The sequence below is a fragment of the Poecile atricapillus genome, chromosome 4 (genome assembly GCF_030490865.1).
Source record: "Poecile atricapillus isolate bPoeAtr1 chromosome 4, bPoeAtr1.hap1, whole genome shotgun sequence".
NCBI classification, from domain to species: domain Eukaryota; kingdom Metazoa; phylum Chordata; class Aves; order Passeriformes; family Paridae; genus Poecile; species Poecile atricapillus.
In genome coordinates this window covers 5,098,813-5,170,901 of record NC_081252.1, presented here as the reverse complement: position 1 = coordinate 5,170,901, position 72,089 = coordinate 5,098,813, and the positions used below count along the sequence as shown (strand labels likewise).

The 72,089-nt window shown below is 41.2% G+C and overlaps 1 protein-coding gene across 1 annotated transcript; it reads left to right on the top strand.

Moving 5' to 3' along the window:
* Positions 1-26,409: 26,409 nt before the first annotated feature.
* On the top strand, positions 26,410-67,503 carry LOC131578648 (uncharacterized). Its single transcript, XM_058837638.1, has 4 exons — positions 26,410-26,607; positions 31,590-33,373; positions 38,248-38,332; positions 67,166-67,503. The coding sequence occupies exons 2-4, from the start codon at positions 32,102-32,104 to the stop codon at positions 67,501-67,503; spliced, it is 1,695 nt and encodes a 564-aa protein (XP_058693621.1). The 5' UTR covers positions 26,410-26,607; positions 31,590-32,101.
* The last annotated feature ends 4,586 nt before the right edge of the window (positions 67,504-72,089 follow it).

Below are 72,089 nucleotides of genomic sequence, written 5' to 3'. Positions count from 1 at the left end.
GATTGATTCAATGACCCAGATATTACTACTTCCACAACTTGGTCATTTTTATCTCCTGATCAAAATAGTTGCACTACAAGAAGGATCTTTATGTCTTTTTCTATCAAGTTGCCATGCCAGTTATTTGCAACATAGATGCTAGAATGGCCACATCACAGGAAAGTCATTATTACTTTTACTGCAAACACAACAGAATTAGGCATGGCAGCAGACTAAAATTGTATTCCTCAGCCCATTTAATAAACTAGCTCACTTTGTCATCTGGTGCCCAGTTACCCCTCAGACAGACAAACTGCATCTTCCACACAGAAGATAAAAGCTGACTGAACATCTCCTTCACTGGAACAGTGTTTCCCTTTTTGTCCCTCTTGGTAAGATGAAGGCAGAAACAGCCATGCACGCTCCTGTGTCCTACACAGGAAGTTTCCCATCTGTCCACAAACAAGGGCTCATTTTTATTGCTTTGGACATTTCCTAGGGAACAGAAAGTACCACTGCCAATTTCTGCCCTAGGAAGTATAATGTTTGATTTTAATTATATTTCCAGAGCTTTTTAGGACTACAGCATTTCTAATTACTAGTGCAAACTGAAGGTATCAGGAAGGGATGCCCTCCTGACATCCTAAGGGCAGCAAAACAGCCGAGCTGATCACATCACTCCTCACCTCAGGGTATGGATCAATATCAAAGGAAGGATAATAAACCTAAGAAACCTCTCATGGGCACTGGGAAAAGGCACCTGAGGAGATGCTTTACTGGGGTCCCATTCTGATGGCATTCTGCTACAGGAAAGAAACAAATTCTGAATGCTAGCATCACCAAAGTCCTGCAGAAACCTGGTGAAAGCCTTCTGGAATACCTAAATCCCACATTTCTTCATGGGAAAAAAAAAAAATCCCTGAAACACTGGACAGAGAATAGACTGCTGAGACTACATCCTCCTCTTGTATGTTAACTCAGGGTGCACAGTGGGTGAGAATGGGAAGAAAGTATTCCTGTAGTTACCTATTTATCCACTGCTCGCCCTCCTCCTGCTCCACTCTCCTGGCTTAGTGCCTGCAGAGGATCCCACTTTGGTATCTGTGGTCTGAAAGCACTAACAGAACTTACCAAAAAACAAACTGGAGAGACTGTTGAAATAATACAGCAAAGATTAATTCTTTCTAAGAATTACTGCCAACTAAGAAAAAAATAGCCTTTTACCTCTTTTTTTAGTTCCAAAGACAAGAAGGGCTTTAACTGAAAATAATTACGGTTCCCTAAACCTTGGAAAGAAATGGATTTAGTTAATATGCAAAACTCTCTTTGGTGTTATGCAAATAACTGGGTTATGGAGATGCATGAGAGAAGGGTTTGTATTATGAATCAAGGTAAGAGAATTTCATCACAAAAGCACAGATGTTCCAGGGACTGGCTTCTGAAAACAAAGTTATGTAAAAAAAATATCTCAAAAAAGCTCCCTGGCAATATTCAATATTAAGGATAACCACAGCTTCCTACTCTTGCACTGCTTCTCTGCATAAGTGACGATAGCACTCAGCTGTACCCAGACACAGATGGCTCTGTTCAGGTGACTCTGCTGACTACATTTGTGAGCCATGTCTTGGAATTCCAGCAAAACACATCTAAGAGTTTTACAAACACCACGCATGAGCAGTGCACCAGCCTTCATCTGAAGTCTGCTGTGTGGATACCAGCCACAGAAACAGTACAAATTACTCTCTTTGTGTTTGCTGAAACACAACACTCTCCGACAGTGACAGTGCCTGGTTACTGTGTTCATGAGAGGCCAGTGAATAGACTCAGCCAGCAGAGGCAGGTTAAAAACCCAGTTATTTTTCTATCCACTGCTACCAGAGCTATTATTACAGCTTCTCTCCTCTTTGGAAACCAATTTAAATAAAACATCACAACCCTGTAACGTGACTTTCTCAGCTTGCTGTCTGGTTTAAGTCACAGGGATGCCTCACAGAGAAGGCTCGCCTTTTTGCTTGGCAGTGTCTTTCTCAGCACACTGGTCTTCTCTCGTGTGTCTAAAATTCACTCTGCCAAGACCTTATGCATGCTCTGGCCATAATCTGAGTTCATCTCAGGATACATGAGCAGGGTCCTTTCCCTTTCCCAAGCCTTTAGAAGATAATTATGGAAGTGAGACAGTACTCACCGACCCCACCTGTACATGCAGTCCGACCTTTTCTCACGAGTTACCATCTCCAGGACATTTAATTCACAGTATTTGCATTAACTGGTTTATTAAATCACTGAACAAGTGCAAGTGTGGTACTTCTGTTGGCACAGAGACGTTGTCAAGCACATTCCAGAGCCCTGCTGGAACAAGAGAGCAAGTTTTCCTATGGAACCCAAATTACATTGTTCTGTGATCAAACATGGGATTGCTGGAAATCACAAAGGACTTCCTCCATAAATAACAGGTTTTTCTGCTAATTTCAGTTGTTTGTTCACCCAACCAATTACACACAGGGCAATCATTGCATTACCATCCTGCTGCTTGAGAACTGTAAATTGTCTAGATACAGCAGTAAATATCACCTCAGAGTTTAAACTTGGCTTACTTGGCTATTTGCTCTGAAACACTGTTTTAGACCACAATGCTGAAATCTCTCTCAGTGACTGGGTAACGTTAAAGTGCTTTAGCTCTGCAACAGATAAAGGAGATGTCTGTTATTCCAGATGTTCAGGATATGCCAGAGATCCAGGCAGACAGATTCCCAGGCTCCTACACCCAGTCTGTTACTGTTTCCAGTTTCATAAATGCATGTATGAACTACAGAGATTCACTTCAAATAATGCACTGCAGGCACAGATGAAATTCCCAATGAGCTCTTCATTAGAGAGGGCACTCACAGGCAGAACTGGCTCTGTTCTCCCCTGGAATTGGCAGCTATACTTTTTTCAGCTATTTTCTCAATTCTCCATTTTTGAACAGAATTTTCTCTCTCACTTACTTTATTTTTGGTTTCTTTCTGCTTCCTGGCCAAGGCTTTGAGCCCCAGGTATCAGCCTGCTTGTAGAGCTGTGGCTCCAGCTGTGTTCCCCACTGTGCTGTGTTGGAGCCCTGCTCTGGAAGGGAGAGGACCTGAACCCCTGGATTACAATTGCTGACCTGGGACTGCAAAATGTCTTAAACCTCTAAGCAAATGTGTACATGTCACTAATTCTACTCGGTAAATAATTAATTGGCCCACAACCCAGATGGCAACGTGAGGTAGTTCACTTCTGAAGGAGCTAAGTTAATGCTTGAGAAACTGAATTAAAATTATAAAAATTCTATGGTAGTTCACTGTTCAGATATGTGTAGCTAAAACTATAAAAAAAAAAAAGAGGAGGAATCAGAATCTGCAGTTCTTACTGCTTTGAATTCATCTACTTGACAGATGTGTACTCCACTTTTATATCAACAAAGATAATTTCATTTTATAGGAAGGAAACTAGAAATGCAAGTTACATTGTATCTGTAACTGAACTGATTTATAATTAAGATTGAAAACTTTGCTGCTGCATTCCTCATGTTTTGTTGTCGTAATGATACAACCATAAGAAGCATTTCTCCTCTGAAAGCTCTTACATAAATATGCCATCCACTCAGAAAACCTGTTTTACTTGAGCATTCTGACATGCCTTTGCAATTTTAATGATTAAAATAGGTCCTCTGTGCTTTTTATTGCTGATGCCATCAGAAAGTCAGAGCACGAGTAGAACAGGTCAACCCTCCTTATTATGATCCACAGAGTAATTTACTAAATTAAATAAGCCCTTCCATCTCAAGTAATTCAATGCAACTAAACACAGACCTCACATTTATTTTTGAAATTAAAAAAAAAAGGTATCTAGAAATTAGATAGGCATTTCTTTGTTAACCAACAGGAATTTCCAAGAATTTGGGGGAAATAGATGTTTTATGTCAGTAATTGAAATTAATTTCAAAATGAGGTCAATATATCAGCAGGAAGGCAGCTGCTGGATACCAGTGAGTGAATCCTCCCGGGAAGGAAAGCTCTGAGAAAAGAGGAACGAGCAAACACTTCTGGCTTTGCCTGAGCTGCAGCAGGAAAGAGCAGGCAAGCAAAAAACATCAGGAACCCAGACAGGCCAGAGACAGCATGGCCATTCAGGCTTGGGACTGCTAATTGACAGGGCAATCAGCTGGGTAATTAGAGATCTAGCTGTGCACATCCTTATTCAGGTTTTATCAGATAAATCTCTGCCTTAACACAGGCGTAACCTGGTCTCCCTTGAAGCCTGAAATCAATTCTAAATCAGAAGTTAGCCTCTTCCACTTAAAAACTAGTAGAAATAGTAAGAAAATAACTCTTTTTGTCTTTGTTTACCAGTCTAGGGAGATAAACTCACAATGGTCTGCTATTAGTCAACACAAATATTCAGAGGCTACCGCCATGCCAATTATTTACAGAGCTGGTAAGAAAACAATTAGCATGTGCCACGGAAAAATACATTGGATCTCAAACTCAGTTCTCGTTATCTGGGAAAGTTTTTGATTTGTGCAAAGAAAACACTAACGAATGCTTGCTGAGAACCAGCAATTTTTACTACAGCCTTGATTTTGCTGGTGCCATCAATTTTTCACACCCCATCAACTCAAGCTGAACATCAGGGGATTCTGTTTCTGACTTGGGAGAAGATAGCAATCAACAGATCACAGGCACAACCCAGTGCAGCCAGGGACAGTGTCCTTCTGCTGGACACTGTGACAAAGTGAATTGGACATGAACTTGTAATTATGCTCCAAAAGCCGTGGTCTCCACTCCCTGCTCCCTCTGAGCTGTCTGAAGCAGCCTAAGTTATCTGAAGCAAGGGACTGGCTGCGTGGCTCAGCAACACGAGATAACGAGGGCTTGGTGAAGCAAGTGGCACAAAAAAAGAGAAGCTGCAAGAGCAGAGTGAACAAGCACATCCATCACACACTTTCCTCCCCTACAACGCACCATAAATTCTAGGGCTGGAGGAGGCCCACAGGTTTGACTCTGAAAGGAAAGTAGGTGCAGTCAAGCCACCGACAAAAATTAATTGTGCCACTGTGACAGCCCACCTTTAAAGAGAAGGGAGCACCACAGACTTCTCAAACATCAGCCCTGTGAGTGGAGCAACACTTGGAAGGGCTGTGTTGGACCCTGGAGCTCCACAGCTGACAGAGCTTCTGCCCTGTCCTAGAAATGTCCACGGCCCCAGGAACTGGGGCTCCTTTCCATGCCCTTGCATGGAGCCCTATGAGCAGCAGTAAACATTCCAAATGAACCTTGGTACAGGCATAATTTACAAATACTCCTCACTCAGCACTGACATCCTGATGAGAATCTTAGGCCAGGTCCACCACAACAATATGAACAAAAAAAATGTCTTTCTAGTAATTCAGTGGATCAAGGTTTTCATCACCCTCTGGTTTTTTTTTTTTTCCCTTCCTGTTTTAATACATCAGGATGGCTGTAGGCTTTGCCTTAAGCTTTGACTGACATTTTGGCAGCCTTTCTCCACAGAATAAATCTACAGAGAACAACAAAACAGTCTGATAAACTTTTTCCTTAGCAAACACAAAACAAAAGTGCACAACTTATTGTGCCCACAGATATACTTTGTACAAGCTTCCTATGTCTCTTCTAGGGAAAGAAAGAGGGGAACAAAAATAGAAAAAAAAACAATAGTAGAGAGAAAAAATTCAAAGCTTAATGGCCTAGATACCACTTGCATTTCCAAAGTGAAGTAAAATAAACTATTCTTGCCCAAATGAACCTTTCTTGCTGGAGTTGTACATAACCTAGACAGCAGAGTTCACCAAAATGAGTTCACAGAAATAGAAAGTGGAAAGCTCACATCAGTGGTGAAGGACAGCTTTCCATTGCTCACTTTAACAAATGAACTAAGGATGAGAGAAGCATCAATAACACTTGGGTTTATCCCAAAATGAAAGTCAACAGCACCATTTCCATTCAAGTGCTCAGCAATTTAGTGCCACACACTGACATGGGACACGTGGTGTGGGAAGCCAGAGGAAGCACAGAAGGCCTGGGGGCTGATGAAAAAACACAAGGTTATTTTGAGGAGTTTGTCATACTAAAATCTATGCTAGCAAGACCTCACCTGGGTTTTAAAACATTTTATTTCACCAAATTAAATAACCATTTTCAGTCAGTAATCAACTAGCTATTTATCCAGCCCTCCCATGTTTCAAAGTGCTTAGCCTATTCAATGATCACCTCATTGAAGCAGTTTGATATTTGGGTGGTTGAATAAAGGATATCAGCGAGGACACTTTGACTGCACATTGCTTGTTAGTGCCTCATCCCTTTGCTCCAGAGGATGCATGGCTGAGAGCCAGCTGCAGGAAAAGGTAAGCTCCATGGAAAAGCTCACATAAAACCCCAGACTGTCAACACTGAGAAATCTCTGCTTCACAGAAAAGAAAATAACAAGATAAAGTATTTTCAGATGCAAGACTGGCAAAAGAAATCCAGCTTCTCAATCCTTATCGAATCTATTCCTCCAGCCCTTATTTTAGACACTGAGTGAACTTGTAACAGGCTTCCAAAAGAGTGCAAGGAAATCATCACACACAAGACTCTGCGTAGACAAAAGGAAATCCCCTCAAACTTTGACCCAGAACTTAGAAATTTCTCTCTTCCCAGTGCAAGCCTGAAGCCATTTCAAATCATATCTGCTCATTAGAGACCAGTTTCTTAAGAAAAGAACACAAGGAAACCAACTCAAAAAGGAATGACGGCCAGCTGAAGTATTTCCTTCACCTCTGGAAGAGTTTTTCCCAGAGAGGATGATTTTTAAGAAGAAAGAATTCAGAGATTTAGTCTGTGCCTTTCTAAAAGCAGCGTATCTATCAAAATCACAGAGTTAATGAAAGGAAAAATGGATAATTATTGTTATTCATACAACAGTAATAGCAAGATAAATTCAATCTGCTGGTTTCACTGTATTAGAAATCCCACACATAATGTGTGTCACCACCACACCTTCCCAGATTTATAGCACGAAAAACCTCTAGTTTAATTGTTTATCTTCCTTCCAAGTGATCAGCCAACTACAGTCCACAGCATGAAACAGCACCAGCACCTTTCATTACAGAGAGCCTGATGAACTTATCCCTTTGAGTTCACATATACACTGTGTGATTTGTGCTCTACAAATGGAGAGTAGTTTTGGAAAAACGCAGATAATAACATGATGAACAGCATGGTGCAGGAAAGATGATTTTTAAAATTGCACATTAAAGTCATTATTAATAATGTTACAGGGGGGTTGTGCCAACAAGGGTAGCAAAACCTGACCTCATGTAAAGCAAAAAACAGCTACAAAAGAGAAAAGTAAAGTACTAGAACTGCAGTGTGCAAAACACCATTCACTTACAGATACATTTATTTATGCACATTACAGACTCATTCTCAGTGCATCGCTGTCGGACACTTTATTGTGGAAGTGTGGTTAAGAGGACACAGAAATTAAGGGTACACAGCAGCTGGTACACAGAACAGATGTTCCACACCTGAGAACATCAGAGAAAGTGCTGAGAGACGTGGGGAGGCAAAGCACAGAAACTAAAGATCAAAATTAGCACCAAGTCCAAGGAGTTTAAGCTCAAAAACCAAAGGAGAAGGTCTGGAATTCAGAAGTGACTTGGCATACAAGGGCAGACTGGTTTTCTCTCTTTTATGCCCCTGCATAAATGGGAACCTATCAGTCAGAGTCAGTTCATAAGTGCACAACCCATCTTTGCCAGTGCTCCCCACTAATTAACATCAACTTCCTTTGATATCGATAGTTTGAGATTCTTCTGGTATCAGAGGATCTTTTAATAGAGGATTTCCATTGTGCCATAAGCATTTGTGATCTCTAAATCCTTTCTCCTTTTGATCCCCTCTGGGGAAGCCTGTATGCCCCATGCACTTTTATTTATCAAAGCAAGGGTGATTTGTCTATCACATAATTACAGAATAACATGGCCACAGGGTGTTCAGGTGTTTCTTTTAACTCAGGTAAAGGCTTCCTACCTCGATGTTATGGGGACAGCCTGTCCTTTCATGTGACACTTGGTTCATGTCACAAGTATGTATGAAATGTCTACTCCAGGAGTGGTTTTGAGAACTCAGTCAAAGATAAAAGGTCAGATAGCTAAAGCATCTAAGTTTTTATTTTCATTTTCTTTGAAGTTTTAATTCAACAGCAAAAATCTGTCAAATAGGAATACAAGTTTTTTTTCCCCTATTTTTTCTGGCTTGACTTTTCAGTGCATCAACATTTCAGAAAAACAAAGTAAACAGGGAAGACAAAAAGAGGCTGCCTGCAGTTTCTTCAAAGCGTAGTCAGGATCCACAGCTCTTTGTGCCGTGATTTTCCTTGGAGAATTTTGGGCAGGAGGCATTGAAAGGATTTTTTATGAACATCAGTCCATTTAAATGCAGCCCCAGGGAGATGGGGAAGCACTGTCCCTCCTCAGCAGATGGAGATCACTGAAAAAGAGGCCAAATGGTTTGCCCAAAGACATCCAAGTTAGCAGGCTGAAAGTCTGGGGATGTATAGAAAGCAGGACATGAAATAAACATACCAGAGAGGAAAAAAAAGAAGTGATGAGAGGCTAATTTCCAGAAAAAAAATAAAAAATTGGCAGATTCATGTATCTCCAAGATAAACAGAGAAAACACATTAATGGAAAACTTCACTGAAATTGGATAAAATGCAAATAATCTAATATTTCTGCTAAATTATGCCGTGACTGATTTTCTACATGGAATTTCAAATGAAGGTGGAATGTTCTTCCATGTTCTAAAGTGCTTTTCCATCATCTATTATAGAATTAATTTAATATTTACGCAATGCTAAAATATGAAGGAAGGCATTAAAGAAAATAAAAAAGAGAGAGAAAGCCTGGGAGTTCTTCAGAAAAAGGTTTATCTTTGTTATCAGAAATAAATTTATCTTTTATACTGACAATTTTAAATTTAACTTCAGATTAATTGTAATTTAATTTTAAATTATTCCTACATATGGGAGGCTGGACTCCCACTCATAATGAACAAGTTTTGGGGTACTTTTTTATGTCCTTTTCATACTGGGACAAAATTTCCCTGCTATCCTTCCTAATTTTGGATTACAGTTGGTCCCTTTTGTTTTAGCCAGATGGGGATGCAGGGACTTTGCTTTAAGAAGAAAGGCTGAGCCCAGCCTGCAGTGAGGGAATTCTGTTACCTCTCCCTTTACCTGTACAGGAACTTGCAAGACACTGAGGAAACTTGCACATCAAAATAAACACAATGTGACAGATTTTAAAATCAGCAGTTATGGAATAAAAAAGGCAAAGTGATAGGAAATATTCCTTGTCTTACTCTGCATTTCCTAAGGGACCTTTCTTCATTTTGTTTTTAAAAACAGCATCAGCAGAGATTTGTAGAAAAGGATAGGGCTGCCTACCACCTACCAGCTTCCATTTCAAAATGAGTGAAATAAATCCTCCTGCCTAAAAGCAGAGCTTGGTGTGTTTGTGGCACAGCTCTGTAAGAGGTATTATCTTCATCAAAACAGAGAATGATTACATCTTACTATGAGGGCTTCTTCCAGTTACTTCAGCTAGGAAGGACTCAGCTTAAACTGGAATTTGTGAGTGAAAAGGAATAATTTACTCCAGCTCAGTATTTGTAAAAGCACATATGGAGGAAGGAAGGGTCATTCCCATTGTGGGAGGAAGTTAAATCCAGTTTCATGGTCGCTGTTCCATTTCAAATACTGGAGGGCTGCTATTTCTGCCAAAGCACACAGGATTCCAAGCCAGCAACTGGTAGGAAAACACATGTTGGTAGATCAAGGCCACTGACTGTGCAGCTTGGGAATATACTTGCATGAGTGGAAGAGAGGCAGCTATGGGCTAGAAATAGTTCTTAAAACCCTAAACTCATCCATGTGATATAACAAAATATAAGCAAACCCTTTTTTTTTTTTTGCATCTGCTGTTTATTAATTCTAGATTTTCATCTTTGTTTTGAATTTTGAAAAGAGAGAAGGAAATGCTAAAGTTATTATTTCTATTGTCTCATGGCTTCTAGGAAAGCCTCAGCTCTCACTGCATCCCCTGGAACATCTGTCCTGAAGATGTAAGCACTGGAGCAGTAAAAACTGCATAATAAATTCCTAGCAATGTAGTCAAGTTGACAAGGACAATCTTCATCAAGAAGGTTCAAACTGCAAAGAGGAACAAAACATTTCTGGAAGTTTCTGTCCCTTTCATATCAATCTACATTGTGAACCCTTAGCAGGCTCCAGCTTAAGAAAGGCATTGGTAGTTTTTGGGGAAAAGATGGTAGAACTAATGATTAGGCTTGATTGGCAGGAAAGGTTGATGTGCTCCTAAGTAATTGCTGAAGGTTTAGGATATTCCAGGCAGACAAAATTACTGATTTGATACCGCACTTCTTGCTAAATGACTGGCCAAGATTTAAGTGAATAGCAGTTTAACGCCTCTCCTTTCCATCAGACTGTGAAGGGGAAGAAAGAATATTTCAGCTTGCAATGTGAAAGCTGACACAGAGCTGTCAGGCATTTCCTTTCAGCTAATCCTCCCTAGGAAAAGCAGCGTGTGAGCTCTGAATTCCCGGTGAGTTTATCGATCTCGCTTTTGCTGTATATAAACAAGTGACATCAGCCCTGTGGATCTGTCAGCGCCAAGCGAAACGGCAGCTCCTCGTATCCACATGCAGGAGGGCTGGTTTGTTTGTTTGAACTGAATGAGCACAAGATGCTGAAGGTGCCTCAGCAGATCCAGAATGGAACAGCTGCTGGGATGAGACTCTTCCCTCAGTCACTCACAAGCTGAAGCTGTTTATAAATGCCAGTTTTTGTATAATGAGCGCAGGTCACTCAGAGATGAAGCAGCCCATGACATTTGTTTTAACTACGGTTGACAACACAGTGCTAAATTGACTAGAGCTAATGCAGCACAAAGTACTTGGACATGCAGATGTGAAAGAAGCAGCTCCCCAAATATTTAAATGGACAATGTCAAGGCAATCACAAATACTGGATCACATTAGCATGACTAACACAGTTTGCTATCCGGAATTATGGAAAAAAACCCTCATTGCTGAGCATAACACTTTGTGTAGCCCATTAGTACTTACTGAGCATCTCCTGTCTGCCCTCATTCTTTAGCCAGGCTGCTCATTTATCAGGAGCTGTGCGCAGCCAAGGTACTCTGTGAGCCCAGCACAGGCTGCCCATACATCATGGAACCCATTAGCCATGCACATTTCTTTCCCTGGCTCCAAATGAGCCGCACCAATTTGTTACACAGCTCACCCGTGGGAGTGAAAGGTATATAGAGCAGCCTAGTGCCAAATATATGGAGCTCAATTACAAGTAGGATAATACAATTACACAAATATGGGGGATAATTAATTGCTTGGAGAATATGCCTTCAGACATGAGCTGTTCTCCCAGTACCAGAGCAGAGCACGAGCAGATGGACAAGAAAATGCAGATAAAAAGCGGCTTAGGTGCAACAGCACATTTCCATTTAGGACGGATGCATTTCTTTGGGGAGACTTGAGTCTAAAACCCTGTGACTTCACAGTGAAAACAGAGCAACAAAATCACTTGTCAGCACTGTCTTACTAACTCCAAGTTGCTCTGAAGAACAGTCCGTGACATAACTGCTGAACGACCTCTCTCTTGGACACAAAAAACCAGTTTTATCTCCTCAGCTCCCAAGTCTGCTGCAGAACACTCTCATAGGAACCAAGAAAACTGTTCTTTAGGAACTGTTGTATTTACATCCTCACAAAAAAAATAGGTCCTTCCTAATCAACTTTTTGAACTATATTCTGCAAAGTGTTTTTCCCAATATTTGATTTCATCAGCTACTTTTCCTAAGCAAAAGATTTATCCATTGACTTCTTGAACCACTCCTGGGTGTTTGTATTCATTACGTTGCAATTTCTGTTTGTGAAGTTTGTTTCAAGGCAGTGCAGCTCAACCTGGGAAGAACACTGTACTCACAGGGGGGACATTCCTTCCAAGAGCTTCATATCCAGCCACTGCTCTCTCCTGCAAATGCCTTGTGCCCTGTGCTGTTTATGCTGTTTGCTGCTTCCATTTCTGCTGGCTTTTCCAAAAATGCTCTTTCATTACGCAGGAGGGACAGGCAGCCCAGAACTTGCACACACCAAGGCTGTGCTCAGGGAGGGTCCCAGGAGATGGCACTGAGTTGCCCCCTCACAGAAGACCCTCTCACTGCCCCACCAATGGATAAAATGCACTGGCCCATCCCTAGCTCCTTTCCCAGCCCACCTGCCTGCCAAGGAGCCTCTCCTGGCTCATGTTAAACTGATAATATTGTTATCATGTTAAACAAATACTGAGGGTAATGAGTAATGAAGCATCAGCCACCATGCACGCAGATCTCAGACAGCACTCCTAGAGAGACCAGATGGAAACCTGCAAATAAATTCTGCAGTATTCCAGCTTACAACAGGACAGAATTTTTAACAGTTAAAAATTGCAAGTTACGATAAGACAGAATTAAAATTATTTTTTCCCTGCTAAAAGCTACATCTTAACAGATGGATTACAAAACACAGACACCAGAATTTATTCTATTTCTAATTCAAACTGCTAAGAGGCATAGGAGATATTTCTTGTATTCCTTACAAGGAAGAAGAGGAAGGAATTCTGGTAATTTATAAAAGATCCCTGCATTTTCATAAGATTGAGCCTACATAACATTAAAAATGTGCCGTACTACGAAGGACCAGGCACGTCCTGTCATGAATGAAAAGTGCTGCTCTGCTTTCACACTGGGAATGCAGAGAAGGGTTCAGCATCTCTGCCAATCCCTTGTGTGATTTGAGTCTTTGCACTTCACCTGCTCTGCAAGGGGGAAACTTTTGACAGGAAATATATATTATTGAAGGAAGTTTTTTCTCTAGGGCACAAACTTCTCTACTAGACAGATAATGGCACAGGGAGGTATAGCCAAAGAATGTAATTCTGTTTGAGTGAAAATGAAAATGTTATTTGATATAGACTAGAAAGACATGAAAGCAAAGGGATTTTACTGCCTTAGGCTCGGTGTCGTGCTTGGCAACGTTTTTCCTCTTGGCAGCAGCGAAGGCCAAGGTGAGGGGTGTGAGTATTACCCAATGCAAGAAGGGCTACCTGCGTTACCTAATGGTGCGTGCTGGGCACTCAATGAGCCATTCCTCAGCTCTGCCTGCTTTAAGAGGAAAAAGCAGTTCCCCTGAAAAGTGCATTTGTCATCAGGGGATGAGTGGGTTTGATGCTTACTACCGTAAACAAATCACACTGGATGTAAATACATCCATCCATGTGCACTCCAGAATGGATTTTTTCCCTTTTACTGAGCACAGTATTAACAAGACAGAGCATTATGTTCATGTATTAAACATTTTTTATAATGCATGCTGTCTTCAAAGCTACACAAAGGTGATTTGTGACATAATTAATGAACTTTGCCTTAGGTGTGTTAAAAAAATATATAAGTTGTGTGAAGTACTACCCATTTCTTCATTATGGCAACTAAGTTGCATTTACTGTGGAAAAAAGACCAGAATATCCCTGTATTACAGAACCACAATTCTCAGGTCAGTGACCCTTAGAGCGTAGAATTTGCTTTAGCTGAATGATCCCTCTCATAACACCTCCTCTGCCACGAGCAGAGAGACCAGAATGAGTCCTGAGAAAAACAGATTTGTTGGCCACCACCAGCCAATGCAAAGTAGTGCCCCAAAGGGAAAGAAATCATGCAGGCTCCAACACTCCCAAGAGTTCAGCCTGTTGTTTCCTGGAATACTTAAAAGCTCAGCTCATTACACTTCATGTCCACATACACACTTTGAAATCCTACTTGTTCCAAGTGCTGCATTGTTGGGTTCCTTCTGAAATTTAAGAAATATGACCTGCTACAGTGCTCAGCACCCTAAAGACACAAAGATTTGTCCTCAGTGTGAAGCACCATTAAGCCCTTAAAAAACGCAATGATTTATTCTTCATGTTACAGCAGTTAATAAATGTGTTACTGAATTGAATCAAAAAAGAAAGCAGAGGAAAGCCCTTTTTTGGCTCCAAATTTTATTCTATTACTTGGATTTTATGCTTCATTAGGACACCAAAACACCCCATCCAACTGAACACAGGATTTCTTGGAAGATTCTCCCATATGGTTGAAAAAACCAGGGGAACACAAAACCGCATTTAACACCTTAAATATACAATTTGTGTGGGTTTATGTCAATCTTAATCCTCAGAAGTACTTTAGAAAAGCAGGAACACATCTTTTGGTATATTGTTCCCAAATAATGGTTGCTAATTGTTTATGTTTGCTGTATCTACAATCACATATTTGCATTCTATTTGCTAATTTAAATTATTAAGATAACAACTCTTTTCATATAAGGGAGAAATGAGGACTCACTCCCAGCCTTTCTCTACCTACTTATTTAAGCAGAAGATGAACAAAATCTCATTCATATGCCAATTAGCATATATTTAGCAGAGGCAATTTTACACAGCTCACAGCTTGTGTCCAAAGATCAATCTTCACTTGTTTTGGAAAGAATGCCAACCAGCCTTAGGAATTTAAGTTGTTCTAATACTACATGTTTCCATTTTATTGGGCTCAGAGAGAGCCTTGCTGATGATCTCAGTTACACTATGAGTCTTGCAGCAAAAACCCCCACATCTTTCTCTGGACTCTGCAGGAGCAGTTTCAGGTAGTATTTGTTATCATGGATAAAGCTGTCATATTTGGAAAGTATTACCACCTCCTGCAACAGCTCCCACAGGACCGAGTTTATGCAGAATTCACAATGACAAATAAAAACCCAAACAAACAAACAACTGTCTTGCCTAAGTTGTACATTTTACTTCACCAAGGGGCAAAATTTAGCAAAGCACAGCTCCAGCCCCCCAAAGAGTGGCTGACACATTCCTATTTGCATGAAAGCAAAGAAACAAAAGCCAGTTGACATCTCAGCCACATCTAACATCAAATGTTAAACAGCACAACCAGGTCTTCCTCCACTTTGATTCACTAAAGCTTTCATCTATTCTTATTTTCCGGTCTGCCTTCCTCCATCTGAAAGCAGTGCATTCCCCAGAAAGCCTGTTCTTCCAATAAACAGTCTCAAGTGCCCATTATCCTGGCGGGATTCCACCTTTTGAGGATGAACACACGAGGTTGTGTTTATCAGGGTCAGGGGAAAGGGCACGTGTAAGGGAGTCATATCCTATACTTAGCTCTCTAATTACAATCAATTTTTGAGAGACTTTTCCCCTGGCAGGCAATGACTTTGGTGAGGAATTCTTGAAAGAGGAGATTGTCTCTGCAGAGACGATCTCCGTGTGTGTGTGTAAAGAAATGCAACCTTCACTTATGTAACAATCCCACTCTGCATCACTGGCCCTGCCTCTCTTACCTTCTCTCAGTTGGCAATTTTCCTTCTGGCAGAAGGGTGCTGATAAAAAGAAAAAAAAAAGAAGCATCTCATTGTTATTTCTTTGTCTTCCCACTGTTCTGTAGATAAATCAGATGTTAAACATGACTTTTATAAAGTCTACAATTTCCAAGCTTCAGGCATGTAGTGGAGATCCAAGTCCTGCTACTGTCTGTCAACATCCTTTGCTTAATAAAGCATCTCAGGACAGCTCAAGCTCCATTTAAACTGCTTTTATAGCTCCCCAAATATAATTTTACTAACCTGCTTTTTAAATTACAATTGCCCACTGGCCTGCCTGCTGGTGGGGAAAACCTTCAATCCATTATTCAGCACACACTCATGCAAGCATTACTATTAACAAGGGAGAAGTTAGCTAATGACTGGCAGCTTAAAGAATAATGAAAATGTTAATATTTGAGGCCATCCTCCCTGCTTCTGTCTATCACAAGTGCTGGAATAGTTTAAATTAAATACTTTATGTGACTAAACCACATTTCAGATGATATAATGAGCTACAACTATGGCTGTTAAATGCACCTATCATTTCTAAAGCCAGGCTTAAGTCCACTTGCTCACTGAGGGTTCAATTTTACCCTAAATTACACATGGATAATTCCACCACAGTGAATCATATGATAGGAGGTACATTAGGGGAATATTTCATCCTCGTGAAGTATTTTGCTATAGGTTTTTGAAAAATTAATTCAGTTCCAATAATTTTTACAATTTTTGAAAGAGACTCAATCAGCAAAAGCAATATTGTAGAGAAAAAGTGCTGCTGGTTTGATGAGACTCAAGTTACACAGTCAGGTGTAAAAGAGTTTTGTAAAAGACTTCTTTTGCAAATGCAAAAAATCTAGTTCGAATGACATTGTATCAAAATGGATACACCAGAAACAAGCTATTAAAACTCTCATTTTTGCCCAAAGGGAAAATACCTCTGCAATCACAGAATTTCATGTTAACAGTCTTTAACTAGTTCTGCAGAGGTGGAGGAAGTTTTGAGCCTTGCAGTGTATGGGGTGTGGGGAATCAATGTCCCACAGGCATTCCTGGGTGACCCCATTCCACGATTCCTCTGGATTTTAAGACACAAGATGTAATGCTCCCATTTATTCCTGCCAGTGCTGTTTTTCCAGGGCAGGCTTAGGAGCATAACCAAGCTTCCCCTCCTCCATGCAGAGCTGATCAGAATACCAATAGAGAAAACATATTTCAAATTAAACAATGTCATTAAGTATTCACAAGACACCCAATTACCACTGTACCCAAGTGTGCTTGCTGTCAATGTGTATTAGCCACAGAATTGATAGAAGGCTAGAGCTGACTCAGAAATTGTCACAACTTGTGATCTTTGTCAATTCAGCTGAGTGACAGGCTGAGCCGTGTAAATAACTGCATCTCCTGCCATTATAAAGATCATTTCAGGTCACTTCAAGTAAAACTTTTCTATTTTCTCACAGAAAAAAAATATTGAAGCCTTCTCTGACCAGCCAAAGCTTTGTTTAGTCAGTGAGGTTTTATCTTCAAATTTTAAAAAGTGAAACATTTCTAAAACAATTTTTGAAATAGATTTTTAGATTGAAATGAAACCTTCCCAATGTTCTGAAATAACCATTGTTGGGAATTAACTTGCACCGAGTGTGACTGTGGATCTTTGTGACTTTTTAAGGAAATGCTCCAGAATCTTCTGGGTGAGATAAATGGGCAACCTCCTTCCCCATGGACAGGCTGCTCCTTCCCAATCCTTTCCATGGATGTCCTGAGCCAACAAATGGTCAAAGCTTTACTGCTCATGGTGCCCTGGAGTCTCAGGAGCTGGAATTGTTTCCCCAGGAAAGCTGAGCTCCTGCTCCTCACTTCCATCATCAGACTGGTGGCTGTTGTGCGACACCCACGGTAATCTTTGATCAAAGACAGCGTGTGCTCATCTGCCATTTATCACCTGCTAAATCCTCACTCCCATTTGGCTGCCAGCTGGTGTTTCATGGAATTGTACCTGGCTATGTTTATGGATCACACCTTCATCAGCGTTCCCACAGCTCCGGCATATGTTACTGGTGGCAGAGAGAAGGGAGGATTTCTTCCTTGGCTTCCAGGACAAGGTTAACACCTGACCCAGAAAGGACAGAATCCTGGAAGCCCATGAAGTACTTGGTGGCTGGTTTTAGCTGTTTCTGCAGAGGAGGTCTCCCTAAATAGGTTGAAGTTCTCCTCTAGCAGGCTCAGTGGGCTGGACTGTGTCAGAGGTGCTTTGATCAACCCCATGTAATTCAGGTGCTTTATTAACCTGGCACTATTTCCAAGGGCTCTCCTGGTGCACCTCAGCTTCTCTGCTTTGCATTTTAAGATATCCTGTAGATCACCATCCATAATGTATGAGCTCAGCCTTGACACGGTGACAGCGCTGCACAGTCCTGCGGTGCACAGGATGCTCAGAGGAAGTTTTCTGCTCCCTTCCCAGGGGGTGCTTCCCCAGCTCAGGCTGGTTTATGTGTGCTGACACTGAGCACAGCCAGCCACCCAGAAGAAAATGAAATCTCACTCTGAGACCTGCTATCAGTTAGGATTGCAATGAGCTCTAACTGTGCCAAGTACCATCAGCAAGGCCAGTTTGGGGGTTTTATCATTATTCAATACAACAGATTCCCTCTCTAAGTCGAGTTTGCCCCTGAACAAGATATTGGGGTTACCCAATGTACTTCGTAAATTCCAGTTTTCTCACATAAAGTCACAAAGATCAGAGCAAAGATACCCAGTTGTGCTTGGGAAAATAAGAATGAAAACAGTAACTGGCAAATCAAGAAAGTGGTGCTGAGTAAGTGCAGTCTGAACAACTCAAGCAAACTCCAGCACCATCTAGGCCTTGCTGGCAGAATACATCAGCAAAGGAACCTCACTTCACTCCACTTCTGTCATCCCAGGATATTCTCTTATTCCTCATCTCTAGAGTCAAACTTTTGCAATCACAGAAATGAAATGTTTTTGACTGATTGAAACATCAGACTCTTTAATTCCTGAACATGTGAAGCTGCTGAGATTCCTTCTTCAATACGGGATTGTACAAGACAAACTTCAACTATTTTTCCATCTCATTCAGAATGGTTTCCTATTAAAAAATCCCAATCTTCTGCTTTGAATTTGATGACAAACAGAAAATAAACAAGAGACTCCTCCTTTCTGGGATATCGCCCCAGCTGCACTGAGACAGAAGTTTTGTTAAAATCAGTTTATCAGCAAATTCAGCTGGTTGCAAAACTCCTCAAATCAAACCCAATTTAAAGCCTTCCAACCAAAGTCACAATTTTTTGGTTCAGTCTCAATTTCCTTCTTCATATTTTTCAAGTAAAAAGGGAGAGATGAAGACTTGACTAAATTTACAGAATTATATCCAAGTGACACAAACCAGCATGTGTAGCTCAAGTTTCACAAAAACATTCATTTAAAAACCCTTTTTAGATGTTGCTATGCCTTTTTTTTTTTTGACATTTGTAAAATGTTCAAATAGAAATTCTAGCAGTTTCTCTATGAAAACTCTATGACAGAAAATAGTTTATTTAAAAATATGTATCTTTCAAGAAATTTCATGCAGAGCTTTTTTTGCATAGTTTATTGCCATCAGCATTGAAAACCTTAGAAAACAAAGCCAGAAGCCCAAGTTGCATTACATTGAACTTGTCTAAACTGTGTTTTAGAGGTTATTTCATTATTCTAGTGCAAACACTTCTGTGCACCCATTTAAATAATTTTAAATTTGGTTTGTATTGATTTAGTATGTCAAGCCCGTCTCAGCTTAAGGGAAGTCAATACAGGACAGGTTTAATTCACTTGATAGCTCTCTGAACAAGAGTTTAATACAATCAGTCCAACACTCAAACTTGATTAATCAGTGCAATCCCACAAGTTGCCAAACCACCAGAATTAGAGGAACTGCACTATTTCATCACCTGAAAATATACTAGTAGAGAAAAGAAAGGTGATAAAAGAGATTCCATTTCTATCCTCAGATATCTACCTGGATTTACTCAGGGAGGCTGAAGTCATACAGTGACAGGAAAACGCCGCGTCCGTAATTAGCCCACAATTAATAAAGCTTTGGATTAATTCTCTAAAAATAAATGAGTGAATGGTGTTTTAAAACTGTGCAAAAGATGGTAGGAAAGAAACAGAGGAAAGACATGAAAGTCCAAAGTGCTCTCCCACTGAACTGCACACTCTTGCTCAAGGCAAACATTTCCAGCTTTACAAACCAAAATCAGATCATTAAGAAAAGCAGAATGCTGCTCACTAATATACTTTAATGACACAATGGGCAATAATGGCTGATTCAACACAACTGCTTACAAGTTGTGGTTGGGCCCTTGGTCCTGCTTTTCTCAAATCAAACAATGCTGCCAAGAGAATGAGGAACAGATGCTAAATACGCACGTCTCACACGCTGCTTCAATTTGTTCATCACCGACTTCCTTCGGGATAAAAGAGATATTGTCAAAATGATAATGATGGTGTAAACATTTTGGCCACTTCAAGCATTTTCTGAATGCCAGATGAATTCAGAATAATTTTTAGCAGTAGGCTTGCCAGAACATCAGCTGAAGCCTTCATTATAGCTATTCATATCCCTATAATAAAGGTTGCATCAGCAATTCCATTATAAATGCTCTTTCAGAGGGTTTGATAATTTGGCTGCAAAAAGTATTTTTGGCTGAAGCCTGGCGTGTGAGTTGCCTTAGATATAATTTTTCAACTAAGTTTTAAACTGTTCAGCTGTTTTCTGCATAAACATGTAAGAAAAACAAAGAGGTTTAAATGGTTCTTTTTTTGGTCCTCCATTAAAAAGCACCACACTGTTTCTTTCGAAGGAGAATCTCTGTTAAAGAAAAGAAAAGCAAGGAGTCACCCACACCTCGTGCACACTTACACTTAGATCAATACTAAGTACAAGCACTCTGGTTAACTGTGGCATGATCTGGGATAGGTGCTAGGGAAGAAATTCCTTGGAGGAATTGTCACACAAAGTCACTCAAGCTTTTTATCACCCCAAGAAAGGGTAACACTGATGAAATCACCAGCCTGAGGTCAAGTACTGCTCAAGAAGACAGAGTGCAATGGGACAGTAAATTTATACATGTGGCTATAAAGGAAAAACCTGACAATTCTTCAGGTTTATTTTAATCACAAAAGTAGTAACCTAAGTTGGAAATCAATACTTTGATGGCACTGATCTTCCCTGGTGTCTATAAGTACCATCTAATTTTTTAGAGATGAGACCTACATAGATTCCAGCAAGCGTGTCCCAAAGCTCAGAAGTTGGCAAATGGAAGAAAACTCTCAAGACATCCGTTGTTCTGACAAAAGAAAGCTTTATAGAGTCCTACCCCACACTGGATTCATTTTATCAGTCTTCTTAGTGTCTGTTTCTCTGGCTAGTGATGAAGGAAACCTCCTAAAAATGAAGATGATAGTTATTTTGCCTGAGCTAGAACAATTTGGAGGTGTTTCTTCTCCCTCTGCTGGTAACCTGACACACAGAGGTGGCTCAGGGCTATTAATCCCTCTGTGGGCAGGTCTGATACTGAGCTTCCTTCCTAAAAAACCTGTATTTCACTGCACTTGTCTGTCATCTTTACCAGCAGTTCAATCTTCCTGGGACAGCGGATGTAACTGCATCTCCCAGGCAGGGACACATTTCCCTGTCACAGTGAGCATCTTCAGAGCTCTGGAAGGAGTGGGAGAACCTCTCTACACAGTGATCAGAAAAACACACAATGTCCTAGTGGCAAATGGTACCAACCTCTGTGTGATGTACTCGAGTTTGGGAATGCAGCTCTCAACAACAGAGGGATTACTGCTGCAAAAGGGGGAAAGAGAGCTTTGTGACAGTGAAATCAATCTGGGTGAAAGTCACTTTTGCAAAAAACGTGCATCAAAATTATTACAATTATTAGAGAACGAACATCCGCTTGCAGGAGACAGAACTGAGGTACAGAAATCAACCTTTAGGTTCTTTTTGAGCAGAGATTGTATCTGTTCCTACACTCCATTAGTGCCACAGGGCAGGGCTCCAGCTGCACTTTCTGGCCATACACAGGGAGCATCCACCCTTCCTTACTGTCCCAACAAACTGCTCCCTCCCACTTCAGCACACGCTAAGAATTACAGCACGTGTTCAACCTTTCTTTTCTGAGATGGATTAAATCACTTTCAATTCCCAAAAAACACGAAGGTGCTTGACAGATGGCTTCAAAGCACTATCCTTCATGGTTCATTACCAGGATCTTGTAAACAGGAATAGGCTTTTCTTACCTGCCTGTGAAGATGCTGCTGAATGTTATTTCTGGAAATGCTGCCTATAAATATGACAGTGTTATTTTGTGACACTGAACTTACAGAAACCGTTTTCCTCTTTGCAAATTAGCTATGGTGAAACTATTTTGAACTTAGAACTGGGTGCAAAATTTTAGTACTCTCACTTTTCTAAATGCAAATCTGCCTTTACACAGTGTCAAATGTGTTCCAGATACTTTGTGACACACACTTAAAAAATAAAAAAAAAGAAGCACAATCCCGTTGGAACCATGCTGGATTTTCTCTCAGCAACTGGCAGAAGAACTTACATTTCCATCCATGACCAGAAGTTCCCAGAACTCACTCCTCAATTCCTCTACAATAATGACAGCTACAGCAGCCCTTGAAAACAGCACACTTTTTACTAGAGCTTGATATAGCAAGCAGAATGGATGTTGGAATATATTGTCTTTTATTTCTGTATTTACAGATATAATGTATATACATTGTTCAGTGGGCAATAGTAACAACCATGCAGGAATCCATTTCTCCTTCCAGAAGGGCTTGGCTACCCTGGCAATGCCCCAGCTACCTCCAGGAGTGGCCTGGCAGGAAGGGCAGCCCTTGCCCTGGCACACACCCCGCAGTCATCCTCAGACCTGAAGGACAGTTTTATCCTGGCCATATGCCCTTCTTACAGAAATTCTTCAGCATTCCAAGCAAAGGTGCTACATTTATCATGGAAATTCATAATTGCTGCAATAGCCAGCATTATTTACTTTATCTCTCAAGTGAGTTAATCTTAGTATTCTCTCTAAATTGCTGGAACTTCTCATATCTAGTGTATTGATATTTTACTGTTAATGTCTGAGGGAATTAAAGACATCTTCAGGATGAATGCTTGTTGTTTTAGCAGCTGGCAGACATGGAACAGCTGGGGATTAGGCACTCAAACACAGGGAACAGCTTGCAATCTGTGTGTTTGATTAGGTAAATGTCTAAGGTGACAGCAATAAAAGAGTTAACAAGGTCTTCTTTGAGAAAAAGATACTTTTAGCTGCTATTAATTCAGTTTAGCAAATATAAATGGAGAGGAGGATGACAATACCTGATCAAAGGGGTTTATTTGGAGCAAGAAACTGGTAAACAGGGTAAAGGGATAAAAAAGAGGAACATCTTCTCTCCCTAACAAATCAGGTTCTACCCTAAGCAGAAGAAAACACAACTGAATTAAAAGGACCCATCCTGAAAAATCATTACAATTACGTACATTTTTTTAACTTCTGCATTTGAGCACAGCCATGTACATTTAAACTTAAAACTCCTGTTCCAAGTTGGAACACTTGGTCTCCTCTTCCTGCACCCTTGGCTCAGGAACAGCTATCCACAGATGCAAAGTATTTACTTCAAGTAATTAAGCAATTGTGCTTTTCTTGAAGTTTCCCCTTTCATGGCTAGTAACACACAAAGGAAGTTCACAATTCATTTTGTTTACTAAATGTGGTTGTACAACTCTAGACAGCCCCAGGCAGCTTCAGAGGCTTCATGTTCAGTTTAAGCTAAAACTTGAGCTCCGCCATCGAGTTTTGAATCCCTAGGTTCTGAGTAAGCACCACTGTAATCTACAGACAGCCCAGCTCAATCCCACAGGAAAAGCCTACAGAGCATCACTAAGGGTGGCAGGAGCCAGCCCTGTGTGACTGTGCCAGCATCAGACAAATCACTCATGTTCCAGAGGAAAAGCTCAAGGGCTGTGACTTGCTGGGCTCTTGCTGCAAAGAACCTGCCATGGGAACAGCATACAAGCCACTGGAAACGCAGTTATCTGCTTTTCATTTTTTATACGAAGATGTGGTGACACAGTGTTACACAAAACCTCTTGCATTTCTGGGTTGGGATCTCAACAGCAAACATTGCCCTGGATTGCTGGGATAGACACCAGGAGAGATTATTCCCAGTGCTTTGTGTGAGGTACAGGCTGGATCCACAGCCTGACCTACAGAGAATCTCTACACAGGCTGTAACAGCCCTGCTCAATTCTGACTACAACACAGTGACTGTATAAACTCTCTCTTCCTATACCTTGCACTCCAGAAAAATTCTTGTGTTATGTCTAAGTCCCTATACTAATGCTTTCGGAGCTGCAGCTCCAAAACCCACCAGCCAGTAACACAAGAGCAGTGCTAGGAAAAGCACAGCTGAGTTGTGGGAGTCTCCTCGAGCACCAACTCCTCCAAGCATCCCAGTAACTGTGGAAACTAAAATCATGCATGAATAGAGACCAAATCTCCCCTGCTACAAACACCTCCCCTTTGCAGCACAGCGCTGGTAGAAAATTTCACTGTTGCTGTCCAGGCTTTTGTCTCAGACTCTCTGGTACCTTTCTTGTGACCAGCAGAAAGAACAGGGCCTTGGGTTTGTTTTTTTTTTTTATTAGAATGGAGGGCAGCAGAACATATATAGATGAAAATTAAATTGGGAGTTTGCCAAGAGTTAAGTATTTTTCATTTTCTTCCTTCCCCTTTTGGGCTATAAAGCAGAGCAGTAGGGACAGGACTGCCAGACTCATTTTTACACATGATCTATGGTGTAAGTGAACACCTGTCTGCACAAGTGGAAAGCCAGTTTATTATTCTGTCACATCACCTAACCCCCGATGTGATGTCAATGAAAGCATCACAAAATCATTCTACCAAAATTGTGAACGTTTTTGTAAAAGCAGTACTGGCTGTATTCCATGTGTGGAATACTGATGCTTAGAAGACAAAATAAGAACAGGAAACATACAGCTGCTTTTAGAGAAAAGCTCCATTTTTTAAGGAACTGCTTCTTAAAGGAACAAAAAGCTTTTCAGGTGGTTTTAGAAGGATCACTTTCCCCCTCCAACCCTTCTATCTACCAGATAAATCCTCTTGGCTCTTTCCCACTGCCCTGCCCAGAGACAGGATAATGGGGATTGCACTCAATCACTCACTGCAGGGACTCCTCATCCCTTTTCCTTCTGAGGGATTGGAAGGATGGTCAGTGGATCTGCTGCTAATTTAGAAAGATTAACCACTCCTTAAAAGAAGCAGGTGCTAAATCCCACATAAAGCAGCAGCTTACCCACTCTCCAGTATGAGCTTTCCTGCTCCTGCTAGTCTTCTGGCCCTTGTGCTGAACACAGCAAGGCCTGTACTGAAAGAAATAACAGCTTCTCTGCAGAATTCTGACAAAATTAGGCCTGATACAGCAACAAAAATACTGGAAGCTACCCACTGGGTATATTTCTCATTAGCTTTGTGTTAAAGCAATACTGTGGAGAGGAAAATTTATTAAAATTTGTATATAATTTAAACCAAAACCAATTTCAAATTCGAGCTGTAATGACAGAGTGACTGCCACAGGAACTTTTCTAACAAATCTCATCATCAGAATTAAAAAAAAAAGCTTTCAAACAGTAACAAATGCAAACAAAAAGTGCAAATAACATCAGATACTAGTACTGAGGCACTAAACTGAGTATCACACACAAGCAGCATCCATGTGTGGCACTCACTTCTTAAGTTCACTTTTGAAACACTGGGTGCTGAAGAACACAACCTCAAAAAACACTGATCTTGTTTGTTCCCCTAAGTTCTAAATTCCCTGCACTCAAGCTCTGAGTTAATTTCTAATGCATTTGTCCTGCCTTGATGCTGTTAATGCAAATGTGAATTACAGCTTCTTCGATGCTTAGAACCTCTAGTTTAATTCTGCTCATCTCTCACAAAGCACATCTGAACAGGTAAACAAGGGATAAAAATTCCCTTAAAAACTCTCCCTATTCTGTCCCAGCCCAATAAAATCCTCCTCGAAGGCTTCAGAGCAGGACCTGCAGAGCAGAGCACAGCATATGCTCCTGTGAGAAGGGGGAAGTGACAGATGTTGAGGGCATTTCAGAACAACACAATTGGGTCCATAGATAGATACAACTGTATCTGATTAGGCAGACAGCTCCATTCATCTCTCTGCACACCAGCCAGGAGGTCTCTAATTGTTCTGCAGATCACTTAGCAATTAATGATGCTGTTGCCCTTGGACAGATCATGCTACAGATCAATATTTTCTGTCCAAGTCAAAGCACTGAGGAGATATAAAGATACCAAAGTCACTCTATCAATAGAGCCTACAGCAAAGGTTTGAGGGAGGAACTTCTTGGGTAATGAGAGGAATGACAGGTTTGTCTTTACAAACAAGCTGTGGGTCAGTTGATAAGGTGTACTATCAGTGAGAGACGACAGAAACAATGGGATGGATTCCAGTAGAAGATCAAAGGGACACTAAAAGAACACTATGAATTCTATAAAAGTTAAGAAGGGATTATGCATGGGGGGGGGGGGGGGGAAAGGTATCACCGCCAGTATCAGGCGTTCCGGGAAGCCTGTACCTCTCAAGTACCTCAGCCTATGGGGAAAGAGAGAAGGGACAAGCGGCCGGGAATTAGGATAAAAAGGAGGCTGCGCCCTCCAAGAATTTGAGAGACCCCAGGGGAATGCCCCATGGCCTCTCCCTTTATTCGAATAAAGAAAAAGGACTCCTCTGTCTCCTTTTTGGACATAAACCTCTGGCGTTTGTGGATTTAATTTTCCTGACAATTTTGGGGGCTCGTCCGGGATATTTCCACCGTCCGGGGCGGCGGGCAGCGAGCGGAGCTGAAGGCGCGCCTCACCCAGTTTCGGTGATCAGCTCCCCTTGGTGGCGGCCGGCACCGGGCGATCGATTGGGTTCCCGAGACTGTCCAGGAGACAGACGAGTGGCGGACCAGGGGGGTCCGTGAAGAGTCCACAGGGAAGGACCACTGAAAACCTCACCGGTGAGTAAAATGGGATCTTCGGGGAGCAAGACTGGGAGGGCACCCAGGGAGGGTAGCACAGGCAAGCCTGGGAGGGCACCCATGGAGGGTAGCACAGGTCAAACAGGGCACCCATGGAGGGGTGCAAGGGTACAGCCGGGAAGGGGTCTCGGCAAAAGGGATGACGATCCCACAATACCCCCGGAGAGTCCCTTGGGGAGAATGCTGAGATCTTGGGACAGATTATGCATTCACACAGAAGTAACTATGGAGATGATGGTGAAATATTGTTATTATGTATGGCCAGAGTATAAGTTGCCGAATGGACTTATATGGCCATCTTATGGAACAGATAAGATTCATTTGTGTCGAATTCTGTGGAGGTATCTAGAAGAGAATTGGAAAGGATGGATTGAAAGAGAATGTGGATTAATATGGTTTAAACAAGCAACAGGAGAAATCTATGTGTTAAGAAAAAAAGGAGAAGAGGAAAAAGGGGGGGAAGAAGAAAATGGTGAAGATTGGGATGTTTTTCAGCACCTTCCCCCGTCTTGCCCTCCGGTGTTACCAACTGACCCAGGGGCAGCTGCAGATGCCCTGTATCCCCACCTTCCAGGGCAAAGGGATCAGGGAAATGCTGTTCCTACAGCTCCACCTGAGAATAACAATGGTGTGGGGGGGGGGGAGCAGCATATCATATCACCCCCTAGAACTAGAAGGGGAACTCAATTTAGAGCATCAGAAGCCCCCCGGACCCAAGAGACAGGGATCCATCAAATGCCACTCCGCCAAGTCCCTTTGGGAGGTCAAGGGGGAGGATTTGGGTTTGTAGTCGTACCACTTACTACCCAAGATATAAGAGGATTGAAAAAAGAATTACCCCCATACTTGGATGATCCCATAGGGGTGGGGGAAAAGATAGAAGAATATTTGGGAAACGCAGATTATACCTGGAAAGACTGGGATTTTCTTTTGGGGATTTTGTTTGGGCCATCAGAGAAACGGATGATTTTGCAAAAAGCTCGGCAGCTGTGGGAAGATGAACACCCACAGGCAGTGGGGGGAGCTGGACCTAATGTACCTATAGTGGATGATGCCATCCCACAGGCGGACCCCCAGTGGGATCCAAATAACCAGGCCAGCCTGGCTCGCCTCCGTGATTACCGTGCTTATTTGATTAGGGCAATCAAATCAGCAGCTCCTAGAACTAACAACATAGCTAAGGCTATGTCATTAGAACAGGAGAAGCATGAAAGCCCCTCTCATTGGTTAGAGAGGATTAGGGATGCCTTGCGTAAGCATGGGGGAATGGACCCTGAGGGGCAAGCCTTTGACACATTGTTAAAAGTACAATTTATTACTAAAGCTTGGCCTGACATAAGGAAAGGAGTACAAAAAGATCAAGAGTGGCAAAATAAGCCTCTAGAGAAATTGGTGAGAAAAACACAGCAAATATATGTAAGAAGGGATGAAGAAAAAGTAAAAGCTAAAGCAAAAATGATGGCAGAGTTTTTGCAGCCCCAAAAGAATAAACCACAAGGTCCAAGGGGTCCCCCGGGGCAGAGGGGACGGGGTCGGCCACAAAGAGGTGTGCAGGGCATCCCCCCCTCGACAGAGGAAAACCGACCCAAACAGCGTCTGGGGAGGAACCAATGTGCCATCTGCAGGAAAGAAGGGCATTGGAAAAGGGAATGCCCACAGAAAGAGCTGGACCCACAAGAGGAAGAAGTCCAGAGGATAATGGAAATGGATTGTTAGGGATGTCAGGGGCTTCCATTATACCAGGGACCCACCACTCAGGAGCCCTTGATAACTTTTAAGGTGGGTCCGGATCGAGAGGAGGTGTGTTTTCTAGTAGACACAGGTGCCTCTCGATCCACCTTAAATTTTATACCTAAAGGGGGGAAAATGTCAAAGAGGTCATTGGTTATTCAAGGAGTAAGCGGAAAAGATGAGCGAGTGTATTTTATTCAACCATTGTTAATAGATATGGGGGACAAGTTTGAAATGCATGAGTTCCTGTTTGTTCCTAATTGTGATTGTAATTTACTGGGAAGAGATTTAATGGCAAAAATGGGAATGCAAATCAGTATTATAAAAAATGACACTGAGTCCAGCACTGTAATATCTTTGTGTAAAATGTCTGAGAGAGCTTATGCTGAAATAGATCCCGAAGTGTGGGCAGCCCCGGGAAAATATGGAAAATTAGACATAGAGCCTCTCCAAATTACTTTGAAGCAACCAGGACAAGTTGTGTCAAAAAAACAATACCCTCTTTCAAGGGAGGGAAAGAAGGGGTTACAGCCTATCATTGAGTCCCTGCTAAAGGCAGGTCTGTTGGAACCATGCATGTCTCCTTATAACACCCCTATCTTACCAGTTAAGAAACCAGATGGAACCTACAGAATGGTGCAAGATTTAAGAATAATAAATAAAATTGTCAAATCAAGGCATCCCACAGTTCCGGATCCCTATACGATTCTGAACCAGGTCCCCTCCTCACATCAGTACTATTCAGTACTGGATTTAAAGGATGCTTTCTGGGGGTGTCCGATTACAGAAGAGAGTAAACAGTACTTTGCCTTTGAGTGGGAACAAGAAGAAGGAGGCAAAATGATAAAACAGCAATTGACTTGGACAGTCCTCCCACAGGGTTATACAGAGTCACCTGTATTGTTTGGACAAGCTTTGCAAAAAATACTAAGAGAATTTACTCCACCCTCAGGAGTTGTTACAGTATGTAGATGATTTATTGTTATCAGGAGAACAAGAAGAAATGGTTGAAAGAGCTACTGTGAAACTGCTTAATTTTCTTGCTAAAAAAGGACTTAGAGTGTCTAAAAAGAAAGCACAGTTAGTAGAGAAACAGGTCAAATATTTAGGGCATATTTTAACTGGAGGGTTACAGTGTATTGATCCAGAAAGGATACAAGGAATTCTACAAGTACCATTACCCCAAACAAAAAGGGAATTGCGGCAGTTTTTAGGGTTGGTAGGATACTGCCGAGTGTGGATAGAAGACTTTTCTGTTGTGGCCAGACCTTTATATAGCTTTTTAACACAAGACAGTCCTAATGTTGTAGTATGGACACCAGAAGGAGAACAAAGTTTTAAAAAGTTAAAAGACAAATTGGTTAAAGCCCCAGTCCTAGCTCTTCCAGATATAGAAAAAGATTTTGAATTATATGTAGATGTTACACAAGGCCATGCAAAAGGAATTTTAGTTCAAGAGCATGGGGGAACACAAAGACCTGTTGCCTATTTTTCAAAAATGTTAGACCCGGTGGCCAGAGGCTGGCCCCATTGTTTGCAAAACTGTGCAGCCACAGCGCTGATGGTCGCTGAGGCTAGAAAGCTGACAAGGGGGGGTTATCTGATTGTTAAAGTTTCACACCAGATTAAAGCTTTGTTAACTGAGAGAGCCTCTAAGTGGATGACCAGCTCTCGGTTGTTACAATATGAGATGTGTTTATTAGAACAGGAGGATTTAGAATTTAAAAGCAAGGAAAGTTTTAACCCAGCCTCCTGTTTGAATGGCCCCGAGGAGGAGAGCCAAGGCAAAGTCCATGATTGTATTCAAGTAATAGATCTGCAGACTAGGGCAAGGAATGATTTGCGAGACATTCCGTGGCCTGAAGGAGAAAATGTGTTTATTGATGGGTCTTCAAGGGTAATAGAAGGAAGACGGTTTACAGGGTACTCTGTTGTGAATGGAAAGCAATTAAAGGAAGGGGGGAGGCTACCGCCCACCTGGTCAGCTCAGACAGCCGAGCTCTATGCACTCGTGAGAGCCTGTGAGTTATACCGAGACAAGACAGTAAATGTTTTTACTGATTCTAAATATGCATATGGTGTGATACATGCATTTGGGAAACTGTGGGAAGAGAGAGGTTTATTAACCTGCAGAGGAAAAACGTTAGCTCATGAGAACTTAATCTCCCGCCTATTGGAAGTGGTGAATTTACCAAAAAAGGTAGCAATAATACACATCAAGGGACACCAGGCAGGGTGCTCGGAAGAGGCAATAGGAAACAGACTGGCTGATGAAGAAGCTCGAAAAGCTGCACTGTTGCCAGAAATCTCTAAGTTACTTCCCTTGCTCCCAGTAATTACCCCCTTGCCAGAAAAACTGTCTTTTCCACCAGAAGAACTTGAGATAGTCAAAAAGAGTGGGGCAGAAGAAAGAGGGGGTAATTGGTTTACAAGAGATGGTAAGCAGTGGATACCGAAAGCTTTAGCCTTACAACTGCTAAAACAGCTCCACGAAGGGAGTCATTGGGGCTCCCGAGGGATAGCAGAAACCTTCCTCAAGATGTATGTTGCTGTGGGTCTTTTTGTTCTAGCAAAACGAGCTGTTGATGGTTGTTTAATTTGTGCTAAGACAAATAACAAAGCTACAAAGAAACTGGCCAGGGGTGGAAAGCCTTGGGCCGTACGTCCCTTCCAAAGATGCCAGGTAGATTTTACTGAGATGCCCCGGGTGGGGAAATTTAAATATCTCTTGGTAATAATATGTCAATTAACAGGATGGCCAGAAGCCTTCCCTGCTGTTTCAGCAACCACAGGGTCAGTTATTAAAGTATTCTTGGAACAAATAATTCCAAGATATGGGATGGTAGAAGCAATAGACTCAGATAGAGGAACTCATTTTACTGGAAAAATTCTGAAAGGAGTAATGACTGCTTTAGGGATACAATGGAACCTCCACACTCCCTGGCATCCCCAAAGCTCAGGCCAAGTTGAAAGGATGAATGGAGAGATAAAAAAAACATCTTCTGAAGCTAGTGATAGAAACCAAAATGCCATGGCTGCGGCTCTTACCACTGGCTTTAGCAAGAATAAGAGCCAGACCTAGGGAAGATATTCAACTATCTCCCTTTGAATTGATGTTTGGAATTCCTTATCCTTGTAATTCTCAGCCTGGGGCGGGGGTAGAGATAAGTGATGTATATCTAAAACAGTATGTGGCTCGGATACTGTCTCTTGTGAAATCTCTTCGACAGGAAGCTCAGCTGACACAGACCCTGCCTTTGGACTTTGCTGTGCATAATATCCAACCAGGAGACTGGGTCCTAGTTAAGGAGTGGAAAGAAGCACCCCTGGTGGCTAAGTGGCGTGGACCTTTCCAGGTGTTACTGACTACAGAAACAGCCGTCAAGACAGCTGAACACGGGTGGACACATCACACTCGAGTCAAGGTCTCTAAAGCTCCAGAGATTTGGACATCTCAGCTGGAGGAGAAGGATGGGAAGCCGCGACTGACACTCCGCAGGAGTGGCCCGGAGCAGTAGCTGGTGCGTCGACATCGGGGGAAGCCCTGAGTGCCTACCCACAGACTGACTGCTGAAATAGTCTGTATGGGCATCCCTACTCTCAAATCTCCAGACACTAGGAGCCAATCCATGCTGTCATTGCTTTCTTTATGCTAAACTGTTTCTGTGCTTTCACTTGCCACAGGTGGTGTAGAAGACAACGTGAAATTGAAAATTAGAAATTAGATTGTAACACTATTAGAATGTCTCTCTTAATAATTTTACCTTTATATTTTCAGTTAAGTTGGAGTCTAAAGTGGGAAAATAATTTTTTTACTTTAGGAGAACAAGTAGCAAAAACCTTTAACCTTAAGAACTGTTGGGTCTGCGGGGGGCCGGGGGGATCTGAAAGCTGGCCATGGGTAGCCAGCCCAGTCGAGCCTAAATGGTGGGTTAGCACCCTGAGTGAAGTCCATAATGAAACAGGATTTTGGGACAAAGAAGGAAGTCCATGGCAGCTTCATTCTTCTGAAAGAGGCATTTATTGCCTAAACAGAACAGGAAGCACATATGTGGGAAAGAGCGTTTGTGACTGGACTTTATCTTTGGGTTTAGATTGTTGGACCCCCAACTGCCCTCCTTATGACTGTTCCAGATATCAAGGCAGATGGAATCAAACACATGTTAAACTCACTAATGGTAGCTGGGTAAGGTGTTCCTTCCATAATTACCAAAAAGATTTTGAAGGCTGTAAAGCAGTGAAAAAAGATAAGTTTTTTGACCCTTTATTTTTAAGCTGCCCCCGAGATAATTCCACAAGTCCGACACATGTTGTCCGAGACTATCAGTGGAAATGGCAACACCGGAATGGAACTCGAACCCTTTTCAGTAAGTTCTGGTCCAGATCTAATAAAACAGATCTGGGATGTGATTGCAAGTGGAAGCCTCATGTAGGAGCTTGGAAATGTAAATATTGTGATTCTTATGGCGAGGCAACTATTGTTGGTGGACCACTAGGCCCTGGAAGTAAGCTGTATTTTGACCCACCAGTTGATGATGAAAATTGGAAAGGTCCCTTCGCTAATGGGACCTGGGCTCTAAAGGGGCATTACTGGATTTGTGGCCAAAATGCTTACCGCAGGCTACCCCCAAACTGGTCAGGAATATGTTATGTGGGGTATATTAGACCATTGTTCTTTCTGCTACCACAAGTTCAGGGAAATCAGTTAGGAATCAAAGTATATGATGATCTAATTAGAGAGAAGCGGTCCATTGATACATCCCTGGTTGGAAAGAGCACCCAAAAGTGGGGAAAAGATGAATGGCCACCTGAACGAATCATACAACACTATGGACCAGCTACCTGGAACCCAAATGAATTAATATCAGGTGCCAGAGAACCCATTTATAATCTAAATCGGATAATTAGGTTGCAAGCTGTCTTTGAAATAATAATCAACCAGACAGCTACAGCTCTTGACCTTCTTGCTGACCAGTCTACTCAGATGAGAAATGCAATATTTCAACATCGGATGGTATCAGACTACTTATTAGCAGAAGAAGGGGGGGTGTGTGGAAAATTTAATGACTCAAACTGCTGTTTGCAAATAGATGACAATGGAAAGGTAGTGAAACAAATAACAAAAGGAATAAGAAAGTTAGCCCATGTACCGGTCCAAACATGGAAAGGATGGGAATGGGACATGTTTTCATGGTTACCTGGTGGCCTATGGGTCAAACAAATGCTTTTTTTCCTCTTATGTGTTGTAGCAACTCTAATCTTTTTACCATGCATGATCCCTTGCTTCATACAACTCATTCAACATGTGATCAAAAGAATGCAGGTAGTAGCAGTGCCTACTGACCCAGAGATGGCTACAAAAGGGCACAGAGTGATGCCCCTGCAAATAATTGCAAAGCCAAAAAAGACCCAAGAACAAGAAATTAAGTCAATGATAACTAAAGTTTGTAAAGACAATTATTAACAAAAATTAAAAGAGGAGGGATTGAGAGGAATGACAGGTTTGTCTTTACAAACAAGCTGTGGGTCAGTTGATAAGGTGTACTATCAGTGAGAGACGACAGAAACAATGGGATGGATTCCAGTAGAAGATCAAAGGGACACTAAAAGAACACTATGAATTCTATAAAAGTTAAGAAGGGATTATGCATGGGGGGGGGGGGGGGGGAAGGTATCACCGCCGGTATCAGGCGTTCCGGGAAGCCTGTACCTCTCAAGTACCTCAGCCTATGGGGAAAGAGAGAAGGGACAAGCGGCCGGGAATTAGGATAAAAAGGAGGCTGCGCCCTCCAAGAATTTGAGAGACCCCAGGGGAATGCCCCATGGCCTCTCCCTTTATTCGAATAAAGAAAAAGGACTCCTCTGTCTCCTTTTTGGACATAAACCTCTGGCGTTTGTGGATTTAATTTTCCTGACAGTAAGAATTTATTTTTGTTGCAAACACGGATTTTCTCTTGCAACTTCTCATGTCAAATAACCACAACCCTTTACAAACTCCATTTCACAAAATTAAGCCTCCAAAAATTTTTCACCAAGTCAGATGAGAAGTGGGAAAAAGCTGAAGAGTGAACAGAATTAGGAGTCTTAAAACTGGGGTGGAATAATCCTACAAGGGTCAAAAGCAGAAGGGTAAGAGAGGCAGGGTGAAATGTCTCCCAGCACATGTGTACTGTGGATATTGCTGCTGTCTAACAGCTCTAAGAGACAATCCCCACGCCCTAAGCATTGAAATTCTTCATCAGATATACTGACTTACCTCTACCAAACGAAGCACAAAGCACTCTGGAACTAAAGGGACCAGCTTGGTTGCCCACAGTAAGCTCAGGAGAGCCAGGGCTGATATTGTTTCCCCCATTCTCAGGGTGAAATCTCATGTTTAGGGCACTGAGTAATGACATTTGGCTGCCATCCAAGCCAATGGAAAACTCTGAGCTGATGACACCGCAGTGGGGCTTTGTGCCCATTATTTCCCCAATAAAAAAAATGGCCTCCAGTTTCCTGACTGGAACACACTTGAAAACCAAAACAAATTCAATTTTAATCCAATAAAAAAAATAAACTTAGACAATTTCTTATAAAAAGGGTTGTTTTTTACAGTTCACATGACTCAAAATGGTTCTTGTATCTAAAATATCAAGTGAGGACTTGCTTGTATTTCTATTACAACTTTAAATTATAGCTTTTGAGTGCCTCAGGATAATTTTAATTGAGAAAGAACCGTAGTTTGAAAATCAATTATTTTCAGTAATCATCTGTTTCAGTTCTTCACTAATGACCCACACAGCTATCTGTGTAAAACAAATCTTATCAGCCTGGTATCAACAGCTTGGGAGCATCTCAATAAACAACCCAGTGTCTCCTGCACTCGGTACTATGTGTGTAACCACAAATTCTCCAGTGGCAGGAGTCCATTAAATCCATTAGGATTTAACAGAATGCTGGGAAGTCTATATAATCCATGAGGATTACACCCACAATGTGGCCACAAGAACCTGCCTGGGGGGACAAGTGTGGTCTGCTGTTGACTTCAGCCACGGTGTCTGGTCTGTGACAGCGGTTTGGACTGAACAAGGTGCTGCAAGCCAAGAGTGGGGAGCCAGAGGAGGAGCTCCAGCTCCTCCCACCACCCTTCCCACTGCTTAAGCTCACAAAAGCATTCCTCAAAGCAAGGGCTGGAGGAGAAGTCAGCTGCACAGTCCTGTTTGGCTGGCCAAAGAATTTGACTGGTACAGACACCAAAACAAAGCTGATTTGCTGTTTCTGAGATTTTACTGCTGCTTGGTTTTATTATTTAGAATGGCTTGTTTTCATTTAAACTCAGCCTTGTTCCAATGTTTAATTAACCTCTCCATTAGGAAGTTTTCCCAATGTACAAGATAAATGTAATTGTATTTTAAGTGTATTTTTTTTCCTATCTGTAGATGTACATCAAAATTTCTCCCTTGCCATGCTGAAAGCACCTTTCATGTACCATCCCTTTATCTTCTCTCTGTGAAGCGGCTCCAGAAGCCTTTCCCCAGAGGGCTGATTTTGGAGCTCTCTCTTCTTTCTGCTCTCCTATGGCTTCCCTTCCTTCTGCACAGACTTTGCCTTGCAGTGCAGCATCCTGACTCTGCCCAGGGACTCTGGATGAGATCCTGCCCAGGCTGAGCAGAGCAAAGTGTCCATTATTTCCAATAATGCACACCTGTCCTGGAGGGCACTGCCTACCAGATAATTCCCCCTGCAACAACAGCCTGCTCAAACTCCCACATCCTTACTCTAACAAAGGGATTCCTGGAAATTCAGCTCCGTAATTTCAGAGCAGACTTCATACTTCCTGTGGGTAAAATCTTAAACTGATGATTTAGAATAAAAAATCTCCATTTTATCATTTTGATTGCTTCACTTCTATTTTTGTTTGCTCCTGTAATTTGTAGATTAAAATAACTTTATTTTAAACTTTCTATTATTTCCCTGCTACAATTGCTGATATTAGTTTGCACTAAAACTACAAACAATTTTATACTTCTAAGGTATTTTATGCATTATGGGAAAATAATATATTACATTAAATGATTATACACATTCAGACACTTGTGTACTTGCAGAAAAAGGCAGCTAGCTGTGCTTGTCCATATTTATCCTTCAGAACCCCGTACATATAGAATTATGCAAATGAATTTAAAGTTTTCTATATACTAAATTATAGTTCTATTTCTTCCATTGTCACTTTCTCTCAAGCACATTAAAGAACAAGAGAATACAGAAATACAAATTATGTTCAGGAAAGGGTGTAAAGTCAGCATAATTTTTTTCTGCCGTTCACACTTTTTTGATGTACACTTCCTACTCTACAACTTCTTTTGGTAAGAATTATTTGGAAGCAGTTAAATAGGTAGGCAAAAAGGATTCTGTGTAAGTAAGCAAAACATGAAATGAGGTTTTAACTCAAATCTCTCCGTAAACATGATTGAGACACATTCCTAGCAATATTGATTTGGTCCTGACTTTTTCCAGAGTTTTCTCCTGGAGGACATGGACACATGTCATCAGTGAAAATCCTGAGCTGGAATGCCCACATTCCTGGTCACACACTCCCAGCAATGTCTCTATGAGAAGGAAACTGTTCAAGCCACTCTTTATCCCTGCTGGACACACATCACCTTTCCCAGGCACTCTGCCAAAGCAAATACCCGAGGCTGCTGTGGAAGACCAGCATCTTGCCAAGCACATGGCGAACCAGGAGGCTCCAGCTCCTGAGAACTCTGTTTATTAGAGGTTTGACCAAATCACTAGAGAGCTGGGAGCTCAGCATGATGTTCAGGCAAAACATTCTGGGTAGGATTGATATCCACACACCAGGAGTGAGAACAGCACTCATCCTCCTCCTCTTCTGTGCTAAGGAAAGATTAGGAGTGGGAAATATGTACCGGAACATAACAGCAAAATTGACAACAGCAAGAAAGAACAGGTCTAATCCAAACGTTGGAATGAATCCAAGAAAAATCCGCAAAGGAAACTTGCAGTAACTCTCAAAACACTCATCAATATGTCTTAAGTGTTTGATCAAAAGCATTACAGTCATTACTGTTTCTCATCTGGAGAAAAAATTGAGAGATCTTGCAAGTATGAAAAATTGAAAACCTCATTGGGTTCCTCATCAGGTTGAGGAACTCAGGAAGCTTACTTCCTAGCAGAGGTTTTAGGCAGGAAGACGATAATGTATCTGTTTTCTATTAAATAATCAATGTTTCATTGGTTTACCTGCTGCCTGTATGGGGCATGCAGGGTCGACAGCTCTTCAAAGAGAGCATTTAACTCTGACTCATAAGGTAAGACAGATTCTTGCATTTTTGGGTCTCCTGTGTACAACATCCAGGTTGCTGATGAATATAAAATCCCTTTCCAATGAATATAAGAGACTAATTCTCAAGCTGACAAGGATTTATATTACATAAATAAAACCCATCAAAACTGGGTTGGCAAACTCTCTGGCAGTTTCAAATGAAAGCCAAGAATTAATTGGACACAGAGACAAACAATTTTTCCATTCCAAAGATGAATTCCACAAGTCAAGGTTGAGTTACATTTAACATTGGCTAGAAGATTTTCATTTCTGGGAGTGTTTGCCTGGAACTTACAATAAACACTAGAGAGAATATAATATCCTAGGGTTCTGTTTTACTGAGATTTTTACACCATGTCCATCACCATGGTAGCTGGTTGATCCAGGTGAGCCACGGGGCTCTTCCAATTCAGACGGCTCATTATTCTCAACAATGACTCCCAGATTACACACACAGAGAAGGAATTCTTGGCCCCTTCTTACAGCAAAACAACTTGTCCAGAGTTTGGCCCAGTCACAGAAAAACTGTTAAATCATGTCTTTGTTTTACTATCTGGCAGTTCTGTGGAGGAGAGATCTACCTAAACACCACTAACCACTTGACAGGCCTTTTTCAAGGAAGAGAATCGGTGCTTTATTTAAAGGGTAAGTTCACTTCTGGTTTAAAATGTTGTCCTTCCAGGTAATTAAGAGTTAAGTTGCACTGAGATAGCCATTAATTTATTTCAGAACCATGTAAACCAAATTCAGGCTATTTGAGAGCGACGAGGGAGTGCATTCCACAGCCAAGGAACACTGAGAGAACAATCCCTGCAAACAGCAGGTTCTCCTTTCAACTCTGGCTGAATTTTGCAAACCCTCTTTGCCTTTGAAGACAGACCCAGCAGAAGAAGGCGTTCGGCAGGCACACAAGAGAGGAGAGGATGAGCTAAGGCTCGTTCCACATTGCTAAGTGATGAAATCTCCAGAAATTCAGCATGGAAACACACAAGTGTGGCTTTACCAACCTTTTGAAGGAGACAAAAGGCCACAGGAGAGGATTTTGGGTTTTGTCTGCTTTCACAGAAGCCTTGACAAGAGGAGCTTAAGGAGAAGCAGAGCAGCTGCAAGGGATGTGCTTTATGTGAATCACTGAGGCCCACTGAAATGGACTGCAGCCTCCAGAAGATCTCAAGAGATCTGCAAGATGGCTGTGCTTATAGAATGCTTTTCTCATTGCCCCAACACCCCAAAAATCCCAAGTCAGTGCAAATTACTAAGTGCAGACAGGAGAAAATGAAAAGGGAGTTCTGAAGAGCTCCCTTTTTCTCAAGCTTCCCAGCACCACAGCGAGAGGTGTGTGCTGTCCCTCTGCCCCTTCCACCTACAACCTGCATTTTAAAACCTGCTACAGAAGGGGCAACTAAGACAGGCACAGAATGCACATGAATGAAAAATGAGAAATAAAGCAGAAACAGACAAGTAACATTGGAACTTAACTCGTGAAATTATGGGAATCAATCATAGGAATAAAAATCCCCTTCATTTTTTCACAGGAGTGAACCCATTGGAAAAGCCACAGAGCGTGCTAAAATCTAAAATCTACAGGGTCAAGGCTATCATGAGGGTAAAAATTTTAGTAAAATATATAAATACAGAATTACTCAGTGCTGTGTACTCCTGGAATTGTCCTTGACAATATGACATTACTTTATATGCTGTGTTCAATTCTCAAAGCTGTGCATCTTTTCTCCAATGCCACTGACTCCCTTTGCCTCCAGAATCACAGACATCATGTCCAAATCACCCTAATTGCCACCACTTACTTCCCTAATAGGCCATTACTGTAATGCCATGCACAAATTCAGCATTTGCACAACTGTTGTGCTGGAACCATTACTCTTTTCCCAAAATTCAGTGCTCTGGTTTTGCTCACCTGTCTCTTGCATTCACCTCTTCTCTTTCCAGCAAGTGCTGCCTTTCAATAAACAAAAAGCAGTAATTTTGTTCTTATCTCCCTGCATTTACTATGAGCCTGAAAGTATTGACCTGATACAGAAGCTTCAATTGCCTCTTGAAGGACACAGAAAATTCTCAAATTGACTGGAAATGGGAAAGCATCCAATACTCTTCAGAACAGAGCAGCATCTTGTGTCCATGCTGGGCAGCAGGTAGGTATTTATAAGCCCATTCTGCTGAAAGAAGATGAGGGCAACAGCCATGTTTAATACATTATGTGGGAGGTCAAGACTCAGGTGTGTTCCTCCTTTTCCGATACTAAAGCCTATGATTAACTTCAGACAAGGAAATAACTTGTTACAAACTGAACATGGATTTTTCCCTATCAAAAGACAGGCTGACAGGAGATGCAAAACCAGGAATGAAAAAACTAAATGGCTTTATAGAATTCCCCTACAAAAAAAACATGCAGCCAAACAGAAAACAGAATACAACTTCAAATAGATCTATCTGTTCTTAATATACCCATCAACAGAGCCAGCAGTTTTTATGAGCTGATTAGGAGTCTGCAGGCAAAACTGCTCACATTGCACAGGTTAACAGGGACTACCAAGAAGAGCTCCAGGTCTGTACCTTTACATCAACTAATAATTCAAACAATCCACCTACTTTATTAAAGCTGACTCACTGGCGAGGCTGCAGCTTCTGCTAATGAGGAGAGAAGGCAAAACAGTGAAAATTATCCAGAGAGAAATGAAAATCATAGGCGAGGGGGAAGGAGGGGGAAAGCAAAGCAAAATGCTGGTTAAGTGTATAAGGCAAAAATCTACCACGAAGTGAAATGAAACTCCTGTCTGGCAGAAAAGCAATTTAGCTTTATGAACAGCTGCCTCACAGAGAGTCAGGTGTACCAGCAATTAAAATGAAACAAGTTGATTTTTATATGCCTTAGTACCTGTGATTGATCTCACAGAGCTGCTGTTGACTGTATACCAAGAAACAATTTAGGATCCAGGTTAAAGCAAAGTTTATAATCCTCCTCTAATGGATTTTAGTACCTGAGGCAGTACACTGTTCCAAAAATTATTAAAATGTAGCCTGTCTCTGTGTAATCAATAAGCTTCCCAGTGTAAGGCTGGTGCAGTTCCAGGCACTCCTCAGCATGCCTGGCCATGCTGTGTCTGTAGAATTCCAAATAAGTCATCTATCATTATTTCTATACACAGGACTCATTAAACACCTCATCCTTCAGCTTATTAGCACTCAAGTCTGCCAGACAACCAAAACCAAAGGTCACCTTTTATCAAATGCAGACTTTGTCCAAAACATACCCCAAAAGCCTGGCAAATTTATGTAAAAATACAGCAGGGATGGATAAAAGAATGATGCAAACGTTCAAGATGGGAACTGCAAAGTACTGATAAATGAAATTGGGAGAATTCACTCTGGTTTACCAGGAAAAGTCTAAAACGTCAGGGGGAAAAAAAAGTCACACATCAGATGGGAGAAGGAAAGCCCACCTCTCAGACCATCCCAACTCTTACACTCCTGAAAGCTCATTTGTTATTTTTAAAATCTGCTTTTCTTTGTGTCAAAAATCGAGACAGTGATTTGGAATCAGATTTGGAGCTTTCTGTAGGGGAAAAAACAACAAGTGAACACTTAAATATTAACTAGCCTATTACATGGGTAAAGGGCAAATGAAAGCACACTATTGACATCAGATTAAAGACAAACCTGAAACAGGAATTTTGAACAAATCTGATTTAGTGATGTCACTGCCTGCACTTCTACGCAATGAAAATTCATGTGAAGCAAGATCACGTTCTCTCTATCACTTATTTTGTTCTACCACTACAAGTCCCCTGTCTTTTTGGTTTTAATGGAGAAATCAAAACAAACCCTTCATGTGTGACAAGGAAAAATACCTTTTCTTGGATAAAAGCTTGTTTTGCTTTCCCATCAATCTAAATAACCCTTCCATATCTTTCATATCTCAAAATAAACAGCACCTGTGTCTCCTTCCTATTTTTTCTGCTTTGAAAATGGCAAGATTTTTCTTTACATAAAGCCAAGTTTCTGGTATGAAGATGGAAGTATCTTTTAAATCAAGCAATTCAGAAATGAATTATCTCCTCGTGCACCTTTTGGCACTGCAAACACTCTGATGTTCTTGGGTTTCATCTGATTCTTTGCTTAGTCCTGTATTTGGCACAGGGCAAATGATTATTCTAATCAAAATATTGAAAACCACATTTTTTGTTTTTCATAGCTGCAGACTTTGCTTTACCAGCCTTAGCTCTCTGTTCTTTTATCAGAGTGTTCATCACATATTATTGTTTGGATTCACGGGCAAAAAGCTGTGGTTTCCTGCAATAATTTCATAGTGGTGAAATGGATCCTGCTGAGAAACACCACAAGGAGATGTTTTCAAGACCTTGCATCTCCAGCCTGTGGGAGACATGGTTTGGTATTTCTCTAGAATTACTGTAAACTGTATACAATCATGCACAAAAAACAATAAGGCAGAACATGCAGAAAAATAAAAGATTAAAATATGAAGAAGTGGCTGGCCTAGCAAAGCAGCTGTTCTCAAGCTCACCCAACTAACAGCAAATGAGGGGCAGAAGGAAAAACTCAAGTTCACAGTGAAGTGAAAATAGGTCATTTTCCTTCAATTACCTATTTATTCTCTGTTCCCATACTCAAGAGTTCTGGCTGCCATTATCACACAGGGTTTAAGGAGTAACTGAAATTTCAACAACCCCTGAATGACAACCCCCTGTGAGAGCACAGAGTAATTTCTGACCTCACCCAGAATCGCGGTGTTCTATGGGCCAGCTCCGTCTCAGCTCATGAAAGGGTAACAGGTGTGTCAGAGGCCACAGAATTGCTGTGCCAGGGCTCTTCAAAGGACAATAAATCCTTAGAGATGATGATTTATGCTTTCCTCAAATGCTGTCCTGGATATGTAGCATCCCTTAAAGCCAAGCCTCTCTTCTCACTATATCCAAAAAGTATCCTCTGACATAATCAAGTTTTTCCAGGAGTCCCTCATACATCTCATTTTGCTTTTTTTTCCTCTGTCCTCATCTCTTAAAACTCCATCTACCTCTTCCTCCCTACTTCTTCTAATTGTGTTAATTATACACAAAGAAAAGACATTACAATCTTCTGCTCATGCAAAATTATTGTTACATTCAAAATTTAAAGGTAATCACATTTGACAATTTCATTTCCTTTAGCGTAATCATGGAAATTGAGTCATGGATTTAGGTTTTAATAGTTCTTTACTCCTCATTAGAGCTTTCTCCTGATGAAATATTGCTACAAACATCCTAAAAAAGAAAATTGTTGGGGATCTTTTGGTTATATTACTCCTCTGGAAGAAGAAGAGGAATACTACATAACATTTAGGTGAACACTGGCCAACCAGAGATTAAAAATATACAAATGAAAAAGGCACAGGACACCATTTTTGGCCTGAACCTATACATTCCTCCATTATGTTCAGTAGGAGCAGAAGCCTATTGGAAGGGAAAAGGATCTATACAGACAAATTGCAGGGTTGTTTCCTTTAATTAAATATATCTTTTCAAGCAATTAGCCCTAGAAATAGGAAATATTAATTGGTACTTATGGACCAAAACAACCAGTGATAACAGCTTGTGTTTCACCAGCACCTTCCAATTAGAATTGGTTAACTAAGTCGTTAATTAAAATAATTAGTAATGATTCATATAACCTAAGGGACGTGAATATATTTTTTATTTACCTTTACATCTACAAAATTTCTTGCTAATGTTCTTACCTACATAAAACTTGCATTTTTTTTCAGAAATAAGCAATTCCCATGTACAAAAATGACCTCATTTATACACTGTCAACAATTAAAAAAAATCATTAAACTGAAAAAAAATGAAAACTTTTGTATTTCTGTCACCCAAATCCACCTTCTTAAGATACTTCTTTAGCACGCAGGCCTTAACATTCGCAAGACCATTAAAAATACAGACTGGCCACTAGCCACTTGAATAATCAATTTAAATGGGTTTTCTGCTATGATAAATGCTAATGTTTTGGCAGCAATTCCCCAAACAGATAGTATAGAATTCTGTGAGGAATTAAAACAAAATTAAATAAAAAAATATGCTTCAGCTAATTAAGAATTTAATTATGTTCATTTTACTTGGAAAATAATGGGTAAAAAATAACACTAAGTTCTTATTTGAAAGATATGAAGGGCATATCTTCCTATTCAATTACATTTCAGATTAAAAGAGGCTATTTTATACACCAAGACTAAATCTACTGAACAATTTAATCTGCTAATTTACAAAGTCATTAGATGTAATAAAAACAGTGCCTTGTACTGTCCTGAAACCACAACAGCCAACACCTTTAAACTTGAGGTCTATTTCTGGTCTAAGAGAAAATTATAGAAATGATTGAACCACCAAAGAAGATAAACAAGGGCACTACAATGTATTTGTCCAGCACTAACCTGACATTTTTAATGTGCATCAGTAATGATTGATTTCTTTACTTAAAGCAGTTAAATCTCTATTTTTTTTTTCCAGTTTGTTCCAGTGCTTCCTCTGTGCCCTTTTCCCAGGGCAAGGGCAGAGCTGTGGCCTGGAGACAGCCAGGTCACTCGTGGCAGAGAAGAGTTCCTGGCATCACAAAGCACATGTTTTCCCAGCGTTACCAGGCTGCTCAGGGGCAGTTTGATTCCAGAGAAATTCTCTTGTCATTCCATTCTTTTTGCTGAGGCCAGCCAAGAGGCCATGGAGGCAATGCTGAATCACACACAGCTTAGCGTGGCTTTTCAGCATTTAAAATAAATGAGATCATTTGAGTCTTTTCTGAATGAGCAGAGTCCAAGGAAAGTTTTGTGCATCCTAATTTGCATAATTAACAGTGTAAAAAACCCTCAGCCATTCACCCTCTCAACCTTGACAACCCAGTAAGTTGGCAGGAAATTAGAGGCCTTGCTGGAGAGGAGGGTTAGATTTTTCTGGGAAGGTTTCTGAGCAGGCTGGGGCTCAGGGACACAACCTGAGCTAGAACCTAAGGCTCAAGACTGGAAACAATTTTGAAGCAACTGGTGCTTGCACAGTTGCTGGAAGCCAAAGAACGATGGCACTGGAAAAGCACCCTGGATTTCTGCTGACCCTTGGTAACACCAATTCATTAGTACTTCCAGTAAGTCCTGGATGAATTCTTTCATGATGATGAGCAGCAAAAGCAAACAAGGGCTGGCATCTGAGCTCACTTCCCAGAGCAGCAAGCAGGCAAAGCTTCCAGCCCAACCACCTCTGCTTGTCAGTCCTCAGAGCAGCAGAGCAGCCTGAACCATGACACTGGGCTTTAGCAGACACTGAACAAGCCTGCAACACGATGAAGAAAAGACTCTTGAAACTGGGACCCTTCAATCATCAGATCAAACTCTTACTCAAAGCCTGAAGGCTCATTTCAGCAGACAACACTTTACACCTAAAACCTTTATAAATTTTATAAACCTTATAAATAGGCCGAGACTACTGGAATTCAGGAGTTTCATTTCTTCAATTATCTGCTGTGGAGCCTAAGAAAAATATTTTGTGGTGTGAACAGTAGTGGCCTTTCTACCGAGGAAAGAAAGCCAAACTGGGAGGAAGTGAGGTTTCGTCAGAAAAAGATAATGCCTGCTTCACATGTTTACAAGATGAATGTGAGTGAATGCACTTACAAGTCTGACTATGCACAGCTTCAAATCACGGCTGTGTGCACACAGCACAGAGGCCAGCATCCTTTTGTAGACAGCAGGACTGTTTTCTAGAGCTGAGAGATAAAAGCATTATCAAATCCTTTTTACACAGAATAACTGTCACTAACATAATGGTTACAACAGCTAGAAAGAGTATCAGTGAATTGAAAGAGACAGCACTGCCCCTTTGGATACTTTCATTACCGGAAGAAATACAGCCTGCAATGCCTTGCTGCAACCCCTGAATTCTTTCTCCACCAAGCATGTATCGATTTTTTGGAAGGCTGATTATCAGTAGGTGGAAAAACCCCACGCAGTAGATGACTTACCCTCTCAAGGATGCATAAGTCATGCAAAAGGATGATATTGATTATTCTGGAGCATCACCTGCAGTTGTTAGATTTGACAGGGGTATCAGAGAATTACAGTATTATTTTAAAGAAATGCGTTAAACAAATATTTGTACTGTTTGTGCTACTAACCTGCATGCCCAGCCTTTAAGTGTCACACATTCCAAGGTCAGCTGACCTTTCAATTTCCTTTCTCAGTCCCTAAATAGAGAGCAGACCGTGTACATTGCATGCTGTCCAGTTATTAGCTCACAAATATACTTTTAACTCCACTACATGAGTTCTTTTACACAGTAAGACCCATGCTTACAGCTGAACTGCCTCGAGAAAATTGAAGCTGAGCAGTCAAGCAGCAAGAGGCACAAGTCTGGTGTAACACTTTGCACCAGCAGGAGCTGCTTAGACATTTCTTCAGGTGAAGGAAGCTTTCCTTTTGAACAAAAGAAATCACCAATTGGATGGCAAAGGCAGACACGAGTTCTGCAGAGTCTGCCAATACGCAGTGAGAGAGTCATTGTATCACGGTTACAGCGTGACATCCAGTTGTTCTGGAATTTTACAGAATCTCAAGTTTATATGAGGTGAAATTCTCATTTCCCCTGGGTTGTTTTGGTTGCTTCGTTGTTTTTGTTTGCTTGGTTTTTGTTTCTTTTGCTTTTCGAATTTGATGCTGATTAATGTAATAATAACTGATTCAGGTAATGGTTTTAAACAATTGTTAGGAAATACTCCAGAGATTGCAGTTCTCAGTTTCCATTTCCAACATCTAAGAGGCTTTATTTGGAGAATGAAATGAGCTTTAATCAAACTGATAGAGGCTCCGTGAATTTCAAATTTTATCGTACAGCATTATGTAGCAGGAACAAAATTACTTTCTGTTGACTGTTTCATTAGCTCTCATTATGCAGTTCTATCATACATAACTGGAAAAATCTTATTTAATCCTTACTAAATACGACAAAGACCTCGAGTGAACCACTTTTAGTTAAGATCTTCTTATCAGAAGTCTTCATGTTAAAGGCATAGAGAGCCTTGATTCTAAAGAAACTGTCTGTACAAGAACACTTACATAATAAATGAGATTATTTCTACCCCAGAACTCAACATCACCAGAAATCTTTTTGGAAACTAAATTCTCAGATGTCTAACAAAATATAAAAGCAGCTGTGCCTTGAAAGTGGCTCTGACTGAATGTTACAGAACTAAACCATCCTGCTATCAAGTGACACATTCACTTCTACACCAGTTACACATCTCTGACATAGCACTGAGCTGGATTTAGCCTGTGAGTAAAGCTGGAATTTGGTTTTTCCAGCCGGAGCCAGCAGCAGTGGCTCAGCAGAGCGCAACAACCCCGGAGTGGGGCTGAGGACTGGGAACAGAAATTCTCCTTTCAGTGGCAGGGAAAAATGCCATTGGCTCAGCCACAGCACATGGCTTTAGCCAAGGATAAAACATCCCAAGACAGCTTTGTCTGAGCTCTCTGGAGTCACGTGCATTTACACTGGGGACCTACCTTCAGAAATTCATACTCCTAAGAACATGCAACACATGAGCAACTGATACTGTGACAGGAAGAGATGTCTCTCATTCCTCAAAGTAGTCAGGGGCCTTTGCTCAACAGCTTCTGTCAACATCAACTTGTCCTATTCAATAACCAAACCATTCTGCAAGGCTGGTGGAAAAACTTCCCCAAGGAAGTAGCTCCATTCCCCTCCCTCCTCTGCTATTCTGCCTCCCTTTCTTTTGTTTCTTAACACTATGCTACATGATCCCATCCTGCTCCTTATATCCAACCTCCTTCACCTTGTACCGTTTCTGGGGCTTGGCATATCTCTCCACTGATTTCTTCCCATTTCCTAAGTCTGCAGGAAAAAAACTCCCAGGAAAATTCTTGACACACACATTGTTTTACCTTCCTACCAGCTCAGAGAGTTGCACAGGCTCCCAGAGGGGTGTGCTCAAAGGCAAAACTCGTGCAATGAAGTGCCCAGAGCATGTGGGCAGTAAATGAGGGAGGAGTGTGTATGTGGAAACAGCAAAGGAAGTGCTGGGAATGCTCCCTTTGGCAAAGTGAGGTATAAATGGGCTCAGAACCACAGTCAATCTGCACTTTGAGGCCACCACATATTTGGAAGCTGTTTGGACCAGTCTACAGCAGAGCCAGACATTAATCATTTGGCCTTGGCTGTGAAGTTTTGTATTTAAACCATAGAAAGGCATTTCTGCCTAAGAATTCCATGTGCCACACCACCTCTTTACCATGTAAGCAAAAGACAAGGACACCTAAATCCATCCTGGATGAGGAAAAGGGAACAATAAATGCTTTTTGTACTTTCAACACAGGGCTTTCTTCCAGTAAAAGGCACCAAAAAGCGTTCACTGGTCTTAAGGCCAGTGTAATGACAGCAGTAAATATTAGGAAGGAGATAAAAAACAAAGCACATATTTTACTGGTTTCAAAATAGCATGTTCCAAAATGACTCCTCAAGGATGCACGGAAGCAGCAGATCATACAGTGTTAAAAATGAGAAAACAGAGAAAACTCTGCCATCTCCCATTTCCTGAGCAGCTTTAAGCAGGCAGACTTTCACAACACTCAATGGCTACAAGAGCAATCTGACTTTGCTGCCCCTTCTGTTCTGCTCTCCTGTGGGGCTGCCTTGGCTGAACGTTTGGCTCCCTGCATTTCCAGCACCTCCTACGGAGACAAGGCGATTGAACAGCTCCCTGCAACTCTGACCTGCTATCCTGCCCTGGAATAAGCAACAGGATATGACATGACAAGATGGTACTGCAGAAGAGCCTCCATAGCCCAAAAGCTGCCAGGGTCTACCCTCATTGCAGCCCAGGTGAGAACCCTGTGGTGCACTCACAGGCGTGGGTTCTGTCAGTGTTAACAGGGAAAATCCCACCGAGAGCACTGGAGTTGCACCACACACCCCGAGCCAGGGCACAGACATACCAGACCCCACAAGCACCTGAACAACCTCCTCAGTTACACACAACTGAAAAGTGGAAATTCCAGGTTCTTTTCCAGATTATTCTTCCTGGCTGTCTTGGTTTGTTTGGTTTCTGCTTTTACTTACTTATCTGCTGCAGCCCTCTTTATTGTCATAGGCTTTTAAAATTCTCTATCTACCCTCCAGTTGCAAATCAATGAAAAGGAAGCTGGAATGAGTAAGTATATCCCTTGTGTGTAGGTTTGTTGGGGTTTTTTATTGTTGTGCATAAAATACATGGACAGACTTCCTAATCAATTAAAAGGTATAATTCTCTTTTCTATTTGCAGTTAGATATGCACAAGTGATATTTAGACACAGCAATCCTGGAGGACAAGATACCAATCTGCTGAGTGTACATGTTGCAAATCAGGTCAGGGACCTCTGGGAGAGCCGGTCACAGTTCTCACAAGCTCTGACCAAACTCCTGAGCTAACAAAGTTTGTCACTTGGAGTAGCACAGGCAGCACAGCACAAACTCTTTGAGACCACTCCCTGCTGTGCCCCAAAGGCTGCAAAAAAGAAAAGGAAGACATGTAAAGTTCAATACCACTGAAATACCTTCTCTTTGTACACCAACCTCCAAATAGTGTGACTGGGACAAAGAAATTAAGTTTCAACATTAATAACAGACTCTTGATTTCCAGCTTTCTATGCTGTACCAATGCATTGGGTTTCTGTGGCTATCAGGATACTTATCCTCAGAGAGAGCACCCAAATTTGTCATCCTATCCCTTATTATGTATTTTCTGGAGGAATTTAGTGCCCTAACATTCTTTTATAGATTTCTCCAGCCTCTTGTCCTGGAGCTTATTGTTGAAGGCGGTGTCTGCAGAGAGCCCGGCTGAATTGTTGCGGCTGTGCTGCCGGGATAAACAACGCAGTGATCGGCTGTTTATTCCATCTGGTCTAAGAAGCAGAATCAAGTGCACTTGGAAGAAAACAACACTTAACAATACTGCTACTTACTCCTTTTTGACCCCAGTGTGGGGGTGGAACAGCCTCCTAACAAGGCTTAAAGAAAAGCCACAAAACTTGACCCCAAATGACTAACGTGACATCCAGAAGCTGCTGCCATTGAAAAACACCTCTTGTGTGTGTGAACTGTGGTAGAATAAAATTAAGATTTTGATGTAAAAGATGCAGTTGCAAACGTTCTGATTGTTTTTGTAAACCCTTATAACTAATGCACATAGAGAAGCCTACATCTCTATTTCAGAGTTAGCAAATCACATATGAGATTGCTCTAGCTGCCATATTACAATAAAGGATTTTATTTCCTTAAATTCACATGGAAAAGGTTAATGATGTTAATTCAAGAGGTTAGAAGTCTAATCTAATCAAGAAATGCACACCTGTGATATTAAGGACAGAATTCATCCCAATTACTGTGAGCTGTCTGTAAAGTGTCTATGAGAGCTTTGTTCAGTTAGTGAACAGGCAAACACTGGCATGGCTCTGCTTCACAGACTGAGACTTCTTTATAGGATGCCATTAACTACAGCCTAAAAATGATTCTTTTACTATAAAATGAATGTAGATGACAAGCTCAGATATACGTGCCCTACACTATAATCCTGTCTGAATGGTGTAAAAAGTTTTGGGAAAAGTGTATAATCAAGATTTTTGCTTTGATGTTTATACCACTGAAATTTCATGGTTTGCTTTGATATAAAATAAGAATTGGTTGTTGAAGGGACAGCTTTCATATATTCAAAGAATTTTAATTATAAAAAAATTGTTAGTATGGGTTTGGATTAAAAACAGGTCAAAGGTCATAAATGAAGACTGGGGCTGAATACCAGGCATGGAGCAAGAAGGGACACAGAATTTTGAACAGCCCACATACCTGGTTGTGATTAATTTTGTCACTAGGCAGCTGGAAATAAGCAGCAGTACTATTTTCAACCAATCTGCTCATAATATTAAGTTTCAATGAAATTGAAAGTCTAATGCGGATTAAAGAAAACATTATTAGGGAAAAGAAAGAAAATGGGCAAGAATTCCCCCAGGAAAATAAGATTCAGACTGGAATACGTGCAAGCTAATAGCTGGAGAACGAATATCCAAAATAAGGGTAATTCAAGAGATGTGAAAACTTGGAAATCAGTAATTTTGAAATAAACCTAGAGGTGATAGTGGAATGATAATTAGGCCTCTACTCGTTGCGTGGTGTGTAAGTCTGAAAGGTTAACACGATTTTGTGTTGCAGAGACATACACATTATATAAACCACAAAGAATGAACAGTCTCCTCTCCACAGCCTGACTACACCTGACACATTGCCTTGGGTTCTAAGGAAGTTGTTACTATGATTTAGAAGAGAAAATTATGACACTTAATCTCAATGTTTTTTAACAGCTAGGTTCAGATGACATTTCTCAAGCAGTTTCATGAGGATTTTGTCAACTTTAATAAGCTGCACACTAGATAAAACAGAATGACTACATGATCCATAATGACTAAACCTTGTTTTCCATCTGATTTTTGTCTGTTTTGAAAGTTTTCCAGGCCTAATTCAAACTTTGCCAATTAACAGCTCCATAAGGCATAAAATTCCAGACTCTGCAACATCTCCCCTTCTAAAGGCACTGTTTAGGTAGTGGTCATGTGTATCTGGGAAAGTGGAGACTGAGCAGTAGGCTGTGATGTTACAAATTTCAATGTTGTTTTTTTTAAATTATGCAGACATTCAGTCCATTAACATAATAGTTAAGCAGAGCCCATTGTGTTATTATTATTATTTCCTCATTGTTCTACCTGTGCTAGCAATCCAGCCACTGTAGTCAGTACTTCAAAAGCCCTTGCTCAAATCACTGGGAATTTCAGAAATTGCTATTATCCTTTGGGAATGAAATAGTAAAATTTGAAACTGTCTTTCAAAATAATTTGAAGTGCAACTTGCCACTCAGTTCATAAGCTCTGGGTGCTTGTTTGTCATAATTTGAATCCCTGGAGTTAGGCTGGCTGTAAATTTCAACATGTCATTGATTTTCTCTCTACAGAAAGGAAGCTTCGCTTTGGATCTGCAGCCTCCACCCACACACATTTGAAAAGTAGATGATTGTAATTTTCTAGCTTTAGAGGAGTTCTATAAATACAGCCCAACATTCAGTTTTACTAAAGATGATGTGTCTGGAAGAACTATGTGCACAAGCGTTCTCCTACTGTGAGTGAGTCTTGCTGAGAAAATGGCACCAAAACTCGTATTTTTTCTGTAGCTTGCCCATGTGTCATCAGAAACCATTTCAGCAAAGGATTGTTCCATGAAAAATGAATATGCCACACAATCAAGCTCAAAAGAAACTGTGAAATCAGCAGATGATTGGTGAGGTAAGCCAGTGCTGATGTGAAGTGAAACAAAGATTTTTTTTTTTTTTATGCCTGCTACTTCCACTGAAGCAGGGCATGATTACACTACACTGGGAGAGAGAGCTGAAGCAGTAAATGCTCTCAGCTACAGCACCCCAGCAGCTCTGTACTCACCACAGCACTGCCCACCATGTGGCCAGCACAAACCTCCTCCTGTACCATCACCTCACAGATATTTTCATGTCCCACGGAGCGGCACAGCTCCAGTGAATGCAACCCACCAGCTCAAATCCCAACTGCCTCTTTAAAGGTTAGCTGCCATCAGTGACACTTAAAAACATGCTGCTGATGAAAAAGAAAACCTAAACCCACTTCCTTGCCCAGGATATATCAGCTCTAATGAACACGTTGTTCTTAACATCGCATTTATTTGGGGAAAGTGAGCTGGCTAATTGCACAAAATGTAAGGGATGATATATTTAGTGAAGAAGACCATAAGTAAAGTAAATCCCTTTAATCCAATGTACTTTCCTTCCTTAATTTTTTGAGAAGAATCAGTCAGGGTTTTTTTCCTTCTTAATTTTCTGCCTTCAAAAAACTCCAGTAGAAGCTAAGAAGAGGTCTCCTTCAATTTTCAGAGGATGCATTTTGTCAGCTAACTCCAGATCATGGATATTTTCAAGGTGTTTTCTCAAAAGAATTCAACAATCAGGGCTCCCATTCATCCCCACCATTGTTGAAAGACTCTTCTATTTCAAAATCACTAATATCTTTCAATTTAATGTCTTTGTGCCATCAAGTGATTCAGATGAAAATGTGAAAATTCAGAAGCTATGAAACATGATGACTGCATAGCTCATGCCTGTCCTGGTATTGATGTAGACGAACACCAGCCAAGGGGTGCTTCTCTAAGCCTCTCTACTCTGCTGCCCTGGCTGGCAAGTTCTCCTGATGGGGAAAACAAACATAAAAAAGGAAAAAAAAAAACCCCAAAGTATTTCCATCCTGATTACCTGACATTGCAGATTACAGCACACTATTCAAACAGCTTGTATATGCACGTTTGAAGGCAACTAAACTTTTACAGACAGCTAAGGCTTTCTCTTGCTCTCAAGCACACGGGTTCACGTTTATCCAGATAAATAAACAGATTTGATCAAGAGCCCATGTCCCCAAATGCTGATTACCCCAAGCCCAGGGGAGAGGCAGAGCCAGGCTCATCGGCATGAAGGTGTCACCCAGGCACAGCCAGCACCCACTGAGCCCCACCACCCCAGGCAAGGGAATCAGCAGCCCCTAAAGCTTGGAAAATGTGCTGCAGAGAAGTGAAGCCAATTATCGACTAAGATCTCTTCAGATTGTTTTTGGCAATGATTTATTAAACGAGTTTGGTGTTCATATCCAGCAAGATGTTTCCAAGCAAAATTTTGTGTCTAACTGAAAACAGATGCTTCATAGGAGTGTTTCAGGAGAAAGCTCTCTTTGTTTTTATTTTATGGAAGGAATTCGGTGTTTGTTGAGTGGAATGGAGACAGTTTCTTACAAGATATGTGGGAAATTAAAACATCCAGATTTGCCAATTCAAAATGTGCTTTCTGCTTAGCATATCCTTTTCCTGACATGGGGAGCAGTTCTTGCAGGAGATCTGGGCTGCTGCCACAGCCTCCCTGTCTGACCTGTTCATCACTCACAAGCTAACACAAAATCCCGGAAGCAATGATCAACAACGCACACCACGCATTTTCCACTATCTGAACCCTTCACCAAGTCCCCTCTTAGCCAGGAGAGTGGCTGGAAAGGCCTTCACTGTGTGTGGAAATAACCTGGCCAAGAGCTCAGCTGAACAGCTTATGTCTACCTTAAAATCATTTCTCCAGTGCTACAGAAGCTCCAACCGGTGACATCCACCATGTTCACACTGCCAGGATGCTCTTCACCTCTGCCTTTCAGTATTTCTACACCTTTTTGTTCACAATACACACAACACAGGGCAAGTGGAGGGAAGCTTGTTCCTTTTGCTCTCTGACATGAGAGGAAAACCTCAGCTCAAAAGAAAAACATGTGACAGCCTAAGTAACACATCCTTTCCATTTATTATCTTGTGTTAGCCTTGAAAAGAATGCGGATGCATGCCCAAGCCACACTTCAAAATTGTTTGGGAAGGTGTTGGTCAGGTCTAAACCAGGCTGAGAGTCTTGTTGTCAACTTAACAGCTGAGGTGACTCAGATGCAGATATAGCATGCCTGAATCATCAGAAAAGTCCAGCACACCAAACACATTCAGGAAAACAACAGAAACCCACCAGTTCACTTCAATCCCTTTGCATCCCAGCTGGACACAAAGACCCACATGTGGGCCCTGGTTCCACTGTCTCAGTATGCAAAGGTGAACTGCAAATCACTGAAATGAAAGCCTAGGCCAGGCACACCCCTCCTCTCCCAGCTCCTGAGTCTCATCTCATCTCTTCTCAGTCTTCATTTTACAATAGCAAGCTGACAAAGCTCTGTTGCATGAGACAGACTTCAGTTTCTAGATCCTTTTCACCTAAGTACAAGAATTGCTTAGATATTTCTAATAGAGTTGTCCTGCTTGATCTCGGAGAAAAAACCTGACATTTCCTTTGTCTGTATTTTTTTTTACTCCATTGCTTCTCTACCTGAACACAGCCCATCCTCCAATGCATCAGGGGAGATTCACACAGAGCCTGAGACAGCTCACAGAGAATCTCAGGGTCCATGCTGTATTTTACAGCCCCTTATAGCTCTGTAAGTAAGTACACACAGACTTACATTTCCTAGGCACTCCTCTGGCTAAGAGGGCCTGTGCTGAAACAGGACATTATGGCCTGGATATACAAAAGATTATTCACTAAAAGAACTGAGGAGAAACTTCTCTGTGTACAGCAGGAACCCAGTCAGTGGAACTGACTGACAGACACAACAAGAGGGGCTCCATCTGTGAGCGATTTTAAGAAACGAGCGACATAAAAAGGAAAAAGTAATCACATAGAAGAAGGGAGTGCAAACAACAGAAAGGCAAATGGGCACACAGAGCATGGAAAGGCTCTGCTCTCTTTCAGTTCCCAAGATGTTCCACGTAATCATTTACTATTAGCTCTAATTGACTTCAGTGCAACAAAAGCACAAGACATTTCTGGACAAGCAAAATACACAGGCACCGTTGGGTAGCAGCAAAAAAAAGTGTAACTACTTGAGGGAAGTCATGGCTTGGCAGCTGATGAAAAGAAAGGAGGAAAGAGTTATTCTCTGTGTATTTTTCTTAAGCCTATATAGTATAAAAGTGACACAAACAATGCCACCTACCTTACATGACCACCCTCGGGATAAGGTAATTAAGTTACCTTGTAGAGATTGCTGCTTAATTAAAGGTCAAACTAAATTGTACTTGGCAATCTTAGCAACATGTTCATGTTTATTCCTGTGCCAGAAAGTTGCTATTGAATGTGGTTCCCATTGTGGGCTTTACCACTTTTCCTAATCCTCACCTGCTGCTGACCATTTAATCATAACACTTTTCAGTTGAATTTGACATTAATTGACACTCCTCCTTCCACCACCATGCTTTAATAAGAAAACTCAAATACCAAATTTTTATTGTTAGCCTAGCAATGTAATAAAAAAGGAGAACAGGAAAAGACTGCAGTTCTTGCAAAATGAACCATGTTTGCTCATACATCACTCGCTGTATGGACACTTTCAAGCTGTTATTCTCCAAAATAAATTTTGTTGGGTTTGCTGATATGCAAATAGGATTTAGCTTTTGTTACATGTGGCTAAAAAGTGTGCATTCTTGGTACTAGAGCCTATAGAAATGTATGTCACTCCAAAAGCAAGAGCCTGGATAAAGTAATCCTCAAATAAGCCTTGTATCAGCATGAACTCTGAGTATGAATGCTTAGTACTTATGTTAAAAGTAGTGAAATTAATAAACAAGTTCATCAATAACAGAAAGGAGTGAAAATTACCTATCACTGAAGTTTATAAACACATTAGTTTTCAGAATTTCTGCAATTTAAAGCCAGGCATATCTTTTGGAAACACAACATTTGAACATTTAAAAACAAATTAACATTCATCCCTTTCTTTCTCCACTTTTACATTTCAACTCCCAACACTTTGAACAGGATATTAATGCAGACAAATCTAGGACTGTATGTAAATACTTGCAAGCATATGGACAGTCATTCTTTTAAAGAAAAAAAAACTTTGATAAAGGCATTTTAAAGTTGAATCATAAATACTTATTGACAGCTAAAAATACCTCTGTTACAGTTTAAAAGGTGCACAAATGCACTTTCTGTGAATTTGTACAGAAATGTCTGAGTATTAAATTTATAGCACAGAGCTGAGATTCAATTGTGAGCAGTAGGACAAGTACCTGAATAACAGAATTTGACCACAACAAACCCTCTGCAAGACAAAGCTGTCTCAGGTTTTGGCTGCTGTGTCTGCTGTCAGTCACTGCACCTATGTGTGGCATGTCTTGGCCAGGTGCAAGAGAATTAAACAGGGAATCTTCCCAAAGTGAGGATGAACTCTGTGCAGCTGGAGAGGGACAAAGGCTTGGGGTCTCTCCTATTACAGCAGCCCAGGGAAGCACAGCTGGGCTGCAACACCACATCCTCTGTCACTTCCTGGTGTTGAATAGGACCTGCTGTTGCACACAAGAACATGCAGGCTCTCTGAATGACAAACAGGATAGAAGAGAGACCAAAGCAGTCTGGAAATGCCAGTGTTACACTGGGTTTGTATTACTTAAGGCTTGAATTCTCTGAGATTTGAAAATGCCTGATGTCACAGCCTCACTGTGCATCAGCAGCCACAAAGCACAGGGCATCCCAGGGCAAACACCACCCAGATCTCAGTGTCACATAGAACACAATCCTCAACTGCAGAAATCAATACTGGTCGACTGCACCAACACCCAAGGTAATGAATATTTATCATTCCCAACTGATGCTTCTAATTCTAGCCTGGTTTACTTTTATAAACAAAGAAGAAACCTGCTTGTTCAGGAGTCTTTGGGAATTTAGACACTAAAACAGTTACAGAAAACCTGTGCACCTGTAGCCACACACTGTGTTTGTATGTGTGTGTCCATCAAAACAGAACACCACGAGGAATTATCTCACTTGCAGTCAGTTATGGGAATCACTTGCTGGGGTGGATCAGTAACTCAACTCTCACAGTTCAAGAGATGGCCTTCTGTGTTGCCATATTAGAAAAGAAAACACATACCTTTAAAAATGCTTGTAAAGGTTATTTTGACCTACTTGAAGTGGTATTTCAGAGCTCATTTAGGGAAATACAGGGAAGAGTTGGCAAAACACTTGTTTCACCAGTCTCTCTCTATAGAATATAGATTAACTATTAACAACGTACAGAAAAAAACTAAAATAAAATATAATAAAATAAAATATAATAAAATATATTAAAATACACAAGATTTGGTTTGGGAAGCTGCTCCACCAAGCTGAGCTGCAGCTCCCTTTACTGCCCTGCCCCATGACACACATTTCAATGTATCATATCACTCCATATCTTAAATTATTTTTTAAATTGGTGTTAATGAAAAGCCTTTCTGGAAAGCAGCTGTTATCCATGCTGCTGAACAATTCTGGAGAAGACACTGAGGGAGACAGGAGAACCAGAGCACACAGGCCTCCAAAGACCTTCTGCTCCAGCACTTAATGTAACTAATAGAAGCCCTTCCACTGATTTCCATGAATTTTTGGGTCACACACAATTAGCACAATTCCAGATGTTTTCACTCCCTTTAGCTGAAGCATGAGCATGACTCTCCAAACATCCTAGAGACTGACTCCACCCAGAGCCTCACCATGAATTACACACATGGAATTAAGCATCATCTCCACACTGCTTTCCAGCACGCAAGGTCTCACTCCCTGAGACAAACTGTACTACATCTGAGTCACAACACAACCAATAATCCTCAGTTTGACATAGACATACTTCTTGTTTTCTGAGATGAGACTTCCTTATGCCTAATGCAGTAGCACAGCAAGGAGCACTACAGTACCTGTGATCATGTAGGAAATGCCCAAGCCCAAATCAGCTTTTACACTTGTCCATCTCATGCTTTCACAACAACAGCTATGTAGCTGCTGAGATTTTTGTGTAGCCTGCAACATTTGTAACAAGTTTAACATAACCAACCCTAGCTGATTTCTATTGAGGCAGTGTTTCCAATTTGCCCCAAGACAGAGTTACTTAAATGGAATCTTCCCATCTTGGAGAGATTCTCAGTGGCTGATGAGTGCATTAGAATGCAAGACAGACTCTAAGTGTGATTACATAACCCTGTCCTACACTTGGGACAAAGATAATGATGAGAACAGAAAATGTATCTGCTCTATTCTCCTGACTGCCAGTTTTTTTCCTAATGGTCAGTTATGCAAGTGTCCCACGGGAATCTTTCATAGTAATTTTGCTACAATGAACATGGTCAGCTCAAAAGATATTTTTTTTTCCCTACCCCAAGGAATCATAAAAATGAGAGATGATAGAGTTGCTAGGTCACCTTACCCTTTATTCTACTCTACACTTAAGACTGTGTTCCATACAGTTATATTTATTACTGGTCTGCCACTGAAAGAATTTCTCTGATTTAGATCACTGAAATCCCATGAGAGGGAAGTGGACGAAAAATTATTTACTTCAGATAATGATCTGGTTTATTCTCCTTGATAAAACAAAACATTCACATAAATGTATTCACATAAACAATTTCAGTCAGAAAAGACCGTGGTTTATAAAGTGTTTTTTTGGAGCTGTTCCCATTCTGCTGATTTTCAGATCTGTTTGTGGGGTTTTCTGGATTTTCTTAAGCAAGGTCAAGGAGATGGCAAATGTGAAATCAACAAATTATAGCATAGGTTTGCTTTTAAAAACGCTCCTTTGCCTTTCAGTAATATAAATCAGTAACTCATCTTCTTGATTTTCTTTTTCAGCCAAACACTAAAATCATTGATACATCAAATAATTTCCAAATTGCTCTTGTGCCAAAACTGAGAAACACAACTTAAGAGCTCAGCTTTGAAAAACTCAAAATATTAAAACCCACCTTTAATTCATAATTTATTCACTCGAACTGGCATAGGTTTATTTTGCATAAAACTAAGGCTTGTTAAAATGTAAATAACATTTTTAAAGCAAAATACATACAGACCACAGAAACATGTTTTCAAACTGCTGGTTGCATACGAAGATGTTAGGATGGGCTATTTATGTCATCCACTCAGTGACTACAGAACAATATTTAAAAGCTCAAAATAGGGCATTTGAGATAAATACTCCAGGGGCCTGCTTAGCTGGAGTTCTGCACTAATGAAGTTGCTAAAACTAGTTTGGATAATTGGTTATTATCTTTTTCCATCAGCAAAGCTTTGGAAATCTCAAATGAAATCAAACACTGAAATGGTTAATTCACTTCCAGCTAAAGATTACCAAAGCTGTCTGTATTTTTAAGCACCTCAGGCCTAACACAGTCCACGGATTTGCTGATGGCTCTAGAAAACACAAGTGCCAACTGAGTGCCGAGTCGGAACTAAATGGTACAGGGAGAGAGGAGCAATAAAGCTGAGATGAAACACAAACCCATGTGGGCATCAGCTGCTCCAGCCACAAGAGAATGAACCAGTACACCACAAAAACTTGCTTACCTCCTTTAGTGCTGGGAAGTTTAATAGCTCAGCTTTGCAAATAGTTCTAAGGTGGGGGATGAAAACTGTGAGAAAGCTACCAACCAAACTAAAGGAAAAAGGAGGCGTTTCATTAAACTGCACAAAAGCTGAGGTTGCAAAATCATTACCTTTTAGACTGTAATTGCCATCAGAGATATAAAAGCTACTTCACTGAAGAACCTGAAAATCCCTTTGGCTCATTATAACCCAAAATCCATCCCGAGTTGCATGTTTTAGCTCTGAGATCTGCAAACTACAGAAAACAAAAGCAGTTCAGGTATCTGGAAACTGTAATTTACTTGCAACTCCACCAGCTCTGAGCAGCCCCGATCAGAATCCGGGCCCCAAGATTCACACACTCTCCCCTTCTCATTTAAAATAAATTCTCTACATCTCTTCCCAAAACAACTGTTAAATATTCTGTGTGATATCCCTTAACTTGATATTCAGCACAAGCGATTTGACTTCGCTTCCAAATGTCTGTGGACTGCAGATGTTGGATTGTGAATTTTCATTTTACGCTACTTATGTGCTATTAGATCTTGTCAGGGGTTGGGTTCCCTGTGTTGGCAGCTGTTTGGAGAAAGCTGGAATTTCTGCTACATTCAGACAATTCTGGTGAATAAAATGGTTTTGACAGTTACTGATTCAAGATCTGAAGAGATCTCAGAAAACAGGAACTTGTCAAGGCCATAACTTAAGAGTCACCTAAGTACCTTTCAAAAACATTTTAAAATAACTCCTAATTTGAATGTTACTCTGGCACAAGTGCTATTTAAAAGTCAATGGGACTTTTTCAGAATTAAATCATGAACAGGGATTTGGCTTCGTGGGGGAATTAAAGCCAGCAGACTCTCACAATAATGTTCAAAAGAACAAAACATGTGGTGAAGGAAAAGAGCTAGTGAAGATTTGTATCAATTCAAACTGTCTTATCCCAAAACCTGACATCTACCTCTTCCATTTGATAGTGCCTAGTAACTAAACCAAAAGAAAAATTAAATAAGAAAAATTTAAGGGAAAAATTCAAGGGAAGGGTGTTGCATAAACCTCACAGGAGAGGTTGAAAGAACTTCCCCTGCACCACAACTCGATGAGAACTCAATAAGCAGAATGCCCAGTTAGTAACAGCATCTGCACATCCAATTGTGTTGACATTGAAGAACTCTGAAGAATTCAGTGTACTGCCCTGGCACCCAAGAGAGTTCACAACTATGGATTTTCTTCTCAGTCCTCCCAAATAAATCTAATTTCTGGTGCCCATCCATGGCATTACCTTCTGTTAAAGTAACAGTAACCTGGAGCTTGGAGTGAGCCAATTGACATGATTTTTGTAATTGCAGTAGAGGTTTAAAAATCCAGAGTTTAAGTAAGAGTTTAAGTAAGTAGACTACAATGCTGGGGAAGCTCAACAGCTTGCAATCAAACTTATGGGAGGCTTTTCCAGGCTAGTTTCTGCCACTTGTGGCTGTTTTATCCTCATCATAAGGACATACCAATAGCTGTCCAACATGCCCATGCCCAGAGACCTCCATCCAGGATATGAAGACCCATCCAGAGAACACCAGTTACGGTCACACTGGATACAGCACAAGGGGCTCTTAGGCACAAAAGCCTCTGAGTTCCTGAAATATTCCAGGTGCTGCCCCACTCCTCGTAGTGAAATGAGGGAGCAGAATCTGATTTTTCACACAAATGGCGATAGAATTTAGACAATGAGTATTTCTGAATGTTCTGGAAAAAGTGAAGCTGATGTGAGGGACCAAACTCTTACTAACTTTAAGAGTAGATGATTTATGCCTCTGCCTCTACCTGCACTCTTCTATCAGCTACCCATCACCATGCTTTTAAGTATTCTTGTACCTCAGATGATGAGCACATGGCCAAAACATACATGTACTTAAGTATCAAGTACATTAATTTTTCTTTTAACTGAATTTCCCTCCCTCTCAGTCATTTGGTAACTTTAAAACCTTTCTAAATGTATCACACACTTCTGCAAAAACAGTAAAGGACTTTGATTTTTGCCATATTCAGCTCATGCCATAGACATAATTCCACTGTTTGGGACAATGATAGGTAGGAATAACACCACCCCTAAATTGTCTCCCCTCCTTAAGGTGGTGAACCTTTATGCACAAGGATCATTCGAATCTTCTATTATCTTCTATTAAAATCTATCTTGTTGCATTAAAAAAAAATTATTTGTAAGAATGTGTAAATTAGGCAGAAGTGGCCACTGTAATATTTTAAATATCACTGTATAAGACTATAAATGTAAGCATTAGAAATTATACTTAACAACCATGCAGGCTCATTTAAGATCATAGTAGTCCACTGAACACTGCAATAAGAAAATAGGGAGGATTCAACAGAGAACACAGGAATTTCCTCAGTAAATGTGATGATATCCAGCATGTTGCTTGAATAGAATAGTCCCAGGAAGTGGAACAGGAGAGCATCAGCAAAATGTACAGGGAAAAGAGAAGGAAATGGGTACACACAAAGAGCAGCTTTAGAGATAATGCTGTTGTGGTGCTCCCACTTTTATGAGCATCGTTCTTTCTGATGTTCAATTCCCTATTCTAAGCTTATGAAGGGTCTTTGTAGAGGGCAATGACAACATTTCCCACCCAGTGCTCCAGGGCTGGGCATGCAGCACAAGGGAAGCCTTCATGCCTGCTGCCCTTCCCCACATCTAGTGCTTTGGAATAAGAGTCCTTTTCCTGACACACACCTCAAAGCACTCTCAAGCACAGATCACAAGTGCAAGCATCTATTTCTAAAACTGTATCTACCTCACCTCTTCATACCCAATTAAAACCCCATAAAACTGTTGCGTGCTCAGGTAAAAATTACATTGGAGCTCTGGCCCCAGAGGTCATCAGCATTTCCAAAGGCCATACAAAGAGAGGAGATACAAGATTTTTAATTTCAGAAGCTGTCCTGAAACATTCAACTCACAATTATATTGGGTCATAAAAGCACAACTCACTTCAACACAGGCAAAATTGAACATGCTTAGAAACGAAGGACCTGTAGAGAGCTTTACAACACAAAAAGCAGAGGCTAGCTGACTGCCTTCATATCATGTCATGATATGTTATCTTTGACACACATTAATTCTGCTAACTGCTGCCAAGGGATTTTCACAGCCATTTCAGCACCTCCAAGGTGACACCTAAGGGGAATTACATTTCACATCAGTAACTAAGTGTAAAAGCACATGAAAATGCGTGTGGATATGTGCTAAAACTCACTATCACAGGATCCCTAAAAGCCCTTTAAATCTGGTCCTTGCTCTTCATCTACTTCATACACTAGTAATTTCCATCTTTTAAAGCAAGGTTCTCCACTCCATAGAAAGCAAAAAGGAAAAAAAATCAGCATGGAAATAAAGTAGGAAATTATACATGAAGGACTAAATTGTTTTCGCAAAGATTATGGTGTGACTGCAGCTTTTTAAAATGCTTAAACTCCAAGACAAGTACTTTTGGATTTCCCATTGACAAATGATGCCAGTTCTATGAATCTGAGCAGACCTTTCCCAGTTTCTTGGCTGCTTTTCTTTGTTTTCTGTTTTTTCTACCTTCCACTTCCCATACTGCTGCAGTGGTGACCTACTTGCAGTCCAGAGAGAAAGGAGATGGTCCTTGGAGACCAGGTGTCAGCACAGCCGATGAGAGCAAAGGGAGGGCTCACAGACACACAGTGCGCTCCCACCAACACCCTGGAGGAACTCTTCACCTCATTTAAATCTGACTTAACACTAGGCACTTATAAATATGGATTAGAAGTTTTATATATATATATATAAAAATGTCTGAATAGCATTTCAACATACTTTATATCATATTAAAACACCATGACTTATTTTAATAATTGGGTTATAACAAATTGAAGCTACTGAGCTGCACAGTTTTTAAGCATTATTTGTAGTTGTTTTTTTCCTGGCATGCCTTGGAAAAAAAAAATTCATTATCAATTGCTTAACATTTTGCAGGCTTTGAACAGCTTAGGCAACAGTCCATAAAAACTGGTTTAGGAAGTTTAAAAGATAAAAGGCTTAGCTTTTTCTAAAAACAAAACCAAAGAAAATACCTAAGTTTAACAATTAAAAACAAGCAAACAAACTTGAAAGTGCTTAGTTAAGGAGCTTTCCAGAATTCATACTTTGGGGGTGTGCATTGGATTACTTTTTACTGCCAAATTACTGGCAAAGATTCAGGAATTATGGATGCTTACTGACGTCCAACAAATATCTGCCCAATTTTCACTGAACTGCAGTGTCTGAAGCTGCCATTTGCAAATACTCAGTGAAAAATAATTAAAGACTGGCTAGGAAATTCTCAGAGGAGCCTGTAATGATAGCAGCACTCAGAATGAGTTGTGAAGATAAGCCCGTTAACATTTGTGAAACACTCCGATGCTACGATAATGAACTGCACAGAAAGCCCCTGAGACCAGGAATAAATCTGTAATCAAGCGTGATATTAGGACACTGTGGAGTAAATAGAACTGTGCACCTCACACTGAAAAATGCCTGGACTTCCCCATGGTTACTGGCAGGAATCTGCAGGCTGCCCAAAAGGAGTACCATGGAAAGAAGAGATGTTTATACTGATAAAGAAGACAGAAACAATGGTTTGGTAAATTTTATACACAGAAGTGCCAGATAAAATTCAGAGATTCAAAACTGTGACTCTGTACTTTAACTTCTGAGGGTTTGCCTTTGCCAACTCAGCCCCTGAGTGTTATTAAACCACGGGGGTTTTTCCTCTCTGATGGAGCAGTGTCAACACAGCACCTGAGCAGCCCAGAACAGCAGCCTGCACATAAAGTGTGCCAACTGGCTGAAAAGAATCAATTCCTTTTTTCCATACCTGCAGCACATAGAAATGAATGCAGTCCAGTCTAAAAGCCCATCCTCTGAAAGAAGTCACAATTTCTTAAAATGTCACCCTCAAGGAAAGGCTGGAGCCACTAGTGCACTTCCAGCTGTGGCTGAGCTTCCTGCATGTTTGTACAGATTTATGGACTGCACATTCCATTCCCTACCAGACCCCTGACCTATTGTACACTACAAATTTATTTTCCCTGGCAGCCAAAAGGGAATGATTAAACCAGGTGAAGTGCTTACAATCATATATTCATGTATGAAAAAGTAGCTTAACTACTTTTATCTTGGATGCCTCCCAATGTTTACATGCATACCTCTATCTGTGTTATTTCATTTTTATTTTGTGCTGAGACACAAGTCCAGCCAAACAGAAGACATTCAATTGTAAAGGCTTTTTTACTTTTTTTTGTCCAAATTGAACTCCTTCAGCAGTATGAACAGATATGAGCCAATACTTCTCCGAAGTTATGTCTCCTTTCTTTATATAAACATCCGTTGATTCGATTACAAACCTCTCAAGTAGTTTTTTTTCAGCTATCAACCAGATATGCAAACATGAGAGAAAAAAAATCCATTTGCCTTTGAGGAAGAGTGTGACAGCATATACAAAACCCCACATCTCTGGAGCTCCTCCATGCACACCTCAGGAGGTTTTTCAACTGGAAAAGGAGTGTAAGAATCAGCAACTTCCTGAAAAAGCGGAAAGCACAGTCAAAGCATTCATTCTCTGAGCAGGGAAAGAGAAAGCTGACTCTCAGCATCTTCAATATAGTGAAGGGTCAAATGTTTACCTGAACCTTAAACCCATTAATTTTAGAGAACAATGAAAAATCAAAGCAGTATTTTACGTTTCAACCTTTGTAATTTGTTATAATTCTGTGCAGCCTTTTTGATTCTCTTACTGGTGAAGTGAAAGAAGGAAGAGCTTTCAAAACTTTTCTTTAAGAAAAAACTTGATGGAAATAATTCCCTAAGTGTGCTGTTCCACAGAAGAGAAGCCAGTTCATGGAAGACACAAATTGTTTAGTTTATTGTCTGGAACAACAGAATAAACAAAACTAACACAGATCAGCTGGGATTTGCATGTGCCTTCAGATTTCATTCTGCTGGAGAGAATCTTCCTCTGAAGGTATTTGCCATGTTTGCCTGAAGAGTTAGGGTAAACAGACGAGGGCTGGCCTCAATGAAAACAGTGCTGAAGAAATGACAGAGCAGCTCCCAGGCTAGCAAAGCATCTAGCAGATGTTCACTGCTCTCAGGGAGCTAGAGCTGGCTTTGACAATTTGTGTTCCTGTGCATTTGCTCAGCTGCTGGTAACCTCCTCTTGTCTCCTGGTCTCTGGTTCTGGGATCTCAGAACCGGAGCAGATCTCCGGGGCCAGCGTGGCAGGCACTACCCAGAGCTCACCAGCAGAGGCGACAGCATCAATTCATCTCCTTCAAACCCTTTTACACCATTCATGCTGCACTACCTCGGCTGCTCCCTGGCTCCTTCCCTCACAGCATCATCTCTGCTGTGACAGTAACCCACTTTCCCACCCTCCCCTTTTTTCCACAAATTCTCAGCTGTCATTCATCCCCTGCTACATTTCTCATCCCTCTCTTCATTTCTTTCCTATGATAAAAATAAAAGTGAACTATTTGAAAAGTAGAAATGCCACTCTCACAACCCTGGTTGCCTCAATGAGGTCACATAACTTCTCTCAGCCACAAATTCACCTCAACCCAGCCACACCAAATCTACACTTCACTTAACACAGAGGGTTCCCAGGTCTTTAGGGAGGCTACCACTGCGGCCACGATGAAATAAACTAAGGATGACACTGGTCTTTGTCTCATTATTTTTTCTGAACATTCCCTTTATTCTGCCCAAGGTAACCAGAAGGGAAGTACTCTAGATGACAGTATTGCCACAGTTCTTTTAGCAGATGGTATTTCATTTGTTGCAGTCAGAAACCTCCAAGACAGTAATAGCTCTCTGCTGAGAAGGAATTCCATAGAACAGAAACCAGGCAAGTTCTTGCACATTATGCCATGTTTCAGAAATGTATTTAATTATAGACCCACAAAGCCTGTGACTAAGATTCTATTTGACCTCTCCCAGATCTCTCAGAGACACATTTCTATTTCTGAATTGTGAAGGATGCGTGTTAAAAGTCAAGATGTTAGCAAGAAAAGCCAAGTGGGAATTACTGATTAATTTAACGGGATCTACCTACTGAACTCCCTACTCTGATTAGCATGCAGTATCAGCTGAAGAAGCCAAAATATCACTTACCTTGGAAACAACAGTATTAGGTCAACTTGATAATTTATAATCATTATTAAACTGATGAAATGCCACTTTACACAATTAGGTGAGAGAACTGAGTCTAAGTAGCTTCAACTATTTCATTAGCAGTACTTACTGAGTACTAAGAGCTCGGCCCAATTTTGCTTCCCTCTAGAAATCGTCTTCCAAGGCCCCTTATGCTCTGGGATAATTTTGCTTGGACTTCCCATAGCATTTGTAGACAGTCTCATTTGTACATTTGACCTCTGTAGTGTGGAAAGTCTCGAGGAAAGAGCTATAAAGCTCTTGACCAATGTGACCCCCAGTTCCCATGCACCTCCAGAGAACAAGCCATTCCCTGTGGAAGCAGGTGTGAAGCGACAGGGCTGTGACACCGCCACGGACAGACAGACCTCTGATGCTGCGACAGCGGATTTGTGGTGGGATGTGATAATGATCTTTCCTGCAAATTCAGCTCACACCTTAATACGGGGACAAATTGCCACTGCTCCTGGGAATTTCACTGCCTTAAGAGTCTGCCTGACTCAGAAGAAGTATAATCTCCTGTAAAAAGACTTGAAGCATAAAACATTGGCTAAACTCTTCCCTCTTTGACTTTAGGTAGACTTCAGGGTAGCTGTTAGGTAGCTTCTGTAACTTCAGGGGGTCAGATCAATACTGAAAGCTTTTAAAAATTCCACAGGAAGTTTACCATCTTCTCTGCCTCCCTTCCCTCTGCAGTGGCCTTGTAAGAAAGAGAAAATAAACCAGAGAAAAAGCAAGCTGCTGATTTACTTCCCAGCCCAGAGTCCCTCACTCAGTCATCCTGCCAATACCCATTCACTAGTGGCAGCACAAGTGTGTGAAACAAGCTGCTCCTTCTGCTGCATTCAGGATTTCTGCCACAGCTTCTGTGCCCTCTGTGCCCTCAAAAGGACTTTGAAAAAAGACCAATCTGCTATTAAATGCTTGGTTCGAAAAAGCCTTTGAATAAACACAAAAGCCACAGTCCCTCACCGTTTTTCTGCTCCCAGCCGTTCCACATTACATGTGGAGAAGGGGGATTGTAAATTGTACCTGTGCAAGGTAATCCCTGGGAAGGTGGCATTGATAATGACCATTTAATTTCTGTCCATAAAACAAAAAAACCCAAAACAAAACAAAAAAACCAACAAAAAAAGTGTTGCTAGGTGGGTAGTAGCACTGTTATCCAGTATGGGAGAAGATGGAAGATAGTCAAGTGAAAGATAAAGTAAGATGCCCTTCTAAAGTGTAGAAACCGGCCTTCTAAGAATCAATGGACAGAGCCGCCTTATAAATCTCCTCCCTCAGTTGTCTGCTCGGTGCATAAGTTGCGGATGTCAGCAGCCCTGATGAGGGAGATTAAATGGGTTTAGAATGACTTTGTGGAACAAATGTAATAGATTCCAAAGATTGCTGCTTAGGGCCTTGCATGCTGGAGTCGCTGCATACCAAACAGCACGCCGGGAACAACTGCTGTGATCTGCACTTTGCATTTCCCCAGCTTTGCTTCCCAAAAGGCCAGGACAGTCTCCTGCTCTCCACAAGTACAGAACACACAACTGGCTATATTATCATTTATTTTCTTTCTGTGCATTTGTATTTTCTGTATATAAACAAAAATGAAGAAGGCTCTCAGCTCAAATATGCTGTCCCCCTCTCTTCCCCTTCCCACATCCTCATCACCAAAACACACACCACATTTTTTCTGTGCTAAATGAGGACTGTAATTGAGAGATATGGGCAAAAATTTAAGGCATTCTTTTACTTTACACGAAGTATTTACCAGATCTAAGCCTCAAGAGCAGTATTACCAGGATTAAATTTGTTCAAGCTTGATTCAGCATCTAAGTCAGAGATAGAACTCACGTTTGCTTTGGTGATGCAGCATCAAACAGAAAAAAGATCAAAGCAAGCCTTCGGCTCTTAAAACACCAAGCTTCGCAGAGCGTTCAGAGCAGCCCCACTTGAGCCTGTCTAGATGCCACACGCACACAGAGGCACTGCCAGGCTGTCTCAGCAGGCACAGAGCTGCCCAGGTACACAACCACTGCCAACAGCTGGCTGAACCCAAACTCAAGTGCCCAAAGCCCTGGGGCCATGAACCAGCTCAGTGTGCCGGGTGCGCTCCTGCAGGTACAACACTCACTGCAGCTCGGGGCTGAAAGACAACAGCAGCAAACCCAGCTCAGCTCGGGCACCAACCTCCTGTCCAGACCAGCAGGAGGGCCTTGAGCAACTTCTCAGCCTCTGGTTCTCTCGAGAGGCCTTGGCTGTTGGTGGATTTTGGGCTGTTGTTTCTGTGGCCATCTGGCCACCAGACAGCTGAAGATCTGAAATAAAAGGGAACCAAACATTTTACCCTAGCAGGAAGAACCCCCAATTGCTAGGGAAGATGTTCTGGAAGTGTATTAATTTTTCCTGAACTGTGAAGGCTGAATAAAGATTTCATACCAAGTACACATGCTGTGCTTTCTACATAAAAGAAATACAAGATTAGCACTGCTTTATGAGTAGTAAATGTAACAAATGCTGGACTCATCCATCAAATTCCTAACTGCCCCTAAGAACTCAGTATAAGCACTGAAGTTCTCAAGTAGACAGCCAAGTTGTTTTGTCTTTATTTACCTACAGTGCCCTCACAGAAAGTTCCCAGTCCTAAACCCCACCACCCAAAAAATCCCAAACCAGTCGTCTCCCCCACTAAAAAACCAAACCCCTTAAATAAACAGACAAAACTATAGAAATACATCATCTTCATCACTTGGAACTATTAGCACTGTGTTACAACCTTCCCTGAAGTGAGAAGGCAACTCCTTCTAAGACAGTGATTTCAGAACTCCATCTACCTATCCACCCACACTCCCCAACAACCCCCCCCAAACTCATGTTCTTGCCAGGATATGTGAGGGACAAAGGCAGGATTTAGGCTACAGTTGGCATTCTTCCCCTTCTACCTTACACAATCAAGTTTGGAAAAACCCAAGGAGCTCTAGTACCGGAGGGCTGAGCCAGATCCTACTTCCCTGCCCTCCAAGAAAAACAACAAAGCCTCAGCCCCCTGCCATGCCAATACCCCCCTCTATGGAGCTACAGACACGAGGACAGACGGCCAACTCAAACGTGCCTTTCTGTGCTTCCTTTCAAATCTCTCTGGCACGACCAGATGGCATTCTCTGTCTGCCTGGTATAAATTAGAACTTACAAGTGGCTACAGCACTGCCAAGAGCAATCAATTGCACATCCTTTCAGGCGTGCTCTTTTCCAAAGCTGGGATGTCCCTTTCCATGATGATGGATACCCGATTGAAATCTACCAGAGAGGAAAAAATCCCATGGAAAACATCACTACAGAAATAACTAAAGTGAGGGAATGAGAACAGTGATGTAGTCATGTGGAGTGCTGATAAGGCACTGGCAAGGAAGGAACAAGAATCATTTGTTTGTCACTGTGAATGTAGACTTGTGACCATGGAGTTTGGATCCTCCTCTATCAGTGGTCTCTTCATACCATGCAACTCACCAATTGCAGTATTTTTTACTAAAATCTCAGAACTGTTAAGAGACTCTGACAGAAAGCCCTAAAAATCTTAGGGCTAAATCTAAACCTTATCTTGAGATAACACTGTTATCCTCACTGGATTTTCCTTCTGCCTCTTACCCTAACATGTGTTTCTGTTCTTTCCCTCACTGATGTGAATTCTCCTTAATCACTTGTGGTTCTGTTTCATATGGATTTCACCACAGAGAAAATCAGCAATAAAGTGTTGAGCTTTTAGTTGTCTTGGTTGAGGAATTTAGCATCTGTGAGAGTAACACCAATAATTCTTATTAATTTTTCCCATGTAATTCTGTAACTTCGACAGCTAACTCTTAATAACAGCAATCTTGTTACACTAATCACCAGTCTCCCTGGAAGATCTCATCACTGCTGACAAAATCCTATCGCGTCTCATAAACTTATCCAAACCCACCAGGAGCCTTTCTGGGAAGATCAATCTGTTTCTTCTTTGTGAACAATGGAACCAAAATCACCTACAGGGAGGACAGCTCCTCACTTTGTGCTTCCTCTTGCTGTCCTTCCCATTACTGACAGGATCCTTGTGAGCCCAGGAAGATTTCCAAGCCGCACGGCTGTAGGAGGGGGTGTGCACTGAGAATACCAACGGGGCTCCAGAACTGCCCTGCAAATTGGACAAGCAGAGACACTGCAGCAACAGCAGCTGTAAATGAGCTGGGAGCCTTGGTCTCCTTTCTCCTATGCTGCTTTTTATTAGCTCATCCCTCCTTCTGCTACTGACTTTTCTGTATTACTGGCATCATGGATGCTATTGTTTCTCTTCTCCTCTGCTCCCAGTTCATTTGATTTTGCTTGTTTTCCTTACAAATTACTGCCTTAGGGAAAAGAAATGTTTTGAACCTCTGAGCCAGTCTCATCTATTTTGGTGCAGTGGTTGTTCATTTTTTAAATCAAGTTCCCTCCTTGCTGTGAGCGCTTCTTCTAAGTTGTTGATTTCCACAAAGCTATTGTTTACTACTGTGAGGAATACAGAATGTTACCACAATTGGTAGCAGGGCTGGATCAAACAGCTGACAAGCCTTTACTCTCAAGTGCTGGTAAGCTGGAGGCCCAATTCGATAACACAATGGAAGGCACAGAGTGGGATATGGACTATAGAATGGGAGCACTTGACAAGAGAAGTCACTACAGGTTCTCTTTCACGCACAGAGGTAGGAAAAATCCAAAGCGTAGCAGCTTCCTTAGATCAGTAAATCTCAAACACTTGTTCACATGAGGGCTCTCTAATCCACCCCTCAGGTAGCCTAGCTCTCATCTCACTTCCTACCCCAGAGGATGGCAACAGCAGCTTCTCTGCCTCTCTAGAAACTACAGCACCAATGCCCCAGAGCCCAAGAGCTTTCACCTTTGACAGCTTCTTGGTTCAAGTTTTTTTCATTCTGGATCTAGCTTTTCCACCGATTTCATTTCTTGTCAGTTTATTTTTGCTTTCATCAACGAATTAAACAAAAGAGACTAGCCTGATATAAAAGCAAACACAGACAAAACCATGAGATTTGAAGAGGAATCTCATGACTTTTTTTTCCCGTTCTTTAAGCTCTAAAAATTTATTCTCT

Excerpts from the sequence above, each read along its gene's own strand:
- LOC131578648 (XM_058837638.1), top strand. The coding sequence starts at position 32,102 with ATGTCTCTCTTAATAATTTTACCTTTATATTTTCAGTTAAGTTGGAGT. Across the intron at positions 33,374-38,247 it reads CAATATTTCAACATCGGATG|TTCTGTGGAGGAGAGATCTA; the intron begins GTATCAGACTAC and ends ACTATCTGGCAG. Across the intron at positions 38,333-67,165 it reads ATCGGTGCTTTATTTAAAGG|CATTTGTAGACAGTCTCATT; the intron begins GTAAGTTCACTT and ends GACTTCCCATAG.